Source organism: Crocodylus porosus, unplaced genomic scaffold (assembly GCF_001723895.1).
Source record: "Crocodylus porosus isolate Cpor-Errol unplaced genomic scaffold, CroPor_comp1, whole genome shotgun sequence".
NCBI classification, from domain to species: Eukaryota; Metazoa; Chordata; order Crocodylia; family Crocodylidae; genus Crocodylus; species Crocodylus porosus.
In genome coordinates this window covers 33,488,327-33,551,302 of record NW_017728914.1, presented here as the reverse complement: position 1 = coordinate 33,551,302, position 62,976 = coordinate 33,488,327, and the positions used below count along the sequence as shown (strand labels likewise).

The following is a 62,976-nucleotide window of genomic DNA, read 5'->3' as shown; positions in this document are numbered from 1 at the left end:
GTTCGGGTGAACTCAGGATACCTGTTGCAAGACCACGGTGCAGGCCAGTGTATTTATGATTAAACACTAAAAAGTTTCCATCCCAATCTGCACAAAAAAAAAAAAAAAAAAAAAATCACACTATGGTGCTGATTTGGGAGAGGGCACGTTACGGCATATTTTCCTTGGAAAGGGCACGTTACAGTTCATCGGCAGGCTCTGCTCGTCTCATCCTCCTCTCGTAACTCTGTGGACTGAGGACTACAAATGCGAAGCCTGTCCTAGAAACAAGTGATGATGCTCGCGTGCCCAGTAGGATTATTTGTACTTCCACGCCCAAAATAACTTCCGTGCCCAGATTATGTACAGTTATGTCTGGGGCCTCGATAATCAGGATGAGCCCGATACAGAGTTCTGCAACTCCTTGCTAGGCTCGGAGGACGCTTGGATTTTGGTTCAGAGACCCCGATGCCGGTCTATTACCATGTGCAAAGACAGGTAACCAGGATTTCTCTGGGGAGCAGAGACATAAGGAAAGAATGAGGTTAAATATAAGGAGGAGCTTTCCAACAGCCAGGGTGGTCAAGCTTCGGGATGGATTAGCTAGGTGGGTTGTGGGATCTCCATCTCCACAGGTTTTTGGAGGCAGTGTAGCAGGTTCAGGGTTTATCAGCTCCAAACACAATCTTTCAGTGTCCCTTTACAGGGTAACAGCCTCCATTTATCACCCACGGTCCCCAGGGCAAGCTCCCTCCTGGCAGGAGTCAATCAACATACACCATATACACAGTTTCTAACACACTCACAGTCTCTGCATGCCCAGTGCTCATCTTCACAATCGCAAGCTGATGCTCAGGGTAACAGCACTGCAGGCATGGTGCCCAGGCTCCACCATGAGCTGACCCACCTGCTCACTGTCTGCTCACCAGCACTCAGCTGCCTCTAGCACCTCTTCCTAGGAGCCTATCTCTCCCTGGCTCCCCTTCCTGGGAGCCTTTTATCTTCCTGCCAGCTAATCAGCTCTCTCAGTTGGCCCAGGTGCCTAGGCAGCCTGCAATCATCCCTTGCAGCCGCCAGCAGCCGACTTTGCAAGCCTGCAGACTGCCCCCCAGGCTCCGTGGGCTGGCAAACTGCTACAGGCAGGTTAGACAAACGTTGATCTGGGAGGTTTTAGATGGGGATGATCCTGCTTTGAGCAGGGGATTGGATTAGGTGACCCCCTGAGTACCTACCTAACCTTTTTTTCCCTATGATCTGATGAAGACCTGACTTCCGTGCTCAGAGACCCTCACAAGGACTGCTACAGCACTGCAGTGCTCTGGTTTAATTTCCAGAGTTATCTGAAACCAACTGCACATTGACATGCTTCATTTATTCTGATTTAACTGTGTAATCCCTGAATAACTGCAGCTATCCTGACCTCAGTGCTGGGAGCCCCACATAACACCTAGGCCCGTGGCTAGATAGATTGCTGTTTCTTAGCAGAAAAACTGATCCACACTGCTTACATCCGCACGTAGCTCAGGATCCGGGTCTGCCAGGGCTTACTTAAGCTACTAATATTTACTGACGTAATCAGTCCCGTTAGCTTCTGTGGGACTTTCTATGTGTCATTCTCTGCCACCGCGAGTGAGGTTTTGCAGATCTAGGTTCTTTCTCATCTTCCAAACCAAACCTGTTCAGACATGGCACTTTCACTTGGTCAGCTTTGGTCCTGGGTTATCTTTAGTTTGCATTAAGGATAAAAGCCAGGTTTCCTGCAGTGCCCAGCACCCAATTGTTTTCCTGGCTGTCATGGGGAGCTGCTGAGTGGCTTGCACCAGTGGTGGCCTTAGAGGAGAGCAAATGAGGTGACCACCCAGGATCCCACACTTTAGGCAGCCCCAAAATTTTGCAACAAATGTCCGACTTGCGTATAGGTCATCAAAATTAAGCCTCTAAGGGGCCCCAAATGACTGTCTTGCCCAGGGACCCAGCAACCCTACGGCCACCGCTGCTTGGACACTGGGTGGTTTCCAGTCAGTCTGGAAGACGAGCACGCTGTAAAACCCAGTACAAGCTGGCAGCAATTTGAAGTAGGAAAGAGAGGCCAGGTTGAGGGCTGGGGGGGATAAAGCAGAGACCAATGCTTTTTACATACTCTCCTGCTTGAGGAGCTGATGTGTTAACCAGCCCAAAAGAAAAAAAAAAAAGCAGAGAGCTCAGCCCAAAGGAAAATGCCTTTTTTTTTTTTTTTAATCTCAGAATTGTGTGTTTTGTTCTGCTTTTGAAGGTTTGGGGGTGCTGTTTAATAAGGGACCCCTCTTCTGACTGTGAGGGAGGGGTGAGGCAGCCCTGATTAATTAGCACAAGAGATGACGGGACTGAGTCAGTGCCAAGGAGAAGCCTCATATTTCTCCTGGCAAGTGAAAATACGTGAAAGCTAAGGACCAGGTGCCTGGGTGGTGCAATAACGCTGCAAGTCATTTGCTGCCTTAGGGTCAGCACAGCATCTAGCTCTCGGAGTCTGAAAATAATGGGGCGGCTCATAGCAGGGAGCAAAAACCTGCCGCTAAGTCCGGAGGCTTGCTTTTGAACGTGCTCGGGGAGCACGGGCCAGCACGGGGGCAGGTGGCTGGACCTTGCAGGGGGTGCGGGTCCCCCGTTAGGCTGTGAACCCTCTTGCTGCAGGGCTGGGCTGGGAGCAGGGCCTTATTCCTCTTTGGGATGTCAGAGCTGAGACACGAGGAAACTCCTTTTCCCTTGTTCTCAGCAGCTCAGTTCTCACTCTATGGGCTGAGGACCGAGAATGCAAACATTTGCTTGGAAACCAGTGATGCTGCCGCGAGCGGCCAATCGGATAATCGCCACTCTTGCACCTGAGCCGATGTGTCCGGCTGAAGTCTATATGTGGTCTTAGGGGGGCGGGCAGGGTTGGCTGGGTATTTCCAACTGTTGAGACCGTGAAACTTTCACTTCCTTGTTTTGGGGGCTTCCAGAAGGTTCAAAGGAACAGAAGCCAATTTCTTTTTCAGTCTCAGCCGGTGGCAGAGCAGGGAGCAGCCAGCGCTCCACCACCACCCCAGGGGCCAGCCAGAGCCATGGAAGAGGACCGGAGCGACCTGATCTCCACCCCAGAGCAGACCACCGCGCCTGCCCTGACCATGCGCTCGACATCACGGCGGTATCTCTTTCCCACCTCTTTCCTTTGTGTGCCTTGGGTGGGGGGAGAAAGGAGGGCGGGGGGTGAGTATACAGGCGGAGGGGGGAGAGGGGCTTGGCTGATGGAGTCGGGGGATTTCTCTAGGGCTGGAAGTTGGACCTTTGACTTCCCCCTGCCCTCCTGGACTCGCAAGGAGCCTGTTTGCCTTGTGAGAAGTGACATCGGTCAGGGCGCATCTCTGCCAGCCCGGGAAATATCCATGCCAGGGTCTGCCAACCTCTCCCAAAGCTTTTCGTGTGCAGGAGGGAGACACTGAGGGAGGCGACGGTTTGCCTGGGGGTGTTTGCCCCTGTCTACCCAGCCGGCTCGGGAGCCTTCGACCAAGCCTGCGGTCTCGCCCCATGTAACCCCAGCCCCACCGGGGAATCATGTTGTGTTAAGTTCTTGCAGTCGTGGCTTCCTCTTGCCCTGTGCTGTTCGTCCTGCCTTTGGGTCCCACGCCCTGCTCAGACCTGCCCCCTCCCTGCCCCAGTACCAGACTCGTCGGCAGAGTTTGACCCCATCCGCAGTGGTGTGTGCTCAGAGGGTGGGGTCTGCATGAACGACATGTAATCAATCAGTCATTTTTTAATTACTCCATGCCACGTTTTTTAGTTCCTCAATGCCATGTCCGGAGCCTTTGCCACCCCATTTCTGGAGGTGTGGCCTGGGGGAGCAGGATCTCCTGCGCTCCACTTATCCAGCTGCTTGGGGATCTCTGTCCTCTGGTCTGTCTCTCTGACTGTCCGTGCATCTTATATCCTCCCCTGGATGGGCTTTGGGAAAGATCTTTTCCTCTGTTCTGCATAAAATGGTGAATTTGAGCCAAGGTGGGGTAATCATTGTTTTCAGGTTGGCTGCCTTCCACTAAGTTATTTCCCCATTTCTGTAACCACAAGCCAAGTCACACATCCACTGCTAATGAGACACCAGAGATCTCATGACGTCAGGGGTTTCCAGGCAGAAGAGCTCGCAGAAGGACGGCAGGATGGAGATAGTGTTTGAACGCCGATAACACAGAGAGAGAGAGAGCGAGCGGATTCAGCTCCTATGAAATCAGTGGCGAGGAGTTTGCTGTATCTGGTTTTGAATAGAAGAAGCAGCTACAACTTCTTCAAACAAAAAGGTGTCGGGTATCCAGGTTGTAGCCGTCTTGGTCTAGAGGCAAAAAACAATCAGGACTCATGGTCGAGGTGATAGCATTTATTAGACCGACTAGATTTTATATCGCCTCGACCACGAGTCCGTATTCCTTTAAAACAAAAAGGTGTTCCCTCTCCTGCCACAAACCCCACAGGCTTATTTCCGGTGTCCTTGGACTGGATCCACCCTTGATGGGTTCTTGCCATCTGGTTAGTGAGTTGAGGGTCTCTCTCTGATCCATTTTGCTGCTTTTTCTGCAGCACCTTCCTCTCCCTGGCAGTTACATCTGCCAGGCTGCCTTGCAGTCACAGGCTGCAGGGGTGCCAGGCCAGGTACGAGGGACCCAACACGACTGCGCAGCTCCTGGGTGATCTCATCCTTCGCAAGGTGGAATTGCACCGCTAGACCGGACTCCTCTCCATCCATAACCCCTTCCTTGGCCCTCCTACGACACCAGTCATTTCTTTTGAGACTTTTTGCTAACTCACTCTAGTTTAAGCAACAGCCAGAGCTTACGTTGAATCCCAAGCCCAGCGCCCGCTGGCTTCAGTGAGAGCTGTGTGCGTGTGCCTGAGGCTGGACTTGCCCTCTTGAAATCTGACATCCATCTACCAACGCTTGTGACGTTCCCAGCTGAGTTCCTTTCACTGCGTTTCACCCCACTAGTCTCATCATTTCTTTTTCCTCACCCCAAAGTGCTGGGCTGCACCGTTTGTGAAAGTTTCACCAGGAAATCAAAGCCAATGGGAAGGTGTCTGAAAGCACGTTGGCTGTCCCCTCTGAAAGCAATTTGTTTCAGCTATGTTGAAAAAAATACGGTGCTTAAAAATTTCTGTTAATAAAATAAAGGGAAATAAATGAACTCACAAAGGAACTGTAATTGTTAAATCATGAAAGATAAAACAGTGAGAAAACGCAGGAGTGAATACAAGTGCAGAGGAGTAGGAGGGTTGTATTTACCATTTGCTCTGCAGTAGTACTCCTTGTACACCATCAAATCCTTCTTTGCCACCCAGTCACCCGTGTATCCCTCCCCATCACGAGCAAAGTAATTCCTGCTCATGAAAGGATCTACCCTTGTGTTATTTTTTCAGACTGATTTGCAAGGTCTCTGTTCTGTGTGTGACTCTTGCAGTTGTTGCTTGTTGAGTCCTTTCTCTCTTAAGCACGTGCAACAGATGTATTTCAGGCACACCAGGAGAAGTAATAAAGCTGGTCTTCTGTAGACTCCAGTTTTTCCCATAGACTGTGAAGCTGAGGATACCAGGAGGGCTGATCCAGTGCCCAGGAGAAGTAATCTTGCCACTGCCTTCAACTGGCAGTGGATCATACCCTAAATCAGGAAAGCCTGGAAAATATGGAAGGAAAAGGCATTGGAATCCAACTGAACTGCCATACCCGCAAAGAAACCATACATGACTTCAGAAATTCCTCCTCTTAGCTTAATTTGGCCTCTCTTTGAAGTCTCAGAGATGCTTAATACTATTTTTTTTTCCAGCCAACCCCCCTCTCCACCCAGTCACGAAAATGTACTATGCACTTCCCACCTCTCATAAAACTTTCACTTCCCCCAGCAGATCTTGCATGCAGAGAAGAGAGGCTAGCACCCCCATCTCACTTCTGCATGACAAATGCAGCCTCCACGCATTTCATTTGGCTTGATTTACAAAACGCGTTTTGCCCCAAGGCAGGAGAGTCCTTATCAAAGGTGGCACACGGAGTTCAGGGGAAGTCAATGGGATGACTTCTCCAAAAGGGCAGGTTCAGGATGAATACCCAGAACAAATTTCCTCCACTCTTTGGTCCTGTGAAAAAGTCCCCACAAGGAAAAACCTGGGAACAGCGGTGCTCCAGTCTAGCACTAGAAACTGAGCTAATAACCCCATTTTCAGGCCATGACTTTAATGTGGAGAGCAGGTTGGATGGGCAGTTTCTGCTTTTGGGTGAGCAGGTCCCAGATTGCAGCAGCCTCACCTCCTTCTCCCTTGTGTCTTCCAGGATTGTCTGCAGCCGTGGAGCAGTTTACTCTGCACTCTCCATCCTGGTGGCCCTGCTGCTTGCCGGCCAGGCCGTGACCGTCTACTTTGTGTATCAGCAGAGCAACCACATCAGCAAGCTCACCAAGACCACGCAAACGCTGCAGCTGGAGTCAATGAGCAGGAAACTCCCCCAAGGTGAGTCTCTCTCCTTATTTGCCCGTGGGATGATCTGAGCAGGCACCAGGTAGCTCTCTGCCACCTCTCTCCCCAGTGCAAATCATGGGAAATCATCTGGACTTTACCAGGGGTAGCTGGAGCACTGGCCACAGTGTTGGTGGCTTCATTCGTTTTAAACCTCATCTTTGGGTTGAGTTTCATGCAATTAAAACCTGGGGATCCACTTGCTGACTTGACTCCAGTTTTGAGGAGAAGTCACCCCCAGAACAGACGTGTGGGGGGTAGAGTTGAGAATGGTCTTTTCTTCTTTTTTTTTATGCCTCTCTTCCCCTTCCAGGCAAGTCCTCTAACAAGATGAAGATGGCGATGATCAGCATGCCCATGGCCATGAGGGAGCTGCCGCTTGCATCAAAGATGGATGCCGGGGTAAGAGGCAACCACCGGGTCCCTCTCGAAATGGCTGTAACCGCAGCCAATTCCTAGTCCTCTTGGGACTCCAATTGCCTGGCTCCTTCCAAGCTTGGTGTCCAGGTTGTGAGTGACTGAGGCAGGATGCAGCCTTTCTCAGCCTCCACTCCTGACCCAGGCTTTGTTCCACCAGGGATGTGGCCTGGACCTCCTGTTTCCCAACTGCCCTTGGGCAGGGACAATCGCTGTAGGGCTTGCTCAGTCCCACTGGGATTACCGCAACTGCCAGGGGGTTTTGGGGTAGCTGGTGCGTCTCCTTTGGGTATTGCAACCTGCCCACCGGGAACTGGGTTGGGACTGACATCTTTGCCTCCCCTTGCTCCAGTGATCCTGGGGTCCCCATCCCACTGCCCATTCGCTTCTTGCTCTGTCTCGTTAGTTTGCTGCAGTTAGGGCCAAATCCGAGCAATGAGCAGGCAGGGGCTGGAAAGGAGAAACAGTAGGCAGTGGTTTGTTCAGCATCCCCCACTGCCAGCTCTTCTGCCTGCCCTATGCAAGAAGACAACACAAGCTCTGATGGGCCTTCATTAAACTGGGCCTTGAAATCCAGTGTTTCTACCCACCCCGAGGGGGGCAAGTCATTCTGCTGATGGTTCTTGGGCTCGCGCTTGTGTGTCGAACGCAAATGCCACAGGGGCTGGCCAGGTCCCACCTTTCCTGCTCTCGCTCCAGATCTGCTTCCAGTCTTTACCCTGACTGTGTCCATTTGAATTCTCTCCCCAGCCCATGGACAACTCAGGCCCAGCTAGCAACAAGACTGAAGATCAGGTCAAGCATCTGCTGCTGGTAAGAGCCTCCTCCGTGCACCTGGGCACCCGGTACCTGCCCCATCAGACTCCTGTGTCTGCATGTCTGGGCCACACAGGCAAACTGATCCCTTTCTTTCCGCTTCTTCAGCCTGTCTTGGGGTGGTGAGGGGAGCCATTGAGGTATGAGAAGCCTCACTTTTATAGTCCTTTGTCTCCTGGTCTGCCCACGTACCCGCCTGGGGGACTTACTGCCTTATAGTGGCAGCTGGGGCTTCTCTCCATCCCTGGGAGCTGGCTTCCAGCTGGCGTGAGCTTCTTTGGCTTTGTGGCATCCATGTGAAGTAGGCACATGTGCCCTCTATTCATTCCTGCCTCTTTTGGTGACTTGCAGATGGGTGATCCAAGCAAGATGTTCCCTGAGCTCAGAAACTCCATGATGGAGAACCTGAAACACCTGAAGAGCTCCATGACCTACTCTGACTGGCAGGTCAGTGCTCACACTTGGTCACCTGGCTAGCGCTCCAGCTGCTTCATGCCTAGCCCTTCTTCCAGGGAACATGGACCTGGGCAGGAGGTGGAGTGGGCATGCCTCTGTCTCTGGGGGGGAGACAAAAGGATACCGAGCCCTGAGACGCTCAGCGTTCATGCAGCGAAGGCTGCGGTGTCTCTAGTATCGCCCTGCCGAGATGGAAGGTGACGGGGGAGGTCCGTGCCAGCTGCCCGGTGCATTTGCATTTGCCTTTGCAGCGTGCACTGATGCTAACTGTTGTTCCTTTTCCTTGGTTCGGTCTCTTGCAGTCCTTTGAGTCCTGGATGCACAAGTGGCTGCTCTTCGAGATGGCAAAAAAGCCCCAAACCGAGGAACCCACTAAGATGCCGGCAGTGAAAGGTAGCAGGCTTACAGGTCACCAAATTGCTTGAGGGTTAAGATGAGTCTCATGCTGCCGTGGTACCACCCACGGGTCAGAGCATCTCAGAGGCACCCTTGGCCTGGGTTTGCTCTGCAGTATTGAGGGATCTTTCCCTTCCTCTGAGTTTTTGCTCCCTCTTCTCTCCTGCACCCTAGCTGCTATTGTAGGGCCAGAAAGGTGGACAAAGGTAGGAGCTAGCAGAAGACCTAACAACAAGGGCTCTCCTTTTCTGAGCTCTCATAGCCTGGTTGCATAGAGAAGCCCACTTCGAGTCAGAGGTTTTGCAAAGTTGGGTCCCCATGTGGTAGCAGTGAGGGCCTTCTTCTGATAGAAAAAAGAAACTCCATGGAAATAGTGTTCAGCATTTTGTCTCTTGGCAGTCCAGGGGTTTGCCCTGAGCACCAGCCCATTGCACTGAAGTGGGTTCTGCTTTTCACCCTGTCTCACCATCTGTGTCATGATGGAAGCAAAACTCCTATCTGAGTTCTCACAGCCACGGGGCATCCTTGCGGATGACCCCTTGCTCTGATTCAGCCCCAGCTCTAGCAAGCAATGCATGCAGGCTTTGCCCACGGGATGGGACAAGACAGCGTTTCAAAAGATTAAATATCTGCGGGGGGAAAAAAACAAAAAAGAAAGAGTGTAGAACTACCTGAAATCCCATGTCGGATACTGGCGCTGACATGGAGGGTTTGCTGGGATTTGCTCTTTTTTTCCTCCTTTTAATCTTCATTTAGTGTCTGTGCTAAAAGCCCCGATGCCTGGAACTTCACAGCAATTAGTCACCCAGCAGTGCCTGGATGCATCTCCATTAGCAGAATTTATGAGAATGCCTCCATGAAGCAGCAGCCATTACCAGTTGCTATCATTAGGCTAAATAGGTTCCCTGGGAGAAATCCTGTGCAGGAATAAGGCTGCTGCAATCAAATTAGGATTCTTTTTCTGTTAAGAAGCATTTGTATTGATGCTCCCCCTTCTACCCCCCAGATAGGGTCACAACAGGGTGGCTGAGAGCTTCAGGGCACTCATGCCCTGCAACCTTTTCCATGCTCAGACAGGCTGCCACTTGGTTTGACTCGGGGCTTCCAAGGGTCTTGGAGGTTTATACAGACCCGCCCCCCCACCAACACCACCATGCAGGGAAGAGTGAAATATATTCACAGTATTTCCTGTGCTTATCACTAGTGCAAACTAAATGCCAAGCGGAGGCCAGCCCTAGAGGCGTCTACCCAGGCCGATTCCACCCACAGTGCGATGAAAATGGAGACTACCTCCCCAAGCAATGCCATGCCAGCACGGGCTACTGCTGGTGTGTCTACAAAAACGGCACCAAGGTGGAAGGCACTGACACCCGTGAGAAGCTCAGCTGTCGTGGTATGGAGCTCATGGCTCTTCACCTGTGCGGGGAAGGGGGAGAGGAGCAAGAGACGCATGCAGCAGCTGCCTCGTTTTGCATAAACTCTGGCTTGTCTGAGCTGACGAGGCTTTAGGGTGGCTAAATACAGAGTTGTGGGGCACCTCCCAGGATCGGACGCCGGAGCTCGGGTGGGGGGAAGATCCCAGGTAACACCATGAGAGGTGCTGTGTATCTGGAGCCGAGGACAAGGATTGTGGAGATAACAGCTGAGGTTGGGCTGTCATGGTCCCTCCCAGCTGGCTGAAGAGTCAAGCCTCTGTATTATTCCTACCCCCTGCGCACTCATGGCCCAAGACAGAGGAATCGCATTGCCCCTTACTGGTGCCAGCACACTGCTACCATCACTTCTGCACGGAGTCCTGCAAAAAATGTAGGAAGAGCAGCTTCAGTCCTTGCTGTCTTCATGACATGGAGATGGCCAAGATCATCCCAGTGTGGAAATCACGTGTGGTGACTCTACTTTAGAGAACCAGAGCAGTAGGACAATCTCAGCTGTGACCAATGTGGGTTCGAGCCCACGCACTCCCAGCACCCCAAAGAGCCTCCCTGGAATATATTCAGGGTCTTTGTCTGCAAAGGCAGAAGAGGAGGTGATTTGAGATTTCCCCATTTTCATCGCACTGTTATGCCAGGCCCCCTGAAGAGTCAGAGGGTGCTTTCCCCTACCTTGGGGGTCTTTAAGAGAAGGCTGGGTAGGCATCTGGCTGGGGTCATCTGACCCCACCACTCCTTCCTGCCATGGCAAGGAGTCGGACTTGATGATTTGTTGAGGACCTTTCCAACCCTAGCATCTATGAATCTATGAACAAGACAATACCAAACCCAGCGGGTAGCGAGGCCCAGAGAAATGAGACACTTTAGATGAGCTGATGCTGGTGCAGAGGAATTTCTGAGCCCACTTTGGTGTCTGGGGCTGGTGGCAATCACGTGTGAACATAGCAGTAGTAGAGGCTGATATGGGGTAGGAGGGACAGGGCTAGCTTGGCTGGGTAGTCGGGTAGGCTTTGATGGCTGGCTGCCAATGCTGAAGCTGTCTTTGCCCTTCCCTGCAGGTGAAGAGCCCGAGGACTTGCTGTTCTCCGGCGTGGAGCAGCTGAAGCTGGACAAAGGTATGAGACCACGCCAGTCCAGCATCGCCAGCTGTGGCAGCTCGGTGGCGAAGGGGGCTTCTTGGAAGGGGCAATGAATAGTGCTCAGGTTTGGGAAATGGGGGAGTGCATGTGGACTGGGGCAGAAGATGGTTGGGAGGTGTAGATACGCTCAAAGATGAGAGGCAAAGGCCCAGGCATACGTGGTCCTAGACCCATACTGGGCTGGGACGAAGAGCAACAAGAAGAATCCAGCAGGGATTCATGTCCTGCCCCTGCGGGGATGCTGCGGGCTGTCACCGATGCTGGGCGAAATCCCATCCTGCTGTGGATCTGGGCGGGCAGGGGCTTCGTCTTTGGCATCAGCATGCAGGGAATGGAGGAGGAAGAAATGCTCTGACCACTGAAAGAAAGGCAGCTGGGGGTACTGAGCATTGCTTCCACCGCTCTCATCCCTCACTTTCTTTTCTCCCCGTCTCCCCAGAAATCACCAAGTAAAGGCAGATGCCGGGCACCTCTGGCCTCTTGCACCAAGATGCAAAGCCACCACGACGCAGAGGCACAGCTCACATCCCTGCTCTATTTCCCTCATGCTTTTATACCGCTTTCCTGAATCACATTAACAGCAGCAGCCTCTGAGCTCCTCTGTTCAGCATTTATTAATATTTATCCCCTTAGCAGGGCCGGACGTTGGGTTGGTTGTAAATCCTTGTTTGCTGGCGGCTTTCTCACCCCATGCTAAAATGCACTGCAGAAACCCAGCTTAATATTAGGAGGGTTTTTAGACAAGAAAGCACAAGTGTGCCCTTGTATTCACCTCCAGCCGAGGCAGATGGGGCAGTTCAGTGCCTAGACCCCTGGGCACCTTTTGGCTAATCAGGCAGCTGAAGATACCCGCACAGGTACTTTGAGTAGACCCTCCGTCTATCTGATGCTATCTGCAGTATAGCCTGTAAGCTCAATAAGCCTCAGAGCAGTTTTTAGGCAGATATTAAATACAGAAGGTAGGACACATGCTCCATTTCCCCTCCTTTATGGAATAACCCATTGCAGGCAGCGGTCACTGGATCAGATGACCCAGTGCTTCCCAGCACACAGACCACCTTTGTATGGTGGGGGAAAGCCTCTCCAGTTAAGGAGATTGTAGATAAGGATAGAGATGATTTCATGCTAAGGCCTTTTACTACTTTCTTATACTGAACAGACCTTGAATGCAGCAGCAACAGAGCTCCAAGCTTTTTAACTGCAATAGGTAAGCTGCAGAAACATTAGAAACCTAGAGGAGTGCAGGCTTCCTTCCTTTTGTTTTTTAAACCCATAGGCAGATAAAGGTTAAGAGGAAACAAATTAGAAACTTGGATTAATTTGGATGTTTCTGTAATGGGGAGGGTAAGAGCTAATCCTGGAGCTAGACGCCGAGTGTAAATGTGTGTGATCCCAACCTTGATTCCAAGGGAAAGAAGTTGATTTCAAATAAACTTTTGACACGGAGACTGCTTGTGCAAGCTGGCTCAGTTATTCCATCCATCAGGCTCTCGTGTTTTTTCAGCTTGTCCGTGCCCCTCCGTGCACGGAGCTGCACGTGCACATGCATGCGCATGGGCCCAGACCCCCTTATCCATATTTCCATGGTGGAGGGGCTCCATGCTCCTTCTCAAAGCATCTCAGTGCTCCACGCACCACCAGCTCCCCATCCAGTCACACTGCTTAGTACCTAAACAGCTCCTCCCCCCTCGCCCCTGGGGAGCTCAGCTATTCCCCAGTCTGGAAGGAGGGAGCATGCAGCCAGCCCCAGAAGCCTTCTCCACTGGCGAATTTAGAGGCAAGTACTCACACCCCTTCCTGGAGCGGTTGTTGAAGCAGGACAATCTCTGCTCCCTTGGACCCCACCTAGCAGAGAAGGCTGCAGGGCTGGGAACCAATTCCCTTTTGTCCTGCCACTGCCTGTAGCTTTGAACAGACTCTGCACTGCCCTAGCCCTTAGCACTTGCCTTATCCCTTTTTGGCCAAGGCATGCTCTAGACCTGGCCTGGTAGCTCCCCTCTTCTTTTACTGGGTAGATCTATTCCTACCGTGTTTTACCCCAGCACCAAATGAGTCTCCCAACCTTAAGCACAACCTTGACGGAAAAGCGTGGGTCAGGCCGAACAAACTGAGATGTGGAGATGGGTGCTTCAAAACCCGTCACAAGATGAACATCTTGGATAGCCCCTGTGCAAATGCAATGCCTAACACACGGCACAGCAATTCATCAAAAGCTGTAATCTTTACAAATGCCCCGACAGGGTCGATGGTACCCCCACATCCAGCAATAACACCAGACAGCAGCTCCTGGATTTGGAAGTTGAGATCAGACGCCAGAAGCAAAATTCCTGCCAAGTGCCTTTACCAATTCTTCTTTCAGATGATGTCAATTGATTACACCCACACTCCCGTGCTTAACGATTCGGCTTCAACTCACACTTGGAGTAGGGGAGGGGGACTATAGCTAGGGCCTGCTAGGAGGGTATGGAGTAGGAAGCCTTCAGCAGACAGTGGGCTTTCCCAAGGCAGCTGAGACCTGCAGTCCCGTCCCCAAGAACAGACACATCTGATCACCGGCTCTCTACATGAAGGCACTATGCTCCCAGACCACCAGGAACGGTCCCTGTACCCTCCCCCCGACTGGAGCCTGGCTGCTTGTAACACAGGAAAGAATTGGCTGGCCCAGGCTCTGAAACACTGGGTGTCTCTTGGGTCTGGTGCAGCACCACCCTGGCTCTCTAAGCCAACAGCTCTTTCATGGGGCATGCAAGGGGCACAGGAGCTGTGTAGTGAAGAGCAGCGCCACGAGAGATTTCTTTAGGGCTCCAAGTCTCAAATCCTGCCCCAGCACTATACAGCCAACTTTGGCTTCACTTGCTCAGCAAAGCCAACATGTTGCATGCGCGTACCCTGTCCCTATTGCCCCCTACATCCACTTCTCCCCTTTGAAGCTATCCACCCGAGAGCACTGAGAGCATGTGTCGACTGCTCCACTCCTGCCACGACACCTCCTGCCGGCCAGAGCCCCGCGCTCCTTCCCAGCTTTGCAGTATTTACAGCAGCTGGGGGAGACGGTGGCCAGAGGGTTCTTCATACCCCCAAACGATTGGCTATCAGAAGGGACCTTGACCCACCATGAGCACGGGCTGGAACGTAGCAACCCCCTGCCTTCCTCTGTTATGTTAGGGGGAAGCGGTTTTATATACCCACCTCCTTCACCCAACAGCCCCCTTCATCCAGCTGTCCTCTCCTGCCATACAAGTTAAAAGCCTCACATTAACTGGAAGGAAAAGGCCAAAGAAGCCAAAGCTCAGCTCACCTAGAGCAGCAAACCCCCCTGGGGCTATTCACTGACCTCAGGGAGCTGCTCTGTCCCTGCCTTGAGACCACCCCCGTTCCTATTTGGACTCTCTCACACCAAAGCCAAGGCAGCCAAGGCCTCAGTGACCTGCCAAGACCTCCATTAGAGCCAGCGGCACTGCCTTCTTGCTGAAGGCTCACAGATGCAGCCCCGGGAGAGAATTTCACCCATCCTCCCACCATCTTCCTTTTGAGACCAGCTCCCCCACACACAGGAAAAGCCGGGGACACCCCTGCCTCAGAGGCCCGACAAAGCGAATAGAGACGCTGAGAGGGCGAGACCCAGTGAACTCCCATTTTTGTTTTTATCTGTAATAAAAAGTGAACCCAAAAAAGAACCATGTTTCAGTAGGTAGCAAAAAAGACAGACGCGGCCCTCGCACAAAGAGTGGAAGTTGCCTCTGAAAAATAGAGCTCTGGGGCGAGGAGGGAGGGGAACGAGACGGCTGCATCATCCTCTCAGCAAGGGGAAGCCATAGTCTCCTCTGAGGGGGAAGCGCTGCTTGTCCTTCCCAAGGGCTGCTTCCTTCTCTGGGAATAGTGCAATAGCAGATGGGGGCCTTCGGGAACAGGGGCAAAAGACATCCAGCTTTTCTTCTTCTGTCCCCAGCCAAGCGTTGGTGGCAGAGTTACAACACTCGGCTCTACAAGTCACAGTTAAAAGACCTTATAAATTACAATTTAGAAGTTTAAAGGATTTAAAACAAACAAACAAAAAACAGTTTTCATGTTGCTGGGCTTCCCTTTTCCAACTTCCACACTTCTCCATTCATTCACCGTCGGCAGTCATGGGGCAGGCGGCGCTTTAGGCACAAGAGAGAAACGCGAGTTAAGAGAGGAGGGGGAACATGCACGTCCCAGTCCCACAACGAGCAGCCAACCCCCCAAAGCCACGTACCACCCCTCGTCCCCCCAACCCAGCGGTCGTACGATAGTCTGAAGCGTGGGGAGCCTAATGCTGCCCCAGAGACAGAAAGCTCCCCTCCCTTCCATGCATGCTTCAAAGCAGTTGCTTTCCTTTGAATTTTGTGCTGGATTTTCCTCCTGGGTCTTAGGGCCCTTGTGCAAGAGGAATGGAAAACCCCAACCTGTTCATATAACGGGCACCTGCAGGCAGCAGCAGGGGTACAACTCATCCCCTCTCTCTGCCAGGAGACCACGTGCTACCCTTGCAACCTCCCTAGCCATGCCTGGTCAGGCAGGAAGTCCACTGACCAAAGTGGGGGGACAACCAAAAAGATACGGACAACTTAACCCCTCACCCCCAGAGGACAGAAAAAGATGCTGCCTCCAACAGGGAAATCCTGAGCTGCTTTCGCTTCTCTGAACAGCCTGTCCACAGGCTTCTCCAAAGCAGCAGGGACAAGTCGACACCACTTGGGCCAAGGGTGCCAGAAGCCAGACAGAACTGGTGGGGCGAGAAGCTGCGGAGGGAGGGGAGGTCATGGGACCTGCAGCTTAAGCTGAAGCTGATGCATGACAGCTAGGAGGGGAGACGCACTTCACTGCACTCCTGCTACCTGTGGGAACCATAAGCTTAAGAGCTTGGGGATTTCCGTTCAGGGAGCAAAAGGAAAATAAAACTTCACAAGCTCCTCTTAGGCTGCCTGTACCTCCGCCAGACAAAGGCCGTGTTGCTTCACCCTTGCAGGCCTGTAAAAAGCAGTGCTTGGCTTTGGCTCAGTCCCTGTGAATTCAGCTAAAGCCAAGTACAATGCAAGGAGGGGGAAGAAGGCAACCATCCAGCTACTCTGGCCACAGGGAGCTTGGACAGTGGCTTTTAGTGGGGGGGATGGGGAGCAAAATTAGGAACATGCGTCTGTCAGCACAGCACAGCCTTCCCGGAGAGAAACGCGTGCATGTGTGCGTGCGCACGCCTCTGCCTGTTGTGAGGTTGTCGTGTTCGATGCTGCTTTTCTCAAAACACAACGGGTCTTTAAAAGCACTGGCTTCAGGTTACTGGAGTTCACCACTCTGAAGGGCCAACCCCACGGGACACGTACCTCCTCACGTGGATCCCGCCGGCTCGGAGGTTTTCTTCTTCTAAGAGGAAGCAGAGAGAGACGATGGTTTCACCGGCCGGGCGTGCACAAGCGCTGCATGTAGAGGACCCCACGGGGCCAGTCCCACAGCATGTCGGCCACTGGAGGCTTCTCTGCACCCTCCCAGCTCTCCCCCTCCATCAGCTCTCTGGGCTGGGATAGACGAGCTTTCTAGTGGTCCAGAGACTCTGCTCTCATCACTCCCGCATTGTCCAGCCTCCCCCCGCATCTCCCTTACCTCCTCCAGCTTTGGGCAGCAGAAGCCTCCTCTCTCCGAGACAGCAAAGCAAGCTGGGAAGGGTTGCTGGGGTTTCCACCCCCCACACACACCCCCACTACCTGGTGACACGGACAAGCCTGGCAGCCCCACCCAGCAAAGCTACACTTCCCTCCTTGGGAGCGAGGACAGTTTGGAGAGCAGAGCCTACCCCTGCACTGCCAATACGGTGGGGTAGGACAGAGAGGAAAGCTGCCCCAGCTACCCCACCAGCTCAGGGGGCATCCAAAACATGGCCTCCCGGGCTACCTTTAGCCTCCTCTACCCCTTCCCCAGCAGAGGTGTCTCCCCCGTGACTCGGAGCAGCCGGACTGGCCCTCGCCTCTGTCTGGGCAGCCTGGGACATTGGCCATTTTGTGCTACAAGTTCCTGACGGACAGGAACAACATCCACACCCACCTTCTTTTTCTTCTTCTTGTGAACAGAAGAGCCATCTGCACCTAGCTCCAGCCCAGAAGACTTCTTGCTTTTCTTCTTCTTGTCTTTTACAGCCTTCTTTTCTAAAAAGGGGAAGAAAGGACAAGCAGCCACATGAGAGAGGGGACCGGGGGGCAGAGCTGTCACCCAGATCAGACTCCTCCAGTGAGGAACAAGGTTGGGCATTTTCAGAAGAGGGGTCACCGCCTGGGTGGCAGCTCACCCACCCTTGCAGGGCAGAAAATGGTGATGGTAACAGCCCAGTCCCGTTCCTAGGGGACCAACTTATTCCACTACTCCAGGCCACCCGGGGGACACCTAGGACGAAGCAGCTGCAGCTCTGAGCACACCCCCGTTTCATCACACACGGCTCAGAGCACATGCAAACGATGCAGGTATCTCCGGTGCTGGGTCCACAGCTGGCAGCAGCGGTCTAGAAATCCTCAGCCCCACCCGTGCAACACAGCCAGGACCACGTGCGGCCAGCACTGTCCATTAGCCACCCCGGAGAGGGGCAGAGTGGTTTTCCAAGCATCAGAGCCAAGTGAGAGGAAGGCAGAGCTGGGAGGACAGCGGGACTGCACACACTTAGGGTCAACTGCTGCTCTGGTTCAAACACCAGCAAGCTTCAATGTTCTTATTTCAAGCAAGCCGGGATGACCCCAAACCCATGCCCGACCCACCACCCCCACGCAGGCAGCGTCTCCCGAACAAGGAGGGTGAAACAGAAGGCAAAGCCTTCATGAGAGGTGGAAGGGGCAGGAGTCTCTCTTCTAACTGGGAGCACCACGTGCCCATCCAGCTCCAGTCTCTCCCGCTGTGCTAACGGCACCAAGCTGCCTTCTGCCCTTTTCACCCCTCACCGTGGTGCTGTAATAAAGCAAAGGCAGGGTGAGAGCGCTCCTGCCTCACCTGGGGAGAGCACAGGTGCCAAAACCAGGCAACCTCATGCTGCTTTTATGTATGACTAGGGGAAAAAGGGAGCCTGGACAAACGGGCCAGGACACAAGTACCGTGAGCGCATGAGACACTGGAAGGGAGAGCAAGGAATAGCAGCCAAGTGCTCTCTGGAGTGCCATTTATTCGCTGGATGATGCCTGGCCCCCAGTGCTAACCCAGCCCTACCACCCTGGGGAAGCGGGGTGCGCTTCGGGGGGACCCTGTATCAGTAGCTACCACCAGACTCTTACTTTTGCTGGATTTCTTTTTCTCCTTGCTGCCCAGAGACTTCTTGGCACCATCTGCCCTTTTGCTCTTCTTCTTGGGTGTCTCGAGGCCGCTCTGCTTCTTTTGCTTCTTCTCCTTGGGCGCGCCCGTGGCACCAAGGCCTCCATCCTCTGCTTCCAGCTTCCGCTTCAGTGAGGGTTTCTTCTGTTTCTTATTCTCCTTGTCACCGCTCTGGGGTGTTTTCGGAGCCCTGCCTGGCCCCCCCTTGGCTTTCCGTTTGCCCACTGTCTTCTTCCCCTCTGGCTCACCTCCAGCCGGGCCAGCCGGGACCTTGGCGGCTGTGGTAGCCTCATCTTCGCTCTCGCTTCTGGAGCTCTCCCCTTTCGAGGGGGATATGGACAGCAGGGCATAGGGGGACATGGTTGTTGGCGTCCCCTTCAAACCGCTGTCATTTTGCGGTGCTGCCAGGGCTTTCTTGGCGAGGGCGGGTTTCAAAATGGCACCTCCATGGCCCCCTTTCCCTGCTGCAGCTGTTTTGCCTGAAGCCACCTTTGGCGCGATAGGTTCTTGCCCAGAAGACAATGACAGCGGCTTTCCTCCTGCGGAGACAAGTTTAATGACACGATGACCCAGGGAGGTTTATTTACAACCCCAGCGAGAGGCTGGGACCCCTCCAGGCACCCCCGCCCCGCACAGCAAACTCCACAGGGCAGCATGTCTGATTCAGCCCCAGGAACAAGAGAAGCACAAAGGGCTTTATAAGTCTGCACGGGGGAGTGCATCACCTCCGTGCGCCCGTGTTGGGGTCTGAGTCACAAAGGAAAAGGCCAGTTGGCTCCTCCTGCTGCTCACTGAGTGGGAGGAGCAATTGCTAAAAAGCAATTAAATGGCTTTTTAGAAGAGCAATTAAAGCACTTTGAGTCCCTAAAATAAGAAAGGACCAGGAACTGCAGCTGCAGCCCCCAGCACATTAGCAAGCAGCATGAGCAGTGCCCACGTCAGCACAGCGCTATGAATCGCTGCCTTTTGAGCACCGAGCTTGCATTTGCACTAGCAGGGACACACTGGATAGACCACTGGATCTCAACCAGGGTGCCTCGAGATCCTTTCAAGGGTGCTGGTCAAGGTTGTGCAAACAGGATTCATAAGATAAACCCAGATATTTCATCTAGGAAATCATAGTGTAAAACCCTTCTGCCCCTCTGTGGGCCGAGTTCTTCGCAACAGAACTGCTCTACTTTTCTTTCCTGTGGTTAACAACAGGAGTGAAAACCAAGCTGACATTTTCTGAGGGGGGCCGCGAGTCTGAAGTCAGCCTGAATCACTACATGTTAATGCTCTTTTTTTTTTTTATTATTATTATTTGTGCTCTGAGCAACGCATATTTAAGGTCGCACCTTACACTGTGAGAGGGCCCATATTGCTACCCGCTTCTTAGGTTTAACTATTAGGTGCGCTGCACGCTGCTGTTGCACAGGAGGATACAGAGCTCCTTGCACACGCAAGCCCCGTGAGCAGCCAGCCGAAGGGACGTGCGAGCCCCGTGGAACGGCCTGCCGTGTCTCGCGAGGTGGACAGCAGGGGGCAGCAGCACACCATGCCTCGCCCAAGCGGAGGATGGGCGCGAGGACGCCGGGCTCCTGCTTTTCACTTGGACTCAGCATCAAAGCAGAGCCGCCAGGCCCCCCAGCACAGCTCTGGCCCGGGCAGGCTCATCTCCAAAGCGCCGGCTAACAGGGCCTCCTCTACCTCCCACTGGAAAGGACGCGACTGTGGAGCAGGAGCCCCGAGCTGCCCTGGCATTAGAAGCTGCCTCTGCAGCTGCTTTCACTTGGGAGCCAAGTCTCAGCCTCCTCTCCCCAGCCCAGTCTAGCACCGTCCTGGACTCACCCGCTTTCTGCGGGGCCAGGGTCTTCTCAACATCCGTGTCCGAGTCGCTGCTGCTCTCACTCTCGGAGACGTCAGCCTGGGCTGCCTTCCCAAGAGCGTCAGCCGGAGCCGGAGCCGGAGCCGCAACCACAGCCGCTTTCCCTGCCTGCTGTACTTCTGAAGTCACAGTGGCTTTCAGCAGGCCGGGATACCCTGCTAGGAGGGACTGGAGAGCACACATACATACTTGGTGAGACGCACAAAGATACTGGGCTCATCATACCCTCTGGCCTCCAACCAGGCCCATTTTAAACACCATCCCCAACTGCACCAGGCATGGACCTCCAGACAGGCAGCCAGGCTCCCCAGGGCCTAAACTATTTCTGTGCCGTGGTACAGTTGCAGCTTGAGGATGTGAGCCGGGGCACCGGCAGGCAAAGTTGCACAACAAGGATGAGGGCGTTGGAACAAGTCTCTATCCCTGCACCCCAGGCTCAGAGGGGACCCCTCCTCTGGCCACACACCCAGGCAGTGTCGTAGGGGCAGGGCATGGCATGAGGCTGCTGGGGAGGGTGTGTATATGATTGATACGTTTATGGCACATCCAGCTGATTGCAACACGTGTGCCTTTGCTCCCCCTCACCCCCAACGCAGGCATGCAGGGGAGGTTTCTGGCCTGTCAGCAAAGGCCTAGGCTTGCAGGCAAAGCTAATGGGTCACAGATGGTCTGCAGGCCCCGTGCAACCACTTAAGGGGAGGTTGGATGACTTAGGCATGGGTTAGGCTACAAATAAAAGTGGCTGCTCAAGGTATGACATGGTTTCCCTGGTTTAACTGCTTCAGCGCTGCAGGGAACCAGGTTCTCCTTGGGCGCTGCAGTGCGGCTGCAGGAGCGAGCCCTGTGGGGTTTGTCCGTCTCCCCGTACCAGGGAAAGTTTTCTCCCCAGTGGACACACCATAGCTGGGACTGCACAGGCCCCCATTCAACACCTCCACAGGCAGCTGCAATCATTCATGCCTGGGGCAAATCTGTTCATAAGCATCCACTCCCTCCTCGGGGATGGATGTCAGGGACCAGCAGACCCCAGCCTGGAGGACATGGTACCTGTGAAGGCTGCTCCTCATCCTCGCTGGACTCAGAGGATGAGCTCTCGGCTTCATTTATCCTCCCCGGCTTCTGGGGCGCGCCTGCTGGAGAAGCAAGTTGCCTGGTGAGATCCTCCTGCTGAGATGCCTCAGAGGGTTTCATCGCTGGCAGCCTCCAAGCTCCATGTGCCCAGGAACCTCTAGGAGACATGCCCTCTACAGCACCCCCCCTCATCGCTAACGAGGAACGAGCGGCCCTCCTGCCAGCCAAATTCGGGTCTACGGCATGACAAGCCCTTCGTCAAGCTGGCTTGGTGCATGGCAAACCTGCTCCAAGCACCCCCCGAAGCTTCCCAGAGCAGTGTCGCCTACCAGGCTTTGGGGGCGGCTGGGCTGTTTCCTCCTCCTCGCTCTCCGAGGAGTCGCTGCTGTCCGAGCTCTCCTTTCCTTTGTTGGCCCCAGGGGGGTCAGCCGGGCTGGGTTTGGCCTTGTCTGCAGTGGGGAGAACCGTTTTTCCTGGGGTTGCAACAGGGCCTTTGCCCCTGGCAGACGTGCTCTTTGGTGGGGCAGAGTTTCCTTGAGGACCCTTCTTGGCAGGGGTGGCTGCTTTACCAAAAGGAGTCCCTGACTTCAAGCTGGAGGGGAGAAGGGGCTGGAAAACAAATAGTGAGAGATGTCAGGATGAACAGAGGTCAGTTCAGAAAACCCTGAACAACAGGGAGCCCCCAGGGTCACGTCAGAGCAGGATGGCCTTGCAGAAGAGGCCGAGGCGACCTCAAGTCCGCCCCCCGGTGTTACAAGCCATAGTAAAGCTGTTTAAACAACCAGTGCCTTCTTTTCCCCATAGGCAGAGAAGACCGGGCCACCTGCCTCGCACGGGCAAGGTAGAAGCTCCCTTAATGAATGCGCCTGACGAAGTAAGGCTCAGGCTAGAAATTGTGGCAAGAATCAGAGGGTGACCGGGGCCACGCTGCTTGCGTTCTTGTTACCCCCCGGGTCACGAGAGGGGGGACATGCAAGGCCTGGGCTGGAGGAAGCGGTAGTTTAGGCCTGAAATGGAAGAGGGAACCAGGCAGTTCGGTGCAAAGGTGCAGAGGTGAAAACGGGATGCAGCCCTGGGGGGAGGGACCCGGACACGAGGCGCAGCCCTGCACGGTGACCAGCCAAACGGGAGCTTTCAGGACAGAGTCTGAAAGAGGGAACCGCAGCCTCCTCGGTGAAGGCAACAGGGATTTTCTTCTTGCTCCTCTGCTCTGCCTACTGGTTCCTATAAAAGCGGCTATGAAAATAGCCCTGCCTTTGCCCCTGCCTTCACGCCACCCCCTCAAGGGGGAACCTCCGCTGCGACGAGCCTACAGACACCGGGCACGATCCCTGCTGCTGCACCCCCCTGTGGGAAGAGGTGCGCGGCCCCACTCGCACCTGGCTCACGGCCTTCACATCCTCCTCGCTCTCCGAGGAACCCGAGCTCGAGGTCTCTGCTGCTTGGTAGAGCGTCACGGCGGCCTTTACAGGGCTGGGGGCCGCTGCGTTCGCCCCTTTCCGCAGGGTGCTGGCTTTCACAGCCACGGTGTTTGCCGTCTTCGCTGCTGGGACAGCCGCTGCTGGTTTGGGTTTCGCTTGAACCAGTTTCTAAGCAAGATGTGAAAGAAGTCAAGTCAAGACTGAGCGAGGCTTAAGGACATGCAGACAGACAGGCTGACCGACCCCTTCAGAGTCAACCAGGAAGGACAGAGAGCTCAGCCCCATTGCGTGGACATGGACAATCCTGACCTAAGCAGAGTCTCCATGTTCACAGGGAAGGAGCAGGGGTGGAAACCAGCCCGCTGGCTGCACAGCAGGACACCAGGCCCCTGCAAAATCCAGCCCCTTGCTTTTTTCAGATGCCAAATAGTTACAGCAGCCAGCTCACCAGCCATCATTTCATCAGAGCCCAGGCCTGCTACTTGCAACGGAGCAGACACAGCCCTGGCACAAGCACCAGGCAGAGAGCTGGGACCCCGTCGGCAGAGGGCAGGAGCGAATGCATACCGAGCAGGGTTGCAGAAGGGGAAAGGACAGAGGAGCAGCAATCAGTCTCCTGGCATTCAGACACCAGCAGGGCTGCTGCGGGCAGCCTCCCTTGTCCCCGGCCCTTTGAGCAGGCCGGGGGCTCAGACATCCCTCACAGACAGCATCTGGCATAAAAGATACCAGCCCGGGGGCAAGGGACCCCATGTGCCTTTCCTCCTTTTCCAGCCATGATCTGAGAGCTCCAATTACAACAGCCACTTTATTTCATAGGATAATCTATATAATAAACAGGCTTTAATAAGTGGTTGTTCACGCTGGCTGCTCGCCCGCCAGCGAGGGAGACTGTCGCTGTCTATTTCTCTGCAGCACAGAACAATGTGGGCAGCTCCTTTCCGGCCGCCTGCACCCAACAAGCACAGAGCTGTGGGCGTCACAGGGCGTGTCTGCACGTGCATTTACACCGGCTTAAATTTGCTGTACAGTAAGTGGGAGTAGGTCAGCGTCTACATGGGCAGACATTAAAACGCATTAACACTGTGCATGGACTGACTAGGGGCTACCTTTCGTCCCAACTTGGTCTGCACACACAATGTTACTGTGCAGTAAGGCATCTACATGTGCATTATTGCATAGTAACTAAATCGGGTATAAATTTGATACCTACATCATGCAGGTATCAAATATATGCTCAAGTCGGCGTAAAGTCGCCATATTTACTGCGCAGTACAGGCATGCATGTGTAGACGTGTGCATGTACTCTGCAGTAATTTCAGTTACTGTGCAGTGGATGCATACATGTAGATGCACCCACAGACACCTTGCTGTAGCAGGACGAGGCCTGAGAGCAGGCACTTCCTCTTGTTGTGGCCACGCAGCCATCTGGCTGGCACGACTTCCAGTGGCTCGCGACCCGCGGAGCTAACTGGGCAGAGCCACGGCCGTACCTCTTGCACAGCATGGCTCAAGAGTTGTGCTTAGAGGGTGCTCCCCATGTTGGAGCGATCAAGAAGCCCTGAAGGCCAAGTGTGCCAGACGGAGGGTGTCTCATACTATCAGTACCCAGCTCCACGGCCTCAGAGCCCCAGTGCTCAGTGGGCCGGGCTGAGCTTCCTCCCTGACCTCCTCCCCAGCCGCACGGCCTGGCTACCTGCGCCAAGGTCAGCGCGTCTTCCTCCGAGTCAGACTCCTCGCTGGAATCGTCGCTGCTCTCTGCAGCCCCTTGGGCTTTCGGGAGAGGTGTTGCAGGAGGCTGGGCCTTCTTACTACTGGCTGGCAGTGCTGCAACACCCGTCTTCATTACTAGAAAAAGATCAGACAGAAGCAGGTTGCAAGCTGTTTGTCCAGAAAGGGTGGCTTGTGAGCTGGGAGGGGGAGTGGGGGATAGATGTCTCGATGATTTAAGGGTTCTGCTTTGAGCTACAACTGATTGACAGAGAGAGGAAAAACCCAGCAGAAAGACATTTACTAGCAGGCAGTGGCTGCCAACAACTCCTTCACGGGAACAATTTATCTTGCTGCCCCCGTTCCCGGGTGCCTTGGCTCGCTCGTTAGCGTGGCTCTTGGACGAAGTGACTCAACAGGAGGCAGCATGGAGAGGAAGCCTGGGGGACACCATGATTAGGAACACCACTGACAAGCCGAAATGGCTGGGCTCTGGAGCCAGAACAAGGGAAAAAACCCCTCCTTTCCATTGTGCAAATAAACCATGAGAGCCAGATGTGGGAGGTGGCGGGGGAGGGGGGAAAAGACATCGTGTTGTAGCTGCCCTCCTTACACCAGAGGGAGGGAGACCTTTCCTCCACTGCATCAGCTGGGGGTGCCCGCGTGATGCCAGACTTCCTCACCCCACCCTTGCCCTAGTGCACCACCCTTGTTGCCCTACCCTAACCCCAAGCTCATTCAATACCATTGGCAAAGCCTTGGGATTGAGCCTTGGATGCAAAGCTCCAGAGAGTCTGTTAGGCCAAAAGGCCGCTCCGCTCCCTGCAGGTGCCGGCTGCCGGCAATGGGGAGCAGAGAGCAGCTTGCAGCAGTCTAGGGAAAACGGAGCTGAGCTGCAAACGGGTCTAGCTACGTCTAGCCACGGCCCAAGCTGAAGCCGAGAGGAGATGACACCGAAGAAGACAGGCCCCAAATACCAGTGCAGAAGGCTAAGGACTTACTGCCTTTCAGAGGCTGTTTCAGAGCCGCGGGGGTCTCTTCCACCTCGCTGTGGGATGAACCGCTGCTCTCGCTCTCGGAGCCTTTGCCCTTCAAGGTGCTTCCAGGGGCTCCCACAGGAGTCCTGGCTTTCGCAGTCTGGCTGAGCTTGCTGGGGGACGTGAGTGGTGCTGGCAGCCTCTTGACCCCGCCCGCCCAAAAAACAAGACAGAAAACACAGTCAGGGATCAACACAGTCAAGAGGTTCAACGTGAGAACTGCCAGCGTGGTGCATCCCACGTCATTATCCTCCTTTCCTCCCCAAACAACGTGGGTCTGAACTATAATCATTTTGGAAACTAGTGAAATGCAGCTGCTTCTGGGGTGGGAGACTGCTGCTGTTTGTGGCGCAAAACTCTGGAGGAGTGCTTGGGACTGGAAGGGAAATAGGACACATCCCTATTGGAATAAATCCGGGGATGACTAGGACCCCGGGGTTTGCCCACCCTGTCTTCCCATATTGTCACAGCGTTCTTGGTAGAAAGTCTCGACACCTCCGAGAACTGCACCGCCCTATTGTCAGGCTGAAGTAAGGCTCGGTTTGAGGGGAGAGCCACTTCCTCTAGGCTTACCCGTGTCACACCGGTGTGAGCAAGGTTTGTTTTAATGCGCTGACAGATTATGTCTCCCAGGAGCAGAGACCTTACTCCACTTGCAAGGAACAGAAGGCAAAGCGAGAGGATTGCAAGAGCTGAAACAAAGCAGCTGCCCCCCCATGCTGGGAGAGTGCCAGAGAGCTCAGCAGGAAAGGGAGGCCCAATGCACTACTGCTAGGAAGGACTTTCTACCCTGGGTGCCAAATGCCTTAAATTCACGTCAAAATAGAAACCTGCACCACCCTGCTCGGGCTGAGCCTCTGAATGGCGGCTGTCAGCATCCAGCTTGCCAAGGCCCAAGGCAGCGCGTGTCCCACGTCTCCGAGCTCTGTGCAGATGCCATCTTGATGCAAGAAGGTGCCAATTATTTTAGCACTCAAAATAAAATTGCCAGGTAAGACCTTCTCTCTCACCCTTCCCGGCTGCTTTGAGAGAGAGAGAGAGCGCGTGTGCAAAAGGGCTCCCGTGGCCCTCTGGCTGCTTGCACAAGAGCAAGAAGTCACCCTGTTTTGCAAGGAGTCCCGGGAACATGTTCTCCAGCCCTGCACCCACTCAGCCGCAAAGCACAGCCTCCGGCAGAGTGCTCAGCACCCTGCAAAAGAGCGAGGGGGAGATCAACACCGTGTCTGGCAGGCTGAGCAGGCACAGAGTCGACCCAACCTGACCTACTTCCAGGGCAGCATCCACTGGGCAGACTCTTTGCCGAACTGGGAGAGCCTGTCCACCGAAGCCCCCACGTCCACCCCGGAGTCTCTCTCTCCCTCCAGGAGCTATCCTCACTACACAGCCTGCAACACTGCTACCCAAAAACTTCCTCCCCACCCTCCCTTGCCCGATCCCACTCCATCTATGCATTCAAACGAAGCTCCAGGAGCAGGCTGGCATCATTTGGACAATGCACGGAGGGGGTGGGCTCTTCTCCAGCGGTCACGAGTTTGAGGACGGCTCTCGAAGCCAGCTGCCTGGCACAGCCCGGCGGAGCGCTATCAGCGGGGCAGTGTCTGCCGTCTTGCTAAGCAGACGACAGCATCTGCATGTTTACCCCCTCATTGCGCGGCTCTCCAGACAAACCAGGCATGCTCAGGCTCAGCACAGAGACCTCTACAACAGGAGCGAGGAAGAAGTGGGTTCACTGCACTGTTTTGATTCAAGTGAGTCACTATCTCCAAGAGAGAAGCCAGCTTCCACACGGTGAATCAAGGGGGATTATTCGAAGCAGGCGCCAAGAGGGAGATGAATTGCCTACTCGGGGGTGCACCAGGCGCTCTCGCTCCCGCAAGGCAGCTACCAGCTGTGGGGGATTTTTAAAGAGATTCAGACCAACTCTCCTCCAGCTTCCTAGCAACGAGGCAGGCTCCCGCTCTCTTTCCGAGAGCAGGGTCTCGTGGTTAAAATGTGAGGAAAGAGCATGGAGGCACGTTACGTAAGGATGCACAAAGCAGCAGCTGGAGGATCTGGAAACAGAGGCAGATCGGTAGGCGAGAACAGGGCAGCCGAGCAGGGAAGACGCAGGCCGGCCAGATCTCAGCTCTGGAGGGATGGGACGTGTAGATTCAGGTGTTCGGGGGAGATTTTTAACCACATCAAAAAGCAGGAAAGAAAAACCCACAATCAGGCACGAGCATCTCATGGTGGACGCCGATGAATGGGAGACACGCAGCCGTCAGCGGGGGCTGCTGAGGCTTTTGGCCTTCCTGAAGGAGTGGGAATGGGCATCTTGCTAGAGAAGCCAGTGAAACTCTGCTACAGCTTCTTCGAGGTCAGTCTCATTCATCTTTCCAGCCCCGAGGAAATATGCAAACACCCTGTCAATTCTTTGACTAAATATTCCTGAGTCTTCAGGGGTAAACATACCAATTAAGTAGTTCAATTTAAGCATGATGTTCATTTTAATTGTGCTAATCCACCCCCACAGTGAAAGATGAAGCAGCTTCCAGCTCCCTGTATCTGTTTGAATCTTGCTTAGAAGCAACAGGAAACGGCAGGATACAGTAAGTCAGTCGTTGGGCACATGCCCAAATACCTCATCTTCCCCATCTGGTAAGACAAGTTCCAGCGGGAGGGTGGGAGCGTGGACACGGATGAGGATGCCATGACTTCAAACGTCCCTGCATCCAGGGCCCTGCCTTAATGACAGTCAGCCTGCTTGAGTTTTGACAGACCTCCAATTTGATCACAAACTGGCACCAGCAGTGGGTACGTGGGATTGAAAATTTGCAAGAACAGTGGCACATGGAGAGGCTGAATCCTTTAATTGCCTTCAGCAAGCAAGCCGGCGGCTCCAGTCACAGCATCTTCATCTTCAGCTAATGCTAGGGTTGGGAACGTGCATTTTTCACATATGACTATTGTCACAATGGACGATCTTCACTGGATTTGCACAAATTCGGCATGTAGCATAAAACCCCATCCACACACCATCCTTACTGAGGATCAAGACATGTGTCGTAGTGCAACAGTGCTGTGGAAGGTAGACCGAGATAGCACCAGTCATGCAGATGCCCCCAAAGTCAGATTAGGGCTGTGAAAAGCCACATGCAACTCTTATTAAATATTTCACTGGTTTACCAAGAGGAACGGATTGACTGGGCCAGGGCCACAACCCTGTACATCCCCCTGGGCACCATCAACATTCGGTTCGAAGCAAACTGCTTTGCTCTGGGGTTCTCCTCGCCGAGTTTCAGCTGATTTCAGTCCTCACGCTTTTAAACAACAGGAGATTTTGCACAAGCTCAAGATTAAAGTGATGGCTCAGTTTCCGGTCAGGATGGACTCTCATCCTGGCAAAGACTGCGGGGTCTATTTTGCCTCCCTCAGTAGCAAGGGGTGGTATCCACTTCCTGGGACCACCTGATCCTATTTTACCAGCATCTTTGTACGGGTGTTGTTCTCTCCACCCCAGCATTTAAGTGCCCTGCTGCTACGCTGGCCAGGGGGCTTGGTTTTTCCCCGTGACATACTGTCGAGTTTGCTCACTGGGTGTTACGTGGTGGCGGTGTAGGCAGGGGCTTCTTTTGGACAAGATCTGCTTCAATGGCTGCCGGCAGTCACGGGGGACTGAGAACAACGACCGGGGAGGTCTCCTCCAGCCTCGCGTCCCTATGTACTCGACCATCCGAGTGAAGCACTCTGGAAGTGCTTGGGACCCTCCTAGAATTGGTTTCTACTTCACAATTATGTTTTGCAATGACTTCGGAGTTGGCTCTCTCTGGCAGCAGCCGGTTCTGTGAAAAACAGAGTCCTAAAGAGGCGCCAAAAATGTTGTAACCACAAACTAGTCATTTGGAGGCTGTTTAGCTCATGCAGCATTTCGAAAGGAAAGGAAAGAAAGAGTCAAGTCAGAAGGAATCATGGCAACTCTTCTAACCAAGGAGGTGGAGGAGGGATCTCTCACTCAAGGGCTGAAATTTCAAGCACCATATGGTCTTAGCATCCTAAGAATATCAGTATACTCAACAAAACCCCCCCCACAACCCCCCGCCCAGCAAAACCAGAAGCTACACACCAAGTCCTAGCAAAAGTAACAATCTCCCAGCAAGCAACCAACCCACCTTCTGGCTTATCGGCACAGGGGGAGCCTCATCCTCGCTGTCTGAATCATCGCTGCTCTCTGAACTATCTTGGGGCTTCGTGCTCACAGCAGCCTTTGTAGGGGTGTTGTTTTTCCCAGGCACTGGTTTGGCCTGCTCTAGTACAGCTGGTTTAGGTGTTTGCTTTGCCAGGGCTGGAGTGGTCTTGCTGGATAGCAGAGCCACTGATGCACTTTTTGCCAGTGTCAGGCTGGGCTGCAGAGATTTTGCAGGTGATTTTGCCTAGTGCCAAGAGAAAGCAAGAGGTATCAACAACAGCCATCCCAGGACGACCACTCATCCGCCCAGGTTAAGGCAGAAGGAATTAAAATGCAGATGCAAGATTTAGAGTCCCAAGGTTGGATAAGTGGCAAATGCCAAGAGGACTAGCGACCGGCCTGAAGAGCACCCTGTCTGCCAGGGTGAGGGAGTAGCGGGAATTCCTCACTGCTGTTCTGGTATTACTGGTCACAGCCACACAAACGATGCAGATGTCAAGAGAGTTTCCAACTCCAAGGCATGGAAAGCAGGGAGTTAAAAAGGACCAGACCTCGCACGCTAAACAAAGCAACAGAAGCCTGGTTTGATATTGCAGGTTTGATTCTCAGCCTCTGTTCACAGGGCATATGTAACCCGTGGCATGTGTGGAGCTGCAATTCCCACTTTTGGGAAGGAGAAATTCCTGCATTTTATGTCGACTTGAAAGCAATAATGGATTCCCATCTTTTAAATAAAAATACAGGATCCATGGGCTCCAAATCACCACCATGGGCTTGATGTTTGGGGAGGATATGAAGTTGGAACTACGACCTGGCATTGCACCGTGATTCAGTTACACAGTTCCTGGTGCACAGGCACATGGGAAAGGGTGTGGAAGAGAGCGTCTCAAACGGACACACCTGTGCGGCGGATGCGGGTTTCTCGTCCTCACTGTCAGATGAGTCGCTGCTCTCCAAAGCGTCGTCTGACTTTGCGCTCCCAGCTGCTTGTGCAGGACTCGTGAGCTGCGCGGGTGCCGACTTGGCCTGGCTGGCTGCGGGCTTCCGCAGAGACAGGGCGGACCCTTTCCCCGGGCTCCTCGTGGTTGACACCGGAGTGACGGGCGTGCTTTTCGTCGGGGTTGCATTGGTCTGTGCTGCTTTCACAGCTGGTTTCGCCTAGAGCCAAGAGACCGGTATGAACAAAACAGCAGTCCCAAGACTGCACAATTCACCTGCTCAGGTTAAAGACATGGGATTAAGATGCAGATACAGGGAGACTCTTTAGGGGCCCAGTGACCAAGAAGGGGTGAAAGCCAGTGACCAGTCTGAAGAGCAAGACACTGTCTGGCAGGGCAAGGGAGAAGCTGGAACTCCTCGTGGGCTTCCTGGTGCCGCTGGTCACAGCCACGCAAACGATGCGGGAAGGCAGCTCATGCCAAGGGACATTTCAGCTCCCCAAGACATGGGAACCCAATGGCTACAAAGCACCAAACCTCTCCCACCCAACCAAAGCAGCAGAAACCAAGCCTGACATCGCAGGTCTGAATCTCAGTGCAACAGGCCACCTGCTCACTGGGCACGTATGACCCCCGGCCTGCTTAGAGGTGAAACTGCTGTTTCTGGGTGGAAGGAGGGGAGGAATTCCTACATCATCTGTTAAGAGACTGAATCTGTAGCATTTGCTTGAAGTTTGGAGCAGAAACCACCTAGAGCCATTAGCAACCTCATTACAAGCACGGCCTTACATTGCACCATCATCCAGCTACATCTTTCATTCAGAAAGACCTCAAGCCTGAGGGACAAGCAAATGAGGGGGAAGAGAGCATCTCAAACGGACACACCTGTGCGGTGGATGCGGGTTTCTCGTCCTCGCTGTCGGACGAGTCGCTGCTCTCCAAAGTGTCGTCTGACTTTGCGCTCCCAGCCGCTTGTGCAGGACTTGTGAGCTGCGCGGGTGCTGACCTGGCCTGGCTGGCTGCGGGCTTCCGCAGAGACAGGGCGGACCCTTTCCCCGGGCTCCTCGTGGTTGACACCGGAGTGACGGGCGTGCTTTTCGTCGGGGTTGCATTGGTCTGTGCTGCTTTCACAGCTGGTTTCGCCTAGAGCCAAAAGACCGGTATGAACAAAACAGCAGTCCCAAGACCGCACAATTCACCTGCTCAAGTTAGAGACAAGGGATTAAGATGCAGATACAAGGAGACCCTTTAGGGTCCCAGTGACCAAGAAGGGGTGAAAGCAAGACACCATCTGGCAGGGCAAGGGAGAAGCTGGAACTCCTCGCGGGCTTTCTGGTGCGGCTGGTCACAGCCATGCAAACGATGCAGGGAAGGGGCAATTCGTGCCAAGGGAAATTTCTGCTCCCCGAGACGTGGGAACCCAACGGCTAAAAAGCACCAAACTTTTCAATGTGGTTAAAATCTCCCCTGAACACCTGAATCTACAAGCACGCAGCACTCCCAGGCCTGACTGACGCTATGGCTGTTGGCTTCTGACTGGGCTGCGGTGCCCCTAGGACAGGCCATGAATGGACATCAGAGCCATGCAGAGGCACTGCCGTCTTCTCCAGGGCACTCTTCATCCCGCTCTTAAGGGATGGTTTTATGATGTGCCTGCATGTCTTGGTACAGGGCAGGGGTCATACATGACCGCGGCCTGCTTAGAGGTGGAATTGCCGTTTCTGGGTGGGAGGAGGGGAGGAATTCCTGCATTGTCTGTTTACTTGAAAGCATGATAGGATTTAACTTGCATCATTTGATTGAGGTTTGGAGCAGAAACCACCTAGAACCATTAGCAACCTCCTTACAAGCACGACCTTACACTGCACTGTCATCCAGCTACGTCTTTCATTCATAAAGACTCCAAGCCTTAGGGAGAAGCAAATGAGGGGGAAGAGAGCGTCTCAAACAGACACACCTGCACTAAGGATGTGGGTTCCTCATGCTCGCTATCGGAGGAGTCGCTGCTCTCTGAAGTGTCTTCTGGCTTTGCACTCACAGCAGCTTGTGCGGGACTCGTGAGCTTCACAGATGCCGATTTGGCCTGGCTTGCTGCAACAGCTGTGGGCTTCTGCAGAGACAGGGCGGACCCTTTCCCCGGGCTCTTTGCGGTTGACGCTAGAGTGATGGGCGTGCTTTTCGTCAGAGTTGCATTGGTCTGTGCTGCTTTCACAGCTGGTTTCGCCTACAGCCGAGAGAGAGAGTGATCTAAGCACAAACACACAACATCTGGAGCAGGAGGGAAATGAAAGGAGTGTTTGGGATGTGAAGTCAGAGGTGGCAGGCACCACAATCTGTGCATGGAGCGAACTCCGAGCAAGGACCCCATAACACTTTTGAGCAGCCTGGACAACGACCCTGGGCAAAGCCGGGATCTGCAGGAGGTCAATTTACACTCGCGTGGATAATGATGCTGATTAAATGAGTGCATCCAGCAGGTCAGCACTGCCCTGGGCTTCCTCCTTCCTCTGCCCTGCCCCACTAGGGAGGAAGCAGGATGCAGGCTTTCCATCCGAAGCAGGCGGTGATGCCTTGCTGGGTTGGACGTCTCCATTTCCTCAGGGGCCACAGCAGCCTGGAGAAGGCCCTTTACAATTTGAGGCATGACTGGGAGGTCTGAGTGTTTATGGGCATGGCAGCCAGGAATGGTCAAAGGCTCTCTGACCCCTCTTCAAGGAGTTACCAGGGCAGCTGGGGGGTTGTGTTCCTCTTCAGAGGATGTCTCGTCGCTGGAGTCCTCACTGCTCTTCACCTCTGCTGCAGTTGGCTTCAGCTCTGGAAGACAAGCAAGGAGCCGCTGTCACCTACCCATATTCTCTCTTTGGGGACAGGCAGAAAGCTCTAAAAAAAGTTGCATTGCTGTTGCTGCAGAAGCCAGAGAAAGGTAAAGTTAAAGCAGCCATCCCCACACCCTCCCCCTGGTAGCCTTCCACTTCCAACCATAAGCCCCACTTGCATCTTCCCAAGGGGAGCTCCACTTAGGGTCATGACACGGGGCAGGGCCTAACGACGAGCAAGGGCCTCCCAAGAAGGTCAGAAACAATTCTTCCAGTCCCATGCATCCTTTATTCACATCTCATGTTCATGTTTCCCACCCCGCCCAAAAAAATTAGCAATCAAAACTTAGGCTGCGTGTCTTGAAGGAGGAACCTGAGTCTGAACAGCATGGTTAAAAGCAAAACTCTTTTTCTTCTACATTCGGCCTTCCCAAAACAAGGTGCGTGTCTTACTCATAGACAGTCTTATTCGGGGGCATGTTGTATGCAGATAAATATGGTACTTCAGAGTAAAACCTGCACCCACACACACACACCTGGGAGTCTCTTCCTCTGCTACAGAGCAGTCGCACCCAGTCCTAGATCCTACAGCAAGCTCGGTAGACGCACGTAACTCATCTCAAAACTGAGCCGTGAGCATGAACTGCATTTTTCAGGCTGTATGCTAAATGAAGCTATGTCTTCACAAGGATTTCTCCCTCCCTCCCTCGCACTCTCTCATCTCAGAAGTGATGAAAAGGACCTCTCTAAAAATTTCCAACAGATTCATTTCTGGACTGAGACCAAACTTGGAAAGCTGCAGACATTTTCAAAAAACCGCAGGGCAGGAATTTTCCTAGGGCAAGGACAGCAGCCGGAGATGCCAGTGCACGTTGGCTTTGTTGAGCACACCACCTGACGCACCCATACAGGAGACTACCCCCCGCTAGAGCACACCTACGTCTCTGTCCCCTCAGAAGAAGGGGTACGCGCCGTATAAAGTCTGCAAAATCTGGTAGTGAGCAATGATGTTGGCCTTGCTCCCTTTTTCCCAGGGTTTCCTCAGCCTCACAGGGAGCAATTGACTCGGATAGTTCTCCAGGAACGTTGCAATCACACTTCTCACCCTGGGTCCGACAGCTGCAATGCAACCTGCTCTACAGCCCCAGCGCTCCTTACCTATTTTAGGGGCTGGGAGCTTTGCTCCTGGCTTCTCTTCCTTATCCTCACTCTCCGATGAGTCGCTGGTCTCAGAGCTCTCTGCTGCTTTTGCTGTCGCCGCCGCTTTGCTCTGGGCACCTCTGGCCTGAGTTGCTGCAGCGGGCCCTGGCTTACCAGGAGCAGCTTTCTTCCGCCCAGCTTTGGCCGGAGTCGAGGCAACAGCTGGCACATCAGCTTTTAGCTTGTTGGCTTTGCTCCGACCGGTGGCTGCAGGCCTCGGTCTACTCGAAGGGGCGCTGGCTTTGTTGGGGGTGGCATGTTGCACAGAGTTCGTAGCCTTGCCACCTGCAAGAGCAGTTTTCACCTGCGGGAAACACTACGGGAAGTCAGTTCAAAGAAATCACAAAACCTCTAATATCTGCCTGAAGCTGCTGCCCCAGAAGCCACCCCCGTAATGTAGACATAGCCCAAGTCTACCCCAGCCTAGATTTGTTGGCAAAGCTAGCAGCTACACTTTCCCAGTATAGGGAAATTCATGACAGCTGCAACTATGCTGGGGCTTATGCCCCAGAAGTGTTACTGAAGAGACAGACAACCGTACCCATCCAACCTGGCTGTGCTGACAGATTCCCAGGAAGACCTGGCATCGAAGCACAAGCAGCCCTAGGAAAGAGGGTAGGGACCAGCGCAACCTCACCTCAATTCCCCTTCCAGCCACAGCACTGTCATCTGAAGAGGAGGATGCATCCTCGCTGCTCTGCGTCTTCACTGCAGAGTTGGGAATAACCAGTGTGGCAGCTACAACACAGGAGGGGAAGCCGCAGTAAGCAAGGACCCAAAGCCCAGGCTGCCCCCAGTGCGCGAGACCCCAAGTCAGAGCTAGCTAGGGGTTTATCTAGGAGGTCAGCATAGCTATCCCCATTGTAGAGATGGGAAAACCGAGGCCACGAGGGTGAATGATTTGCCCACACTCATCCAGCACCAGGGCTACAGAAGAATCGAGCTGGGTTGAAGGCCAGCTCCGTGCAAGGAGCTGTGCTCCAACAGCCACACGCCCCGCAAAGGCGCATGCGAGCAGGGGCTCATTTGTACGGGGAGTTCTTTCAAACAGCCATTACCACTCTCTCCCCATGTGGACACAACTATCCTGGGATATGAGAGGCTTCTTCTGAAAGAACTGAATGCGCTCCCAAAGCGCCGACCCATTTCGGAGCGACGCATTCGTATACAAGAGCATCCACACAAACAGCTAACGAGGAGCTGCTCCCCCACCGAGTCCGCACTGCCCCTTCACCCCAGTTATGTCTTCTACAGCCCTGCGTTACACGGGGGGTTACTGCCACTTGGCTGAATATCCTTTGCTTCCTGGCGCCCTCTCCACAGTCTGCTCTCGGCAGCGAAGGGCTCTTACCCTCCTCAGTTTTCACCGCCGTCCCTTCCTCCTCCTCCGAGCTTTCAGAGCTGCTCGCGGGGTCCGGAACGCGGATCTTCTTCTCCAGAACGGCTCCTGCCCCATCAGCTGCCTTTCGCTTCTTGGTGTTTGGGGGAGCCCTGAAGGACAGCATTTGCAAGAAGCAGAGAGAGGCATCAATACGGGAGGCAACTGTGGCACCGGCAGCAACACACCCGGCCTCGTATTGCTACGGCTGGCGGGCTCAGTTCTGGAGAGCAACAGCAAGCACTTGTCTTCCGCTTGCAAAACCGTTAGTGACCCAAAGAGCATCTGCCAGGACTTCTCCACTGCCTCGCCTCGGAGCAGGACTGAGTAGATCTGAACAGGATCAAGGGACGGCAGGACCCGTTAATAGGAAGCAAGGGATTTCACCCTAAGTAATTGGGAGAAACACTTGCAATCGAGCAAATGTGTTTGTGCAGCATCGTGTCAGACCAGCGGCGAAGGCTGGGCTGGTTCTCCATCAGACAGGCCCAACACTGATTCAAGATCCACAGCAGCCACCCAAACCCAAAGGATCGCATGGAAAAGACGGGCAGGGCAACAGCTAAGAGGCTAACTGGCCCACAGGGCCACGAGCAACAAACTGCTTTATCAGACGTTCGGAACGGACTGGCAAAAATAATAGATTTTATATAGAAGGGAAAGGGACTGGGGAGGGACCCTGCGAAGAGAGGTAGCAAGGGGCTGGATTAGATCGGCGAAGGCAGTTCCCACCTGAAGGGATGCTACAGCAACCAGCTCTCTTGACTGCAAACCTTGTAATGACGGGCTAAGACATTCGAGCTTTTCCAATTAAGCACCCAAGCCGGAAATGCTAAAACAGTAGAAGGCCGGATGCTCCAAAAGCTACCGAAAGCCTTATGCCGCCCCATTTGCGAGGCACCCGATAATGCTTTGGGCTCAGGTCTCATTTGTACAGCACTGCAAGGATGCGACGTAGCAGAGCTACAAGAGGCCGGTATCATTGTAAGCAGCGATCCTCGGGTGACAGAGCCCTTGATTTCCCCGTCACCGGGTCTCACTGGCCCAGCCTACCCCACATCCACCACGCTGGGGTCACTACCCATTGCAACGACAAGGCTAAAGCGGCACTGCGTAACTCAGCCTGGGGAGAGCCTTGCTTTGTGCCATTCAGACAGCTCGCTCTCCGGCTGCTCGAGGACATCACTCAAAGGCTCCAAAGAGACTCCCTCCCATATCTGGAGGAGGGCACGAGGGCAAAGAAGAGGTGGCCTCTTCAGAGACTGCTGTGAGCAGCACAACTCATCACATCAGAGCACAGCAGCTCTCCAGGACAGAGTCCCCTCCTGCAAAGTTTAGGTGCAGGACTAGACATAACAGCAAAGGCAGACACCAAACAAGGTGCGAGTCTGGGGACACAGAGCTGGCTGGGGCTACAAGAAGCGAAGGCTCACATCACAGGATATTTGCATCTCAGCAGCACCTTGAGGGTTTTTTTGAACCTGTATTTAAAAAACAAATGTAGGTGATGCAGCAGAGTGCGTAGCACCCAGCATCGTTTGCACGTTTTGCATCACGACGCGTGGGTGCAAGTAGCACGGGCAGCGAGATCTCTAGCCAAGCTGCAACAACTAGGTTTCCTCACACTCGGCTCTTTCTTGCTTAGGTGCCTGCACGATGCCTAGAAAGGAAGCTGTGGAGTTACGTGCACAAACGTGGGCAAGGCGACACGTCCACGTGCCATGCTTTGGCTGCAATGAAACCTATGAACTATCTTCCAAAGTAATTAGTGGCTAAATGCCACTTCCACTAAAATGCTTCGCGCCCTGCTGATTTGGCACGGGCAGCATCTTCCAGGAATAACTGGAATATGCCAGGCCCTTTGATAGCTGCTTAAGCCAGTTTTCCTCGTCTGCACATCTGCAGCATCACACTGCCATGTGTTAAACTAAAGCAGACAGTGCACTGAATGGGCGCGAGATCCTGAGCGCACATTTATTTTATGCTCCATACACACAACAGCCCCACTGCTGCAGACGTCCATGCAAATACACTGGACCCTCCAAGGATCTCAGCGGCAGTACTTGGGGAGGAAGTTTACTTACACAGGCAAGCTCCTGAAAGAGCTGCCTTGGAAAAAAGAAAAAGCAAAAGCAAACTTCCAAGTCATTGGGTCACGCCAGGTTCAGTCTGGGGCACAGGAAAACCAGGTGCAAAAATGCTGCAAACATTGCAAACCAGTTGCAAAAATGCAGGGTTTCCAGGTTGTAGCCATATTGGTCTAGAGGAAAAAGCAATCGGGGTTTGTGGTAGGGGTGACAGCTGTTATTAGAGCTACAAGATTTTTGCAAAAAAAAAAAAAAATTCTTTAACTGCAAGCGTTCGGGCACAAACACCCTTCATCGGGCAGAGACAAGATTGTAAGCGTTCTGGGTAGACATGAAAGTTCGTATTTCATAGGATTTCACAGAAGAGTCAACAGATGAAAAACTCCTCTGGGCAGCAGGTCTTCGCTGGTAAGGCATCTCTGAACTTTCATTTCTAGCCAGGAGAACTTTGGCAAGCTTTTCTCTGCTGCCTGATGAAGGGGGTTTGTGCCCGAAAGCTTGCAATAAAATATTTTGGGTTTTTTTTGCAAAAACTTTGTTGGTCTAATAAAAGATATCGCCTCTACCACGAGTCCCGATTGCTTTTTCAGCTATGCCAGGAGTTTTTGCCCCCAAGGAAAACCGCGGTGCCCCGCTTCTGCAAAAGATAGTCTGTGCATGCTGGATCAGGGCCTAAGCCCTGGGAAAGCTCAAGCTGTCGGGAGCTGCATGAAGCGGAGAGGGAGAAAAGCGCTGGTAAAAGATTTTTGCTGGTGGATGCTTTCCTGCCCCCTTAACCCTCCCATAAGGAGTGCAACCAGACCAACCAGTATTTGACTCTTATGCCCTAGGAGAGCCAGGGCCTCTGCCTGTCTTTTAAGCAGCAGCAGATGCAGAAGGCAGGGGATGGTGGTTGAGAAGACACCATTGTTCAAACCACATTTCCACCTTGCAGCAGCAGGAGTATTTCCGGTAAATCAGCCCACCCCGACAAGCAGAAACCGCGAAGGCAGCAGAATTTGGTTCCTGCTATGGCGGGAGAGAAAAATGAGTTGGAGCCTTTTTGATAAGGGTTTCTACTGGACGGACTTACTTCTTCCAGTGGGTGAAGATCTCCTCGAGAGAGGTCGGCAGCGAAGGAAACTCCTTCTGTGGGAGAAACAGAAAGGAAGCGTCACTGCCGCTTCTTACCAAGGAAGCAGATGGAAAGACACTGCGAGAAACGTGACTTCGGGGGTCTCAGCAGATCACTAAGAAACCATCAAACATAACTGCAACCCCCATCTTTTCATTTCAAGATCCGTTACCAACACGATACAAATGAAGTTGAAGGACTTGACTGCTCCATGCAACTTGGGGGAGCTCCACCTCCATGAGCGGAAGGATTTACATGAAAGGTTTAGTCTCGGGTCTAGACTGCAGACGTTTGCACGGAGAAAAGGCACCGCAGGCTAGGATCAGCGCCACGCGGGACCTCCACCAGCTTCGCTCAGGACTAAGGTGCCTGGCAGCACTATTTAGGGGCAGTTCACAGCATCTCCGAGTGGAACCGAGTTTGAAATACCGCTCTCGATCCTCGCCTTTGCAGCCCGTTGAAGACAAGGATGCCCACTTCCGGGGAGGCCGACCGGAGGTTTCCAGCACGCTTCTGACTACATGCACAGAGGCCAGTTGGCATGTGCAGCCCTCGACAGCCCCATGAAAAGTCAGCAGGAGTGGTCTGACTCACCAGCTGAGGTCGAGGGGACATTCATTCCCCCTCCACCCCTTGCACAGGCGCAGATACAGCAATCAGACCAAGCTCAGGATGCCTCCTTTCCCAGTTGGCTTTTTATTTTAAAGCAAAGTTCTCACTTTCCCACGGGACCACGTAGGCCCAAAGAAAAGGGCGCCCCGCTCAAAGCCACCCGGCAGTCTGGCGTCTGGTCCAGATCACGCAGAAACCACCAGCCCCCGCTCCCCGCCCCCCACGCACCGTGGGTTATATTCAGAGGTACCGGGGATGTAGCAGGAATAGCCGAGGCGGCCACAGCACGTCCGCCCCGCCACGGGGCAGTCACAGGAGCACAAGCCAGCAATTGTTGGGACCTGTCGCCAGGCTGGAAGCCGTGGCCCCGGGAGGCTGCGGGCTGGCCACGAGGCCGGGCCGGGGGGTGAAACGCAGCGCAATCAAATCCAGTGCAATGCAGTGCACCGAGCTCCGAGGCAAGGAGGGCGGGAAGGGCCCCCGGGGGGTCATGGGGCTGGTCCTGCGCGGACTGCACAACTCCATCATCCCGGCCCAGGCTCTGAAAACACCTCCGAGGCCGCAGGCTCCGGCACGGCGCCGGGGAGCCCGACCCAGCGCTCCGCCGCCCTCCCGGGGAGAAAGTTCTTCCTACTATCCAGCCCACGCACTGCGGCCCCGGGGAGCGTGGCACGCGAGTTCCCCCCCGCCCGGGCCCGCCGCGGCCATGCCGCCCCCGCCCCGCGTGCCGCCCTTTGCCCGCGCCGCCGCCTGCCTCTTCCGGCGGCGCGGCCTTGTGGGGCGGGTAGTTCTTCCGCCCTGCCCCGCGGGGTTTCCACGCCGGCCCGTTCCTCCCTGGGCTGCCTGGCGGGTTCAGCCGCAGGGGTCAGGGGTCAGGGGTCAGCTGGCCTTCACGCGGGCCGGCCCCGCGTGCGGGTGGGGGCGCGGGCTCTGCCCAGGGAGCCGGGCCCCGGCAGCGGCTGCTGTCGGGAAGGGTTGGTGTTGTGCCCTCCGTCAAACGCGCAGCCTGTGTTAGTATTTATGGCAGAGGTTAAATGTAAGCCTGGCCCTGCGCCAGCTGGCTCCCGGAGCGGGCCCCTCCAACAGCCTCAGCCGCCGAGGTGAGCGCGCCCGGGCCCGGGGCCTGGCAAGCGCAACGCGCCAGCTGCGCTCTTCCACCGGGCGGGTGGTCCTATGCCAACCGCCGCCCGCCGCCCGTGCACATCGCTGTACGCGCCCGTGCGAACGATCGCCCGCCGTCGCCGCACAGCCAGGCGCTTGCCGAGTACGTGGCCTGGGGAGCGTGGACCCGCCTGGCCTTCGGGCAAGTCTGCTTTCGGCCTTTCGCACGTCTTCTTGAGTGCCGCCCGCCCGCGGCTTTACCACCGAGAAGAGAGACCCCGCCGAGGTCAGTGAGGCGTGGACGTCCGTGGGGCCTTACAGCCCCGGGCGCAAATGAGAATCGGCCTCTGAGACTTAAAAGGGCCGCTGTCTGCTGCAGATATATTTAGGAGCAGATTTTGACCTACTTTGACACGGGCCCATCTGGAAGGGCTTTTTATACCTCCAGGAGTCTTTCCATTTGTTTTGCTGTGATGTCTTTTTAAAGTAATGTTGCGACACGCCGGGAGCTTGTTTTCTGAAAACCATGCGGAGGGCTGCGTGCCAGGCTCACGATAGCAAACAAGATTTGCCGTGCAAGGTTTTCAGCTCGCGCCGAGTTGCATAGGAAGCCTGGGCGAGCTAAAGGGGGTGCCCGTTCACTGTCTGCTGGTGGGAAAGGCCTGTTTGCTGCAAATGTTCCCATAAAGCACCCACCCCGGACAGAATTTGCCTCTTCCAGGTGATTACTGCAATCCTTAGCATTTCCTCTCGTCAGAGATCTTCATGCCCACTCATCCTCCTCTCTCCTCTGGGAGAACGGGGGGAAGCGATGATGTACCCCAAGTCATGGAAGGAGCCTAGATTCTCCAAAAAGCTCCGGACGGGGTTTTTTGGTGCTCAGCAGCTGCTGTGGGCTCTCCTGTCAGCTCCCCTGGGGCAGCGAGTCCCACTGCAAGTAAATTGAACGTGTGCCCCTGGAATAAGGGCAGGGAGGGACCACGAGAGATCTAGCTCAGCCCCGTGCTCGAGGCAGGGTCAGCCCTGCCTAGACCCACTTAAAGGCCTTGACGGTCGTGGGTCCTGATTCGGGTTGTCCCACATCGCAAGTAACGCCCTGCCGGCTAGCAGCATCCTTCGTTCTCCCTGCCTGCCTGTGGAGGCAAAACGCGCTGCGGAAACGAGCGCCGCGGGAGCGTCCTGGTGGCTGGAGCCATGGGCAGGACTCGCACTCGGCACCATTCAGAATTTTTTGGGGAAAACTTGTCATATTCCGGGTCAAACTAGCCAAATCCGTTCCAAACCCTCTCGGCTGAGCAGCGCTCAATTGTTCAAACACTGTACGTGGCTCTGCAGCCGGCAGGGACTTCTCAGCCCACAGCTTCAGATGCTCCCAGATCCATTGGCGGGCATCCTATGTGCGGACCCAAGCCCAGGGGCTTGGGGTTTGATGCCCCTGTGTCTCACTTGCCAGCACTGCCCTCTCCACACCCGAGCGTGGCCTGGGCTCTCGCTACCTCTCTCCCGTTAACGTGCCGGAGAAGTCCCGGGCAAGCTGCGGGCACCTGCGCCAGCTGTAGCCTGCATGCTGATGAAGTTCCCCATTCCCATGTCCTTTGCAATCCCCAGCTCCTTCCAGGAATTTCAGCCGCACAAAATAACAGGAGTCCTAATGGGTGCAAAGCAAGGTGGGAGGGGAGCAGCAAGCTGGCTAGGTGGGGAGGGCAAAGAGAAGGATGGCATTAAGGCCACGCAGATGAGACAGCCGTCCAAGTGGGATAACAACGTGCAGAGAGTGACTCTATAAAAATGGCTTAAAAATTGGTGCTTTCTTTCCAAGCAAGCAATTCTGCTCCGGTGCGGGGTCACTTGAGTCCAGAGCCTCCCTCGCGTGCTTGAGCCCTGAACACAACTCAGTCAGCGGCGCTGCCGGGACCTGTAGTAACGCAACCTGCTCCAGCGAATGCATCTGAAGAATTTTTTTGTCGTGCCGCAGTTACAGGTAAGGAAGGTAAACAGGGCGTATAATAAATAGAGCGATTCAGCCAAGCAAACAGCTGCACAATTATAAATAGGAAAATCCTCCCTAGCCCAAACCCCACCGAGGAAAGAAAAAAAACCTCCTCAAACAGCATGCAGTTATTAAAAGGTATTTTTTCATGCATTTTTGAAGGAGCTTGGAGCTATTTTGCCAGGTCTTTATTTTTAGGAAGGTGAAATATCCCCAGTGGATTTGAAAAGCTAACCTTTCAGCTATGTGATTTCTATGCCAGGACACTGAGTCATGAATTGCAGGAAGCTCTTTTTTAAAATCCAGACAAGGATAAAGCTGTAGTAATTTAATAGGCAGCTCAGGACACTTATGCCCAGGCAGGCCTGTTCGTGTCCAGCGCTCCACAAGCCGAGTGCTTTGCTTGCTGGTTTAGAGGCCTTTGATTATCGGTTTGTGAAAAGCTCGCCCACATCTGTTCCATCCTGAATGACTCCACTTATGCCCCATCTAAAGCACGGCTCGGGAGCATTTAGCAAACCGGGAGCCGCTGTCAATCAGCTCCTCGGCCATCTGGAAGCTGGCATTTCCTATGGATACTTGCCTGTGGACCCATAGGCCTGTGAGGACGCTTTCCTCCCATCTTTACCACGAACACTGAGCAAGATTCAGCTTAGTTTCTTTGCTTAATAATGGATCCTTGACATTAGCTACTTATAGTCGGGAAACATGCACCATAGATGGGGGGCTGTTCCCTGGGCCGCTCAGATCTGCATTACGACCTCCCCCCATGACCCTGCATCCCAAGTTTGGGGGGATTTGGGTCCAGGTGGTCGGCCACATCTATTGGGCAGAGCGGCAGCTGCAAAATCCAGGGCCAGCTTAACCATGCAGAGACATCGGAGGATCTACAGGGACACTTGGGTATTGGGGCCAGCTGCAGCAGCACGTGGCAGTCAGCCGGGGTCAAGGATCTCACTTCACAGTCTCTATGTATCGTGAGCAAAGTAATCCTGCTGTAACAATTGGCCACGCTAAAAAATAAAATATGTTGGAGGTGGTCTAATTTACCCCGATAAATCAAACTCTACCACAATAAAGACATCAAGGTGTATTTTCAGACACAACTAACCTAACAAAGTGGCGACTTTTTGGCGCCGTGACGTGTACAAGCGCCCTATAGCGCTGCATGCAGCATCTCTATATAACAATGGTTATGATTGTAGTGAATATACTTGATTTCAGCCCTTTGGTCTCTAAAGACCCCAAGGTGCCCCTAAGGCTCCACCCAAGGCTTTGCTTTCTCCTTTGAACAACCAACAGGGGTGTTGGGGAAACAGGATGGTGGAGGGACCTCTCCAGGCAGTGGTGTCCCATGCACCCACTAGGTTTCATCTAGATGGAAGAGGGCCACCGAATAAATCGCCTGCCCGCTTGCTGCCATGGGTGTTCCCTGGTGGGGTGGCCCACCCTGACCCTGCCCAGCCTGGGAAAGCTGGCTAGGTCACCGCATGATGGTGGGCAGAGGAATAGCCTGTGGCTAGGTAGCCCTGCAGCAGGGCTGAAGTGCCCACCCAGCAAAGACCCCCCACCGATGCTTTGCAAGGAGGCCCCTTGGAAATAACCCCAGCCTGGCTGGGCTGAAGGGCAACCCCAGGTCAGAGCCATTCTCTCCAGTGCTGACACAGCGGGGAAGGGGTTGCCTGTTGGGGATGTCATATCCTTTCTGGGTTAAGTCTGGAGGCAGGGCTCGGAGGTGGTGCAGAGAGTCCAGTCCATGCCTGGCTGGTCCATCTCACTCCCATGCTCATGGTCATACTGGTTACCATATCCAGGGTTGGATGGAAGTGGTCAGAGGAGCAGAAGGCTTTATGGAGCAGGTTCCTCTTGCCCTGCTGTGCATGGCATGGCTTACCTTTGAGACTGGATGCGTCTCAGGGAATCAATTCCTGGCTGTCCCTTGGTCTCTTTTGATCTTTACCCGCAGCACCAAGTTCAGCTTCTTGAGGTCAGAAATACTTGACGCAGCCAACGTCTTCGGGCTTGACCTGAGGTATTTGGGTGAAGCTGAAAGGCTTGTGGTAGCCGGGAGGTCCGAGCAGACGAGTCCCTTCAGACTTTTATTTCTGTAATTGGTAGGTGGAAACTGAAGTCTGTGGTGCACCGATGCCATGGCCAACCTCACCCCCAGCAGCACAAATGCTAGCGGTCGGGGGTATAGCCAAGCTGTGTCTTCCTACGCGGACCCTGCACCTTGCTTTTAAAGCACTGAGCCCCACCCCTGCCGCCGTACGGAAACCCCAAATCCACGAGTGCCCATGTCTGCCAGGGAGAGGCAAAGCTGCAGGAAAGTGCTGGCCTAGGGGCCAGCTGGCGTGGAAGAGGGAGTGCACTACAACACCCCGAGACCTGGCCACGGGAGAATGGGTGTCTTTGTCAGAGCTGCAAACTTCAGCCCTCCTTGCCCGTCACCGGTCTGCCTCAATCCTGGACGCCGAGAGATACCTCCAGGAGGGACGGTGGGCACGCCAAGTCTGCCACCTCAGCTGGCAGCCTGCCACTCGACCAGCGGTCCCCCCGCACATGGCCTCTGAGCTCCTGCCAGCGCCCCACGCCTCCGCGGCTCTGCCCATCCTTCGGCAGCCCCGAGCTGCTCCTCATGGGGCTGGGGGGGTCTTGCTCAGAGCCGACCGCACGCGTTATCTCAGGCCAGTCGTCTGGCCAGGGCTTTTTTTACCATTTTGGGAGCGCCGAGGGCTGGAGGTGGGTCGGATAGATGTGGAGGCAGGAGCCTTGCTTTAAAACAAGGGCAAGGCCTTATCACATTAAAGGGGGAAACGGGCTGAGGAAGAAGAGATGCTACAGTCTGCAGAGGGATAAATAGAAACGGGAGATGAAGAGGAGGACAGAGGGAGAAAGCAGCTTCTGGCGAGGGGGATTTATGCGCACACACCCCTCCACCGGCTTGTCCTCCCCTGGCCAGCGTCCTCGGCTCCGGAGGTGTGACGGAGCAGGCCCGGGGCTGCCGGGTGCTGTTGTCACGAAGGCTTGAGTCACGGCGGACAAGCTCTCTATTTTCAAATAACACGTGTGTGCGTGCCTAGGGGGAGGCTCTGCAGACTGGTGGACAACTATTTCCTTTAGCAAGCCGCAGTGCCATCTCTCCCGGTCCTGCTGGGGGGGTCCGCTTGCTCGATTCAAGCCTTCTCCAAAGCAGCGTTTCTTGGGAATCCTTTCCCCCCCCTCACCCCACTCCCCACCCTTCTTTGTCTGTTAATGTGCAACAGATGGGAGGAAATGCCATTTAAAATGCCAGAGCAACATGAGCAAAAGCAATGGGATATGGGTAACGGGGAACGAATGTGTTTTGTTTCGAGAGGGCCGTATCACAGCCTGGCCTTACACTCGCTCAGGGTTTTTGTGCCTGCAATGTTTCAGGTATAACGAAGGTCCTGCAGATGACTAAATAGCAAATAGCAGGTGCAGATCTAGTGCTTGGATGCTCAAGCCACACCGAACGAGCCTGCCCGCAAGGGCAGAGTCGAAACGGAGCCCTCGATAGCTTGCTGGTGGCAAAGCCGCTGGCTAGCCCTGAAACATCTGGCGTGTAATGCCTGTGTGTGCATGTGTGTTATATATTAAATTAAATTCCAGTGTTACATTTATACGATTTCCTCATTGGGTGCAAAAAGTTTCTCTCGACAAGCCCCCAGGTTGCCGTTAAACAACTCCAGCCCTGTATAAGTCTCCCCGAGGACCCCAGCTGAACCTTGGCAGCTCTGGAGAGCACAGATCTGTCTCCAGGCCCGTTCATTCCTTAGCCACTTGGCTGCGACTGCCCCTCGGTGCCAAGTATGATGGTGGTTTCTGTGATGTGGGCACCTGTCCACTAGCATCCTGCATGAGCCCATCGGGTCATTTCACGCGAGCCACCAGACTCAGCCTGTCGCCAGCTCGGAAGCACCCCCCAGCAGTCAGAGACATGACATCCCACTGCAACCCCCTGAGCCAGCTGGTCCCATTAGTTGCCTCCTAATTAATTGTGGAAAAAAAAGTCATCTCCAAGCCCGTGGAATATAAAGCGCTCTTTTAATTGAGCGGGCTGAGACAGCGGGCTCGACCACTCGAGCAGCCAGAAGACGTTACGTTAAAAGATAGCTGCAACAGGCTGGTTTTTAATCATCTAGATTAGAAATGTCTCCCCCTGTACGTACAGATTTCCGCACGTCTGATTCATGTCAGTTATTTGGCCCCAGCATGGAAAGGTTAGCAGCGTCGAGCCATTTAACTTTTCCTTATTTTAAGCTCTCGCCTCTGCTGGCTCTTCGTTTGCTGCCAGCCGGAGCGATATTATTAATTACCCTGGAAAAAAAAAAATGAAATCACCCTCTGCTTTCACCGAAGCTGTAACTCAGGGCTAGGCTGGTAAGTACATCCTCATTAAAGGGTTTGGCAGCTTCGCTGAAGAACACCGGCCAACACCAATAGTTACAACAGCCCGCGTGTGTTTATCCAGATTTCAGCAGTCCTTCGTTTATGCAGCTCAGAAAGCTTTACAGAAGGGAGCTGTGTTTGCGCGCTCCGTGCAGTTGATTTAAGCGGCGCCCAGCGCCGCGCGGCAGGAAGAGGCGAGGAGGACCAGGAGGGAAGGAAGCCGGTCGAGGCAGGCGGGAGACAGAGCGTGGGGTGGGTAGACCACGTTAACGCCGCATCGGCTCACGCCTCATCCTGGCACCGCGCCTCACCTGCTGTGCACCTTTCCTGCCCCCCCTCGAGTCAGAACAGGCGCCACCCTGACCCCCTTTCCCAGCCTGGTCTGCTGCTCTGCTTTCTGCTCCCTGCCCGCCCTGCCGCTGTTCCCTCCCTGACGTGCTGTGTGCCACACACGGAGACCACCCAGGCCCCCTGCGGCACCCATGCCCCAAGCTGTGCATAGGTGGCGTGGGGCTCTTGGCTCCGATACCAGCCTCCCGGCACACTTGAAGCTTCCTCTGTCAGCACCGCTGCATCCAGCTGCAGAGGGGAACGAGTTGCACCAGCTATCGGGTGTGATCTTTTGGCATCCTATATAGCTGCGAACTTTGCCGTGAGAACTAAGCCATCGTGCGACTGTGGCGAGCCCAAGCAGCTCCAGTGAAGTCAGCAGGGCTCCTCCAGAAGTGCCCTGGTATGACCGAGGTTAACACCTGCCCCTCCCTGGGTTAGAAGGAGCACAGCTGGCCTCCTGTATCATCATCACTCCTGCTCAGCCTTATCTTCCCTTTGCATGGGAGCATCCCCTTTGCTTGTAGCTCCTCGCATTACAAAACGGACGTTTCACTCGCTCTTGACATGTGCGAGAGACAAAAGAACAAAGACCCTCCAAACCAGGCAGAGAGGTTTGCAGTCCCCCGGATGCACTGTTGCTCAGCCACCTCCTCCTGTTTAGGTGTGATGCAGAAAAGTGTTTACTCGCTGGCTCAGACCTTCCTCATCGGGCCTCAAAAAAAGCCTTAGGGGTCTGCAGGTTAAATACCAGAGCAACATGCACAGGGGCGTCTGTTCAGCCCGGTGGCAAGGCCCAGGCTCGCAGATTCCTGCGCTTCCTGCTTCCTCCCCGCTAGCCAAGCTAGAGGAAAAACATACGGTTTGCTCGTAAAGGAGAGAGCTGTCGCACTCTGATCGTTACAGATGGCACGGACGAGACTCGGCTCTTGGAATAAGGCCGAGGGTCTCCTCCCTAGATGCTGAACAAAGGGTGATGATCCTGATGGGACGTAAAGGCAGGCAAAGTGCATGCAGATCCTTGCTGCCTCCTACTCGACGGATCTAGCAGCCATGGGATTTACTTTAGCCTTTCTGCCAAAAAAATGCGCACAAAAATCCCACCAAAGCGCACATCCATATTTCTCTTGGAGACACAAGAAACTTGAGACTCCAAGAAACCCTCCTCTATTATTAATCCCCGGGTTTTCAGCCAGGTTGCATTAAAACTATGGACACACTTAAAAGAGTGGCAGATTAAACTTGAATGAATCTCTGTCCGTCTGCCTGGCCTGCGTGTCTCGGAGCTGTGAGGATCAGAGGGTTTCTCGGCGGAAGCATTTCGGGTTGGGGTATGTTCGGTTTGGTGCCAGGAGCAAGATGGGGATTTTATAGCTGCCAGATCTAGCTGATAAGGGGACAGTGTCCGTGGCAAAACCAAGGATGAGGATGCCGTGAGTGATCTGCTTCTCTCCTCACGAGAAGGGGTCCACAGGTGTGCGACATTAGTCCTTCCTGCTTGGTGCAGGGGGCTGGACCCGATGATCTTCCGAGGTCCCTTCCAGCCCCAAACGTCTGTGAGTCTATGAATGAATGAGTAGCTGCAGTGGCACATCTGTACTCCTTCCCCGAACAGAGGGAAGACATCCTCCTCCAGGGCTGTCAAGCAGGTGGGCACCTTCCACCCCATGGGATAATGCCATTGTAATGACACCCCTGACAGAGATGGATGTGAGGCGTGGGGATCTCAAAACACAGGCTTCTCCTGCCACAAGAAGGGGCAGACAGCCGCCTGGTTCATCTGGGCTCCACGTAGCTTGCTAGGATGCTCATCGATGCAGCAACAGACAGAAGGCGCGTGCGCCGAACCCCCTCTGACGAGTCTTTGGCGTCATGCAAGCACATCTGGATAAACGGAGGAGCTTGGACAACCCTGGCTGAAGTCACGATTCGCAGAGAGCCCTGGCTAGAAACCGAATCCTTGCATGTAAACCTGGAAGGACTTCTTTTTCTTCCACCTGCCTTCAGCCAAACCCAGACCCGGCACCCTCAACATCTTCTTTTGGCTGAAAGGAAGGGAGGGAGGATGAAAGCTCCCAATGATGGTGGCAGCAGGCATGATGTGAGTGGCATAATGTGACAGCCACGTCTCATTAGTGTCACGGAGAACAAGTGGAAACAGTCAATAATTGCCCTCTGCAGTGCTAAAGAGAGCACTGTACCGTGTGCTCCTGCCCTAGGCAGCGAGGAGACAGGGAGAGAGGAGCCAGGTCAAGGTGACAGATGCTGGATCACAAGGCTCCTGAAGGGCCAGCCCGGAGCAAGCCAGGCCTCATTTCTTTTGAGAAGAGGAAGGGCAGCTGGCACGCGGGACCACTGGAAAAGAGCCCTCCATGCATGGGGCCCGTCTGGGACCCGGTTGCTCAGCATGCAGTCACGCAGCAAGCCATGCCACCCACCTGGAGCTGCGATTCCCATCTCCTTCCCGCTCCGTTCCTGTTTCCTGCTGGCACGGAGGAGGGGTCGGCTTGCTCCCTCGCTGCAGAGTTTGGCCCAGGCTGGGAACTTTGAAACCTGTCACTAGCTGGGCTTGGGCTCATCATTTCGCTGGAGTCTTTTTTTAACCGGCAGAGGGGAAAGGCAGCTAGTTCAGCCCAGCTGCTGGTAATCTCGAGCCTGGCAGCACTGGCAGCAGTCTGGGCTCCAGAGCAAAGAGGGAGTCTGGGGAAAAGGGTCTCTGGGAGAGGGCATGAGGAGGAAGGAAGGACGAGCTAAGGGAAAGCAAGCAGCTGAAGGGAGGGGGCGGACGCATGGTTTGGGCAAAGACGGGCCGCGAGTCCCGTAACCCTCATGGGTAGGTCGTGCTCCGGTTTAGGAAATGCAGAGGGGCTTTGCTTGGGCTGTGCGTGATGCATGGGTGCAATTCTGCACCTCCTGTGCCATGGGCCATTCCTGCATGAAGCCGGGCACACCGGCGCCCTAGCCCTGCCCATCACGCATGTCAGCTGCATGGGCCACCTCCCTGATGCCCCCGGGCACGCTGTCTGCATTACATGCCCCTGCTGCCTCCCTGCTTCTGTGCTGGATGCCACGTTTCTGCCACGGGCGCTGCAGACGACCCCGCTCCCTCTGCCACGTCCAGGCCCCTCAGCCCATCTCCGGATAAAGCAAACGCCTCTAGCATGCCTGCCTCTGCCTTCTTTCCCCTTGGCTCCCCGGCTGGAGTATTACCACACCTGCAGGGAAGGAAGGGCTGGGCTGAGCTGGTCTTTTTTATCCTGTGTCTTTTGGGGCCCCCTGAGCCCGGTGTACATTTCTAACCAACAGCTTGAGGCCCCATCCAGGAAGATTAAAGAGTTTGGGAGCGATCCAGGGTGAAGTCTCCCTCCTCCTCCTCCTCCTCCTCCTCCTTTCCCAGGAGGCCAGCGCAGTGGGCGCGAGCTCTGATAGCATCCCCTCCAGCCCGCGCTCCCATCACTTCATCTGCCGCTCAGATGAAAACCAGCAGGCACCAAAGCCCCACTCATGTCAGCCTCTGATCTCGGCGGCTGACAGAGGGGTTGGTTTTGCTTCATGCTTTGGAAAGCACCGGGCCAACGGGCACCAGGAAAGCAACCGGCGTGAAATGTTTACGAGCTCTGCTTTTCACCGGCGCGTCCACGTGCGGAGGGGTGTCCGGTGGGCAATGGCGTGTGTGCTGGCGGGGGCACGTGGGGAGGCCTGGTTCCCTGTCCCCCGACTCCCACCCATGTCACGTGCAGCAGGGGAGACACCGAGGAGGGCACGTAGAAGCCGGGCTTTAGTTTCAGGGAAGGGAGTCACCCCGTCGCCCCGCTCGCCCCCCTGGGAACATGCAGCTGAGCATGGCTGAGCACGTAGGTACATGCCTCGGTGTGTAGGTGCTGCGCGCAGCAAGCGGGATGAGTCACGGGGGTGCATGTGAGGGGCATAGGAGGTCACACCTCGTCTGTGTGTGGACGTGCAGAACAACAGACGCTTTTGGATGCATGTTTGCTTTGAGCATTGGAGGAGGTACGTGTCCTGTGCCAGGGCTGCTGTGTGTGCACAGATCTGCCAGCAGGCACACATGGGTAGCTGGCATGTCACTACCCCATGTGCCCCGTGGGCGTGTGCATTGGTGTGGGTGTGCACAGAATAATGCATAGAGCCGCTTCTCAGCTGAGAGGGCGCTTAATCCGCCTTGAGCTAATACTCCAAGGAAGCTTTTCCATTTTCTCGTTACATATCAGAAGCAATTAAACGATGCTCATGACTAATCACTTGGACTCAACAGCTTCCACTTCATTTAAAACAGCCTGGCTGAAATGCCTCCAGACTTGTTTCAAGTACTCCATGTCTGTCACTGGGTCCTGCCTGGAGGCCCAGGGGCGCCCCGGGGAAGAAGGATGCCCAGTCCTGGGTTGAGGATGCCGCAGACCTCTCTGGGGTGGCTAGAGATGCCTCCAGAGACTCAAGAGTGCATCGTGCGGCCGTGTCTCCTCCCCTCCGCTGCAGCAGGGAGCTCGGAGGAAGCAGCTGAAGTTAAATACATCCTCTGGGTCTGAAGAGGAGGCTGGAGGGAGACGCAGGACCAGCTTCATCTGCATCGATCTCGTGTAACGAGAGCAGCCCGGAAATGAAAATCCCCTCCCGGTTCCCGAGCCAGGACCGGGAGGAGCCTGAAACAAATTTTAACGGCCAAGCTGTGGAGCCCCGAGTTTTACAGTCTTGAGCGAAAACGGCCTCAGTAAATCTCCTTGTGGGCTCAGCGGCAAGTCACTCTCATTCCACAACACCTCTGTGAATCCCTTGTTGACTTTGGCATGGGAAAGGCCTGGCTCCGGTGCCCGATGCCGTGTTAACGGCAGGGAAGTTTTCAAACTGTTGGACACGACTTTGGTTTGGAAGCGGGTTGGGTGGGCAGCGCGTGGAAGGAGCAGCTTGCGCTTGGTGCCTTCAGCACTTTGCATCTGCCTGGGCGGTCGCTGGGTGGGCAGAGGAGACGCTGTGAGTCCGGGGGACGCTTTCCTCCAAGGGCGAGCGGCTTCTCCGGTGTCTGCAGAGGCCGAGCTCCGGGGAAGAGGAGACGATGGGAGGATTGACAATGCAGGCAGAAGAGCCCTTGCCAGACGTGTGCATCTGAAGCTTGCATGGCTTGATGCTATCAAAGACTCCCTGCTTGCTCTGCCAGCCACCCCGGCCTTCTCGGGGCGCCAGGAAAGGAGCAAATGCACCAGGAGAAGCTGCAAACTTTTAAACCGGTAGAAAGGACCATCCTGCCCCTCGCCTACGTGTGGGGCCGGACCTGGGTGAGACGGGGAGGCTGTACAAGGGATGTGTACACAACTTCCTCCAGATCGGTGCCCCGGTTCCCTCCCACCAAGCACATCGCATTCCCACGGCCCCTTCCTGCCCTGGTCCAGCAGTGATTACCCGGTAAAGTTAATGCAACCTCAGACTTATTAAACATAGTGTTATCCTGGCAGGCAGCAAGAGTGTTCGGACCCCCGGGGATGGGGATGGCATAAATGAATAGGGGCATATATATATATATATATATATGCCCCTATTGGCTGTTGGACATCACCACCACGGGGTGAATCCCTGCAGTGAATTTTTATTCTCTTTTGCCAGGAGGGAAGCTCAGTTTTCCCACTCTCCTGAATCTCCTTTGACTGGTGGTGACTACCAAAAAGGTCCCAGCAAAAGCAACAGGCCTCGTTGCACAAGAATATTCCTCCAGCCGCGTGGAACGGGATAAAGAACGAGGCATGCCCGCAAACCCAACACCAGCAAAAGGATCCGAGACTGATTCTCCTGGGGCTTTCATGCATAACCAGCAGCATTTAGCTACCATATATAGTCAAAAGTCTCAGATACTCAATGGCCACTCATCACTCCCCAGATCGCCTTGCTCTGCTACGATACTGAAGATAAGTGGGTTACAAGAGAATTTCCTTGAAAATTTTTGCTTCCTGGCACCTATAAAAACAAGCTCAATACTTCTCCAATCCTTTTTTTTCCCCCCGGTTGCCTTATTCTCAACTCAAGATCCATGTTCCATTTTGACAAGGGTCCTTGTGTAAGATAAGCCAGAACTTGTGTTTTCAATTAAACACCACTATTTCTGAGCTCTAAATATGGGTTATATCTTTCCTTTTATAGTTAGAACGAGGTGCGATTAGGTTTTTGTTCCAGTCATTTTTCATCTTGAGCAAAGTGTCGGATTCAAAGCCCTATTATTAGCGATTGTGCATAGCTTCTGTATTACTGCAGATAATCATGAATCACTTTCTGCAGTATTGATATAGGCACTTTAGACGTGCCAACAACCCATCTTTAAGCTACACTTCTGGAAGAGACAGAGAAAACAGCTGATTATAGGGTTTGGGGTTAAGATGTTCTCTTCTCTACCTGCAAAACAGATCCCCCGTCTCCGGAGTACATCTTGCTGCCGTGTGCCTAAGACAGATCTCCTCCTGAGACATATATTGACACGGATAAATGAGAAATCCCGGGCAGGAGTTCCCGGCGCACACACCTTGACTCAGTTCCAGCTCTCAGCAATGCTCTTAAATTCACGATGCTGCTTGAATCCATGCTGTCACAGAGCCCAGTCTCCCTGGCCAAAATGGATTTCAGCATTGGGAGTTACCACCGCTGAGCCTTTCCGCATGGACAAACTTAGGCCGGCCAAATCTGCCCTTGCTAACACCCCGCCGTGTATTTGGAGGGGCGCTTCTCAGCCTTGCTACATGCCCCCCATGGCATTGTGCAGCAGGGGCTGAGACAGGTAAGGAGTCGCGTGAGATTTCCATCTCCTAGACTAATTCAGGAGATTCCTTCCCCAGAAAGTGGGGGCTGAGATGGGGGACATATGTCATGCCTCCCCGCTTCCAAAACCCTGGAGCAATTATTCTGTGCACTAAACATGGGAATGTAGCCTTTACTTTCAAATAAGAGCACTCTCTTTTCTTTTCTTTTCACAGCAAATGTGAATGGGGAAACCTGGAAGAACAAAAACCCAGCCCGCGCCCCCACCTCGCTTTCTTTGCATCTGTTGGGCCATTTCCAATATGCTTTTAAGGCATGTCAAAGAAATGCAATCAAACTCCCTGGCGACATTAAATGCAATGCAGCACCACCCGGTCCCCTGCGCCGTGCTGACCGACAGCCAATCAATGCCATTAGACTGGTGTGTAGCGAGGAGAAGGAGCTCGCTTAAGGAGGAGATATTGAAGGCACCTGGAGTGAAATCCCAGCCTCATTGAAGTTAATGGTACTTCAATGGGTCCAGCCTTGCAGCCAGGTGATTATCCCTCTCTAAATGGAAGGCAATTTGGCAGGGCCCTGAGCTTTCAAAAGCTTTGCCCATAAAGCCCCAGCTTGGGTTAGAGCTGTTTTCCAAAGCCAAAGCTCTCATGCGCCGTAACCCAATCGGAAGGAGAAAGAATCCGTTTTCTATTTATATCGAGATCAAGGAGGGGGGTAATCTTCATTCTTTAACCACAGAGCAGCAGTAAATAGCCGAGTCCTAGCAGAAGGAGCGCGGGTGAACAGGTTTCAGAAGCAGAAATGCTGCTGCTCCCGAAGGGCGATTCTGCAGACAGTGGAGATGGACGGCCCCCGGCAGCCACGGGGCCAGGAGCAGGGCTCTTGCACCACAGCAGAGGAACTTCGGGGTTGCAGTTAGGAGGCACTTGCTCCCTGTGAGGGTGGCTTGGCCCTGGAGCAGAGGCTGGGGAGTTTTTCAGAGCAGTTGGACAGACGCTGAACCGGGAGGACTTTGAGCCGATCAGCAGCTGGGCTCGATGACCTCCCAGACCTACTCTCCTCCGCTCCCATGAGAGCCAGAGGCGGTTTCTGCACCGCTGCGCTTCCTGCTCCGATTAGTCAAGGAAATGCGTCGCTTTTGTCCCCGTCCTGAGCAGCTTCGAGGAATGAGCCCTTCCCTTGTAAAAGTCATGGAGATGCTTACCACTGTCCCCAGGTTCAGACACCTTAGGAAGCCGCCGATTTCTTTCTGACACGCGGGCGGTAGTATGGCTTATAACAAAAAACACATCTGCTAACAGCTGGCTTACAAGAAGCAGTGAGGTGGTGCTGGGGTCTGCTTCCTCCCTAAGATGCAAGCAAGCCTGCCTGCAGGCCGGAGCGAGCAATCGGAGAGAGCCGGCTCTCGCTGATCTTTAGTGCCTGGGAGGGAGGCTGGAGGCCTTTCTAGAAATGCCTCTCTGACCATTCAGCCCCGGGTTTTTTTTCAAAGGGAGCCTCTGTGCTTTTTCACTGAAGCTCTTCTTGCAGCTGTTCTTCTCCCCCTTTCTTTGGACCGGCTCAGCTGAGCACTCTTCTTGCTTTGTCTCCACTCACCCTCTGCTTTTTCCTGTTGGCAGTCAGGTTTCTTTCCTAAATCTGTGGTTTTATCAAAGCCAAACGGCCTCTGGCCACCAGCAGCATTGTCAGTAAAACTTAGCCCGATTGGCTTGACTGCTCGTGATGCCGTTCCAGCCCCTCCATTGCTGCGTATAAATCATTTGCCTGTGTAAGGCTAATTTTGGAGGGTTTTGCTGCAAATAAAATATGCTGCCTGGACAATCTGCTCCCAGAGTTTTCCATCTGAATGAAGCACTCCAGCGCTTTCTTCTGCTGCGCTCAGCTGATGGAAACTCTTAATGGTTTCTACTTCCCACTTGAAAGGGAAGGGAAGGAGCCAGTCTCCAAACTTTCATCCCAGATTTACTTGCTGGAAGATTTTGCTGCAGGGATGCCAAGAGAAACTCGGGCAGTATCAACGCATGGCTACGGCCAGTTATTGTTAACCGTGATATCATAAAGTCACACCTCCGGCTCCCCTCTGCTCCGCTTTGGATCTGGTTATGTTGAGAGCTTTTTATCCGCAGCGGGGCTGGACCCTCCTTTCACCCCTCTCAGCTGGGGAAAAATCCTCCCAGTGAAAACCTCACGGAGACTTCTTCTTCTTAAGGCCCTGCCTGGTGTTTTCTTGTTGGAGGGGGCACCCATCTGTAAGTCAAGACCTCCAAAATTGGGCTCACAAGGAAGCTGGTGCCTCATGAAGTGAGTGCAGCAGGGAGTATAAATATTAACCATGCAAGACTCTTGCAAGCGAAGCGTTGCTTAGGTGCACGTCGCAAAATGACAGCAAAAATCGCCGTTTCGCTAGGCTAGTTGTGTGCAAAAATACACGATGAGGTCTTTTTATTGCCGCTGATTTCTCTCCTCAGTCTTCTCTCCACCCCTCTGAAATGGCCCGGGGCAAGTTGGGTCTCAGAAGAGACCGCAAGAGATTCCAACATGCCAACTCCTTTCAGACATGTAAAAGGCTGAATAATCAACCAGACCCACCCACCCTTGTTTTAATCTGTCAGGCTCTATGAAAGTAAAGCCTTTCTGGTGCAAGAAGGCAATATGTGCTCCTGGCATCTTCAGTGAAGAAGGAACTCCCTCTCCTTAGCTGGATTATTAATACCTTTCAGGTGAAGTCACCTAAATGGGCTCTTTACTAAAACACTCCCCTGCAAATGAGCTGCAGAACAATGGCTCTTCAAGCCTGCGATAGTGAGCCTGTTTCTTCTCCTCACCAGTGCACCCCACACCCTGGCACTAACCCAGCACCCTTGAATGGGTGTAATTCTCCTTACAACTGTGAAAAAGCCCTGCAGCACAGCTCACCTGCTCTGAGCCAGAGACGGTACCACTAATACATGGGGCCTGGTACCGGCGGAGATGGGGCTGGGAGTTAGCTGTTTCTGCCTAGAAAGCAAGTCAGGTCCATCACCTTCAGCTAGGGAGTTCAGAGATGGCAGTAGACAGATGTCACAGTTTTCACAGACACTAGGGCTGGAAGGGACCCTGCAGATTGAGTCCAGCCCCCCCGCCCCAGGGGCAGGATGTCAGCTAGGGTCAAAGGATCCCAGCAAGGTAAGTTTCTTGAATGAGTCCAGAGTAGGTGCATGCACCACTTCTGGAGGGAGTCTATTCCAGGCCTTGGGGCTTGTGTGCGAGAGCTGGGAGTCTTTCTCTTCCTCGGGTCCAATGCTTTACTCTCCTGCCTCAGTGTGGGCTGCCCGGGGAGATCCTAGCAGCTGTTCTGCAGAAAGAGGCCTCTGGACCTTTCAGTGGGTCCAGCTGATACCAATCTGTCTTCATGGTGTCTCCAAACCCAGTGAGCGAATGGGCCTCGTTTCCTCTCCATTCAGACCCTCCTCCACCCACCGTAGGTCTTTTTCGTTCTATCTCACGGCTTGGCCAGCGTTGCCGATCAATAGGCACAACCCATGGAAAGTCAATGGCAAGAGTGAGGTCTCTAAAAATAAAACACATCAGAGGTGGTCTAACTTGCCTAGATAAATCAAAATCTACCACGATAAAAAGAGGTCAACGTGCATTTTCACATGCAACTAACCTAGAGACACGGCGATTGTCGCCACCCTTTCATGACGTGTACTCAGCAACGCGTGACGTGTACAAGCGCCCCACCGGGTTTTCTGGACACTCTGTCACACCTCTCTCTTCAGGGTCAAAGCTCCGCTTGGGGCCAGGTCCTGCCTGTTTCATCCTCTGCTGGGAGTCGGGCGGCCTTTGAGAGCAGAGTGGGGCTGCCTGGGTTATGAAGAGCATTTACGCTGCCCGCATCTCCTGCGAGAGAAGGGTTTTCCATGTTTCCTCCATCTTTTCATTTGCTGCTGCCTGCTCCTGAAGAGGGGTGGAAAGTCTCGGAGGGCTCTCTGCTCTTCAGGGGTCACAAAGGGCTGTCTCCCTGTCTGCGGTGGGTCGCCCCCTTTTCTCGAAAGCAGCCTATTCTCCGCACCCTCGATGTCTGGCCCACCAGATAGAGAATTACGACTGCCCCCAGACGCTGTCCGCATCCCGCCCTGCCGGAGGGGAAAGTAGCTGTAGGAAGGACCAGCTCAGCAAAAGCTCCCAAGGCAGCTGGGGAAACACGTTTCAAGTCAACAGCCCATCCTCTTCCTGCTAATCGGTTACAGGTGGTAGCAGGGCCGCTGCAATCAGGTGTGTTTTCCTTTCTGCGAGCCAGGCCAGGACGACAAGCAAACAGAGCGATCAGGCGATCCGGCCGCCTCCGCCGGACCCCTGCGAGAGGTCCCCCACTCACAAAGGGCCCCTTGTCTCCGCCAAGCCCAGCGCGGGGGTTTGTTTTCTTTCACCCTTCGGGCCTGGCGCTTGCTCCGGGGCACAGCTCCTGGATCTGCCTGCCCGCCGGGCTCAGGTCTCCCGCCAGGCAAAACCCACTGGCTGCTTTTACAGCGGTCACGCCTGAGAGGCGAGATGGAAATGAGGAGAGGAGGGAGCTCGGAGAGGGCTGGGTGCACCCGGGGAAGGCAGAGTGCTTTGATGCCCAGCCTGGATGTAAACCCAAGGACTGATGACAGTCAGCTTGGTAGCATGCAGCTGGACTTGGAGGAGGAGATTTCTCTGTCCGGCAACAAGGGAGAGAGAGAAGAGAGACACTCAAATCTAAGCGACTGGGCAAATGAAGTGGCAAAGCTCTTTCACAGCAAGCAATCATGAGCCTGGGCGACTCCCTGCCTGCCCGGGGGAGCTGCCAGTGAGCATCCGGAAGCGCTGCTTCGGGATGAAAGGGCAGGACGGGAGGAAACTCGTGCATCTTTGCAGGCCATCTCAGCTGCCTGACCCAGAGAAGGCCAGGAAGGTGCACTGGTTGCACTGGCCAAGTATGTCTTTCCTTCTGGTAGGGGAAGGATGTCCAGAAAGAAGGCTTGAGCTAGCGGAGGGAGACAGAAAGAAGCCCCAAGCTGAGATTCATCCAGAAGTCAGCCCTGTCGCTCCCCAGGCCCTAGCAGAGAGAGGTGTCTGGTCTGTGCTGCAAAAGAAATTTGCCTGGCTGGTGCTGGGAAGAATGACTCTTTCTTGCTGTGCCAGGAGGAGACTGGAGAGGATGCCAGCATCTTACATACTTCAAGCAGCGAGGAGTTACTGTGCGTCCCGTGATTAATCATGTCAGGAATGAAGTTAGAAGAGGCCAAAGTCAATAAGCCTCAGGAGCCAAGGGTCAAGGTCACTGGCAAGGGAAAGCAGTGCTAGAAACCTACCATGTTAAAGGCTTAAATCCTTCCTTCCGCTGCCTCTGGACCTGCTCCTTCAGTTCAAACGGGGTCCCAGAGACAAGGAGAGCCAGTGATTCCTTCTCGATCCGTCACCCCCTCCCCACCCACACGCCGCTTTGATGGTCGGGGAGCACGGCGAGGCTGGACAGAAGAAAACCACTCAAAGGTGAACAGACTGAAGCATCGGCCCGAATGTATTCACTGGTTACCCTGCCTAGGAGTGGTTTGGATTCATCCCCAAACCTCGGGTGTTTCAGCATGGCTGGATTTGAATTCCTCCACCATAAATGACCACCTCCTCCAAAACCCTGCTGGGGTTTTGGATCAAAACCCTTCCAGCACATGGGTGTTGGCTAGAGACCTTGCCTCGGGAGTACCAGCCATCCCACTGCCTTCCAGCCTCTGCATGGGATCGGCAGCTCCTAGCATGCTACTTTGGGGATGGACGAATTTCAGGGCCAGGCTGGAAACTTGGGCCCGTGCTAGAGCGTTTATGGAGGGTGCCGAAGCCGTGTGGAAAGCACAAGGCCTGGGAAGGAAAGAGCAGAGCCAAACCCACCGGCTCTGCTCCAGCTTGTCGTCTCTTCAAAGCAAACGCACCAGCCGTGAAGGAGGGAAGAAGGAGGAGAGCTGGAGCTGCGGGGACAGGGCTAGGGGAGGGATATTTAATCAAGGGGCTGTAGCTGATGGAGTGAGATCTATCACTGCAAAGGGTGGGGGGAAGAAAGAAAATAAACCCAAAGAGGAATATTTATAAGACATTCCAGGGAAGCAATTAGCAGAGTAATCGAGACGCATCAACAGCGATCAAACCTGGAAGAAATATTTCTCGGCTGAGCAGAGGAAATGTTTTTTATTTGAGCATTTTATTTTTTATTTTTCTAAGGCCGGTGCGCCAGGGACCGGAGGGAGAAAGGGGAATGGCACTGCTTAGATGTTCAGCACGCCCCAGCCAAGCCCAACATGTGTTAGCAGGCACCGTGGTTTACATTAGAGAAGTGCTTTAATATTACGCAGCAGCTTTTAAGTGCATTTTATTATGATTAGCATTATTTTCGACAGTACAGATTATGTGCATCTGCGCCAGGCATTCAGGAGGGGCTGCGTAGCCCCAGAAAGAGGTCCAACAGCTGGAACGCTCAACAGCCGATTTCTCGTCGGGAAAGTCTGAAGCCATCCAGCCAGGAAAAACAGAGCGCCGTGACTCCTTTCTGCGTGGAAAGAGCATCAGCTCCTATTATTTTGGTGTCTGACATCACAGAGGGTTGCTGTAGCAATGATCATGATTGCATAAAAGGAAGATCGTGCAAACGTGTTGATCACTCTCATCCCCTTGCTTGCTCCCGCTCAGGGCGGATGAGTCACTCTGTCCCAGCAATCTCCAACTTTCCGCAGGCACGCACTCTGGTCCCAATCCATAAAAGTTTGTCACGCTTTTGGTGCATCCCATGACAGCAATCGCCATGCACAAGGCAGCATTTACCCAGGGTGGCTGCACATCTGCACGCAAGAAACTTCCGCGCCACAATTGCACGCGGACTCATAAACCGTGGGATCTCCGACACTGCCGGACATGAGCTGGGGATGGCTCATTCCTAACTAGGACTATTTTTGGCATGCCGTCAACTACTTGTTTGATGACAGGCAAGGCCACAGGGCTTATAGCTGCCCAGCCACAAGCTGAATGAGAGGGTCAGCGTGGGCGCTGCGATCCGTGGAGGGTCTGCTGCAAAGCTCATGGATGTCGACAGAAAGACTCCACCCGACTTCCCCGGAAATGGATGTGGCCCCCACTCTGCTGGGCAGTAATGAGTAATGGCTCCATTTGGGAAAGGCCTGGCTGGCTCTTTACAGTCAGGCCAAGCAGAAAAGAGGTCCCATTCAGACCTCACGGTGCTGGGAACGACCAGGAACACCCGAACTTTTTCAAAAACTGTTTCTGTATTTGTTTTAATCGCCGCATTGTGAACATGACATTGCTCCCTGACCAGGGGCTGGCTGCCAAGTTTCCACCCAGAGGGTGTTTTCACAGCCAAGTTATAAACCCAGCATGCAGGGCTGATATCATGGAAACGCTGAGATGCGGCTATCTGCCGCAGCATCCCACAGATCTCTCCTCGCTGCCGTTGCAGCGACGACGCTGCAGTCCACGTCCTAGCCGGGCGGCTGAGATCCTTCGCTTGGGGTTTTCTTCAGTCAAAGTAACAAGCTCCCTCCGGCCTCTGCACTGGGTTTTTATTCCCCCAGACTTGCTTAGACCCTTTCATCAGAAACCCAATAAAAAACCAAAATCACAGGTTGGCCAGGGAGAACGGAAGCCTTTAAACATCTAAGGCTACAAGAGCGACACACTCAGCATTTAAGGCCTGTTGTAGACCCCGATGCCCTAATAGGTCAAAAGTCTCGTGTGAAGAAGGAGGAGTGGGACCTATTAAAACCCTTTCATACTTGCAGGCGGGGCTCGCGTTCGGTGGGACGGGGGACGAGGCATGTACCTGGGGAGCGTGGGGGGGCCGGAGGGAGAGGGGAGGGGATCCAGCTGTCCCGGCAAACAGGTTGTGCAATATTATGCCCTGCAACAGAGCTGCCATTGTAAAGCCGGGGAGCCCTGCTTTTAAAAATGCTGCTGTTAATAATGTCCCATTGAGCGGCGAGAGAAAGGCAGTATTGAAACCCTGAGGGGCTAAAGAAGGGTTAAAATAAAAAACCACACTTGATGCCTGGTTCGCAGCTTTGCTGTGTGGCCCTTGCAGCGAGGGTCGGCAAAGCCGGTTTGCGAAAGCCATTTGCAGGAAAGGTCTTTGGAGCCAGGACTCACAAGGGCAGGGGGTGGTGGTGGAGATATGAGAGGCAGGAATGGGAAGATGCAGGAAGAGCTAGGATTATTCTTATACTTACACCCCCCACCCCCAGCCACCTAAAACTGATTTAAAAGCTCCCTAATTGTCAAATATTTGCATAGAGAAACAGCTGTGTAAACAGGACCCTGTCCAGAGCTAGGCCAGGGTTCACCCCCAGCGGCCTGAAGCCATAAATCACCCACCTCCTGTTTCCTCCATAGGCTTTAAAACAAAAGCAAGCCCCAGGGTTTGTTTGCAGGGCCGCTGCCCCCCGCCCCACGGCTCCCCGGGCCCCTCTGCACATACCTGACTCCAGTCTGGATGAACTGGGATGGTAGGGGGTTGCTTTCCTCTCCTGTCC

General features: G+C 54.2%; 2 protein-coding genes across 2 annotated transcripts; one reads left to right on the top strand and one right to left on the bottom strand.

Moving 5' to 3' along the window:
- Nucleotides 1-2,919: 2,919 nt before the first annotated feature.
- CD74 (CD74 molecule) lies at nucleotides 2,920-12,588 on the top strand. Its single transcript, XM_019535230.1, has 9 exons — nucleotides 2,920-3,142; nucleotides 6,302-6,477; nucleotides 6,797-6,885; nucleotides 7,651-7,713; nucleotides 8,068-8,163; nucleotides 8,475-8,565; nucleotides 9,773-9,961; nucleotides 11,057-11,113; nucleotides 11,577-12,588. The coding sequence occupies exons 1-9, from the start codon at nucleotides 3,060-3,062 to the stop codon at nucleotides 11,588-11,590; spliced, it is 858 nt and encodes a 285-aa protein (XP_019390775.1). The 5' UTR covers nucleotides 2,920-3,059; the 3' UTR covers nucleotides 11,591-12,588.
- A 2,169-nt stretch (nucleotides 12,589-14,757) lies between these two features.
- On the bottom strand, nucleotides 14,758-43,498 carry TCOF1 (treacle ribosome biogenesis factor 1). The gene is made up of 20 exons (XM_019534737.1): nucleotides 43,467-43,498; nucleotides 39,202-39,321; nucleotides 36,016-36,155; nucleotides 35,302-35,402; nucleotides 34,623-34,968; nucleotides 33,371-33,462; nucleotides 32,606-32,872; nucleotides 31,534-31,791; nucleotides 30,611-30,868; nucleotides 29,694-29,954; nucleotides 25,510-25,702; nucleotides 24,495-24,646; nucleotides 22,757-22,966; nucleotides 21,707-21,986; nucleotides 21,354-21,436; nucleotides 20,270-20,474; nucleotides 18,403-18,978; nucleotides 17,195-17,295; nucleotides 16,480-16,519; nucleotides 14,758-15,279 (listed from the first exon to the last, which is right to left on the bottom strand). The coding sequence occupies exons 1-19, from the start codon at nucleotides 43,496-43,498 to the stop codon at nucleotides 16,484-16,486; spliced, it is 3,711 nt and encodes a 1,236-aa protein (XP_019390282.1). The 3' UTR covers nucleotides 14,758-15,279; nucleotides 16,480-16,483.
- Between the last annotated feature and the right edge of the window lie 19,478 nt (nucleotides 43,499-62,976).

Coding starts and splice junctions, on each gene's coding strand:
- CD74 (XM_019535230.1), top strand. CDS start 3,060: ATGGAAGAGGACCGGAGCGACCTGATCTCCACCCCAGAGCAGACCACC. Junction 7,714..8,067: donor AGGTCAAGCATCTGCTGCTG/GTAAGAGCCTCC, acceptor GGTGACTTGCAG/ATGGGTGATCCAAGCAAGAT. Junction 9,962..11,056: donor TGAGAAGCTCAGCTGTCGTG/GTATGGAGCTCA, acceptor CCTTCCCTGCAG/GTGAAGAGCCCGAGGACTTG.
- TCOF1 (XM_019534737.1), bottom strand. CDS start 43,498: ATGGCCGAGGAGCTGATTGACAGCGGCTCCCG. Junction 22,967..24,494: donor ACGCGCTGACCTTGGCGCAG/GTAGCCAGGCCG, acceptor CATCTTGCTTAG/AAACTGGTTCAAGCGAAACC. Junction 17,296..18,402: donor GAAAAAGAAATCCAGCAAAA/GTAAGAGTCTGG, acceptor TCCCCTTTTTAG/AAAAGAAGGCTGTAAAAGAC.